This window comes from Monodelphis domestica, chromosome X (genome assembly GCF_027887165.1).
Source record: "Monodelphis domestica isolate mMonDom1 chromosome X, mMonDom1.pri, whole genome shotgun sequence".
Taxonomy (NCBI): domain Eukaryota; kingdom Metazoa; phylum Chordata; class Mammalia; order Didelphimorphia; family Didelphidae; genus Monodelphis; species Monodelphis domestica.
Window position 1 is genome coordinate 56839397 of NC_077235.1, and position 72089 is coordinate 56911485.

Below are 72089 nucleotides of genomic sequence, written 5' to 3' on the forward strand. Positions count from 1 at the left end.
GGAAATTGCCACCATTCTCCATACTTGTTGAGAAGGAAATCCTCAGTCTTCCATCCTTTATCATTCTTGCTTGTAAATCTCCTGGCAGCGCATAGTGACCAACTGTTCATTGTGATCATGCTCAACAGTACTTTAATAAGAGCAGTCGTCCCATTTTTTTTTCTCAAGAGATAAAATTAATTAAAAACATCTTGCCCAAATCTTAATGCAAATAGTCCTTGAGCTCAATTGATTTGCATGAGGGTTTGTCCAACTGAAGGCAGTCACTGTCTACTTTGGTATGCCCTTCTTCCTCCACCCCTGGTCTAATCCTCCAGAGAGAAAATCTTATCTTTCTCTTCTAGTCTTTCTGAAAGTTGCATTGTCTGCTTTCTCTACACCTGGTTTCCAGCTGGGAATGTATCCAGACACTCCCATTAAAAAGTTCCATGGTACGCTGTATATCTGTCACTTGACAGTGCTTTTGAGCTAAGCTCCAACTTCCCACATTATCTTCCCAACATCTGTTTATTTGAGTTGGGTGTCTCAAAAATGTATTACTGGTGCTTTAATTAATGTTTTTGATGGTTCATAGTAATTACATGGTGTGTTTTGCATCCTTTAATTATCCTCTGAATGGGTTTAATGATGTATTGTATAAGCTGGTGATTTCTAATTGCAGTGCTAGGGTGTGTTTGCACGTATGTGAAGATATGTATTTATAAATGGATAATATAGCAACTTGTTTTTTCTAATACCTCAAATACTTTTTATACTGAAATGTTTCCTTGTTATACCTTTGCCAGTGAACTGCTTTAGTATCTCTCTAAATTCCTTCTTGTGAAGGATCATGCTTGTGAGTTTCATTGGATTCTCATAGAAAGCTGAACTCTAACAGAATGTCTTGAGAAGATAGAGCTCATGGTTCTGGCTTCCATTCTGAATTGATTGGAGGAAATCAACTATGGAGAAGAGTAGCAAGCATAGTGTGGGTCTCTATAGACATTAAAAAACATCTACTAACAAATGTTTCTGTAGAATCAAAACAGAAGCAAGCACCCATGGTAAAATTCATTAAGCTTGCATTTTAAAGAGTAAATTTAGATACTAACTTTACCATGTTAAAAAAATATAAGTCTGATACTTCAGAGAAGCATTTTATAGTTTTAGCCCATTTAATTTATTCTCACAGGTGGTTGTGATAAGGAGAATGACTCTGCCTATTGTGTGTGATCTGTCCTTGCTGCCAGCTTGAAAAATTATGTTCTAATAACCTATACAGAGCCTCAATGTGCCTAACAGTGTGCTGTGTTTAGGGTTAGGGTTATCCTACACCAGGTATATCTTATTATGGGTTGGGAAATGAGTTTCATTCAACGTGTCATTTTTGCAAAAATCATAGGACAGAAATTAGCCTGTCAGATGAGAAGGCTTCTGTCTCCATCTGAGAGATCTGGTTGTTCCCATAGCCATTGCCTATTTCTAAAGGAAGTCTTTGCACATTTATTCTAAAGTATCATTTACCTCCTACTACTTAGTCCCTTTGTTTATTTGACTGGGAAACTTGTAAAACTTGAGCATTCTGTTTTAATTTAGGTGAAAATGACTCCTTTACATAACCTACTATGGCAGTGAATTTCACAGGTCGACTGTCTACTGCAAGGAGTCACTTCCTTTTATTCATTTTAAATTAGCTGCCTTTCAGCTTCATCAAGTGTCTTCTTGTTTTCAGGAAAACCACTCATGCTCCTAAGGAGCTGTGGATACTGACATTCATTGAGTCCTTAATTATTTGTTAGACCTCAGTTAAGCTCTTTTTTAAAGCATTGGAATTTGTAGACTCTGGTCATATTAAACTCTGTCCAGATCTTTAATTATTTTTCAATCCCCTTACCTGGGTTACTTCTTTCTCCAAATAAAAGGAAGAAATATTAACCCTAACACTAACTGCGTTCTCAAACAATGCCAAAATAAACACTTTTGGTGTCCCAAGGTGTAGAAATTTTCTGGGCATGGTGTTGTAAGAAGGATTTTCAGAATTTCACAATTATGTTCTGTTACTTTTTGTTATTTATGGAGTCTTCAAATGATCTAGTATATTCTTCTCAAACAAGCCAACTGTCTTATTAATCCCCTTTTCTTCTGAGATACATTAGACAGCCCCTTTTCCTTTTACTCAAGTGAATTCGTAATCAAATGAACCAATCTTGCAAAGGAAAGCAAATATTTAGGTAGTGGTGGTACAAATACACGAGTGCTATAAATGTCAGATAAATATGTCATTTGAGTTCCAGGCTGTTGATCTGGGAAAGGAGAACTATTTTACCCACCCCATAAGGTTAATATGAAGATAAAAACATGAAAAACTGAAAAATTGCATTATTGTTGACATTGTTTCTATTTTACTTCAACTACACAATTTTATCTTAATTAGCCATTAGATAAGCTTGTGTCCCAGTTCTCCTGTCCATTTGTGATTGCCCTTACTTTTCCTCTCTCTACCATGTGTACCTTGATCTTTTCTCTTGTTCTATTTTCTCTTCTCCTTTTGTTGCTCTTTTTTCCCCTCTCTGCCCTTTTCTTTTTCCTCCCTTCATCTTAAAACTTTGCTCCTCAGCAACCTACTTTCATCCAAGTTACTGTCACTGTGTTTCCTGCTTCATCTTTTTGTCTTTCTCAGGTCAATAGCACAATAGTTTATCACCTATGCCAATGTTTTAGACTTGATATAATAATTATTTCTGTTGATCACCATGACATAATGAATCTAAAGATATTTGAAAATACCATGAATTATATATCTATATTTATATATCTATATCTACATATATCCAGTCTTCTCTATTCAAGAATTGAATCTCACAAATCCATTTGAAATTGTGCTGTTTTTTCTTTTTCCAGATGCCAGATGCCAGGGCCTTTAGAGTTAATAAACTCTGATTTTTGATCTCAAAGATAATATTGGTTTAAATTTAGCACTGATTACCTGCCCCAGGGGTTTGGATTATGGGTTGGTGTTGAATAAATTAATTGTTCAGATAAATACCAACCCAAACTTAGAGCCAAGTCATTTCTAGGGATCTTATATTCAGAACTTTCATTTTGGAGATTCTGGATATATATATATATATATATATATATATATATATTTTAATTTTAGAGATTCTGGCTTAAAATAATAATAGTACTATGTATGTTATGTATTTATGTGTATATATAATTTTATTCTTATGGAACTGATCATATATCATCTATCTTATAGAATCATGATAAAGTATGTAAGTTGTATGGTTCAAGGGGAATGTGAGCTCATATTGTTAAGTAGGAAAAGTGATCCCTATTTTATAGATGAAGGGTCCAACACTGAAAGGCCAAATGAATTGTTTATGCCACACTACTAATAAGTCAGTTAATAAAAAGAAATTAAGCATCTGCTATGTGCCTGATAATGTCCTAAGTGGCAGTGATAACAAAAATACTCAAAAGACAGTCTCTGTACTCAAGGAGATTGTAATCTAATGAGGGAGACAACATGCAAATAAATGTAGACAAAGCAAGCAACATACAGGAAAAATAGGAAGTAATTAACAGGAAAGACAATAGATTTAAGAGAGGCTAGGTAGGAAAGGTTTCCTACACAACATGGACTTAAAGGAAGCCAGGGAGTAAAGTAGATGAAACAGAGGAGGAATAATATTCCAGTTATGAGGGATAGTCAAAGAAAATGACCATAGTAAGAGATGGAGTGTTTCTTGATGGAAAACTAGGAGACCATTGCCACCGAATCAACTAGTTCCTGTAAGGGAATAAGATATAAGAAGACTGGGAAGTTACAAAGGGTCTAGTTTATAAAGAATGACAAATGGAGAATTCTGTTTTTGTTGCTGGAGATGATGGGGAGCTGGTAGAGTTTATTGAGTAGGAAGGTGACATGGTCCAGACTTAAGCTTTAGGAAAATCATTTTAGTGGCTCAATGGAGGATGATTTGGATGGGAAAGAGATTTAAGGCAGGCCAAATAACTGCTGGTTATTGAAATAGTCTAGATATGAGGTGATGACACTAAAAGTAGTGACAGTATTAGAGGGGAGAAGCAGGCATATAGTGAAATCAACTCAGATTAGATGTGGGGAATGAGGAGTCCAGGATGACTCCTAGGTTGCAAGCCTGAAAAACTGTATGAATGGTGTTGCTATCTACAGTAATGGTGAAGGTCAGAATGTGGGGGGGTAGGATTTAGGGGAGAATATGAGTTTTGTTTTGGACATGTTAAGTTTAAAATGTCTACTGGATATCAAGTATGAGATATCTGAAAAGAAGTTGGAAAGGTGATTGTGGAGGTCAGCAGAAAGTTTAGGTCAGGCTAAGAAGATTTGAGGGCCATGGGCAAAAAGATGGTGATTAAATTCCTGGTTGCTGATGAGATCACCAAATGAAATAAGTGGTGTAGACTAGATTCTTAATCCATATGTGGTCCATTGCACCAACAAAGAAATTGATATCTCTTGGAAGGAGCTAAAATAGTTCTGAAAATGTCTTGAAAAAACTTGAAAAATCTTTTAGTTTCTGAACTTCTTTCACTTCATCCCTTCAGTAGGTCATCCTGTTTTTGTCATCCAAGAGAGAGAAACATAGTCTGCCTGCTGTGTCACAGAAGAAGTCAATTAGCTCTAACTGCCTATTTTAAAACATTTTCTACCTGCTACCTAATATGGTTGTCTTTTCAGAAACTACAAGCATTATTCAAAAGAACATTGTGTCATGATTCAGTTGATTGCTGTTCTTTGTTCATGAAAACAAAAATGACGGTCAGAGATTCAGCCCTTTCTCAGAAAATTGTTTTTTTCCAACATCTCATAAGTCATAGCTGATGAATCTCATTGTCATATATCAAGTCCATATACTATGTGTGTTTTAAGTATAATAATGCACATGGAGGGATATTTAAAGAAACTCTGTAAAATTGATACTGTTAGTCTAAAGTTAACTTCTAAAAGCACCAGTTTCAGGGTGGGGAAGAAAATGTTTTGTGGCATCAAAAAATCTTACTCAGAGATAAGTCAAGTATATTCTAAAATATTTCTAGAAAAATTCATCTCTGATAAATATATGAACTTATCCTATTATAAAGAATGAATTAAAACTTTGACCTTACTTCTGTGAAATGATCTACCTTCATCTATTCTATATTTTTAGAAATTAATTTAATAAAGTAATGCTTGTTTTTCAGTCTTAAAAGTAATGAAGCTTATGTTTTTTCTACCTTAAAATTATATAATTTCTCATATTTTAATTCATAATTTCATACCCTTTATTATATTTGGACTGAAATAGACACACACATTGTTTTTACTATTTGCCTTGAGGAATTTTTTTTTAATTTTGCCTAATCATTTCCCTATTTATATTCCAATTCCTTTTCTTTTTTAATTTTCTACTTTTTATCTCCCTGTACCAATGAGTACTAGATCTTCTTTTGATGAGATCTGGTCCATGTTCCCCTTGGATCTTGTGCCCTTTTCCATACTTTGTGCTGTCTGCCTGAGAAGTTTCATTGTGCCAAGCATTGGTCTTGTGAATTAGTTACATTTGAGGGTTCTCTACAGCATCAGACTAAATTTTCTTGAGCCAGTCTCATGATTCTTCCACAGATGTCCTAGCCAGTTTTTCTCCATGATACAAATTCAGATTTTCTTCTATTTTTCTGCAGTATTTGTCAGGCCATGATTTGGAAAGCATAGTTTCTTAATGTTTATGCCTTGGGGAGATAGAATTTGGCTTAACTCCAGAAGTTGTTGCTAATTAGATATAAAATTTACTTTGTATGTCTTTTGTCTGTAAATATAGATATATGTATTATCTCTCCTAATAAAATAGAGGCTCCTCTAAGGCAAGGACTATTTAGTTTTTGTCTTTCTGAATCTAGCACCTAGAATAGAACCTGGTTTATAATGGGACTTTAATAAATGCAGGTGTTAATTTTTGAATGATGGTTGAATGAACTTTAGAGGAAAGAGTAAGTCATGGGTAGGCAATTAATAAAACCAGTAAAAAAAATAAAGGAGGTGAAAAGGAGTGTGAAGGGAAATAAAGAACTCTAGAGATAGTTGCAATTTTAGAAAGGAAAGAGGGAACTTAGAAGAATCATATGAGGACTCTAAATTCTAGTCAAATCACACAGGATCCTTAATCAAATGCATTTGGAAATGCATAGTTAGAAGATATAGTTTCTTATTCTCTGTGTTAAAAAAGGTAGATGCCAGTTCTGGGCATATCAGTTCTTGTGCAAATTATATTACTTATAATCACCAACATAAGTAAATCTTTCAACCTTCCCCCTTGGGACTAACCACAGGCCCTAGGCCACTTCAGCAAAGCAGCATTCCTATAAATGGAATTAGAAATGATGACTTTGGTTTAGGAGGTGCCACTTTACTGCATGTACATTTCTAGGTCAGCGAACGGGTTAATTGCATGCATTCATCTTATAATGCAGAGATCCAGTGTTTAAACTGAGCCTTTCTTATCCTATTAAATCCATCAAGAAATCCCATGGTTACTTTTGTTGTTGTTGCTGTTTTCAACTGTATAAGAGTCATTAACATTTTATAAGTTAACAGAATCCAGGTGTCATTCCTGATGGAAGTCAGGGTAAGAGCTATCTTTTCAGGCTCTAAACTCTAACTACAGATGATGAAGATGTGAGAGATTCAAGTTTTTCAAAGCCCTATACATTGATCCTGTTCTTTTCTTGCTATTGCTAACATGGAAACTCTTGTATGCAGTCGTAAGATTGTGGCATTCAGGGTCAACTGGAAATTGTCTTATCCCTTCTCACCTCAGCTCCCCAGTTCTCCCTCTCCCACCTCACTCCATTAAGTTATCCTATCATCTCATGTACCCTAGTACATCTGACCCAGCCCTGATTAAAACACAGATTTAGCTTCGTGGTAAAAGCCTACATTATGTAGCAATAGTCTCATTTTGAACATGCGGATTCAAAGTAGAGTAGAAATTGAAATCACTATTGAAAATTAATATATAATACATCTTCCCAAAGCCCTGTGGTAGAGAAAAATATAATCAAATTTCACTGTATCTTTGGGGTAATGTTGTTTTTTCCTCTTTTCTTTTTTTAGACAGCCAATCAGAAAACATTTTAAAATAAATAAATTGGATGACAACCACATGCAGAACATAATTCTTCACTGACTCATCTGTCCCCCAGAAAAGGTACATCTGTAGTAGCATGCTTGAAATTTGGAATTAAAGATGTTATCTTTATCCGCCTAATGCACAGCATGTTAAATTTTCCCATTTTTAACTAGCATACTAAGAAAAGTGTGATGTTTTCCTGCAGGCTGGAAGCTTTGCAATCTGGCTCAATTCAGAGTATCAGATTTTAGCTCCCTGATGATAGTAATGAATTGAGTTGAATGTGAAAATTGAGGGACATCTAAGTAAAGCCATTTGTCACCTCAGCACTGGTTAGACTGTTTATGGGATTGGAGAATCCATCATGTTTTACAGTCAATTCTAAAGTTTCTCCCAGATATTTGCTTTATTACCTGAAGATTTCTGTCTCAACAGTATTTCACTGTAAGATCTTTGACTAGTAAGGCTTATGATGTGGTGAGTTATCAGCATCTTCTAAGGAACAATCATGATGATATAACATTAATGTACAGCACTGCATGGAGTGGGCAGACCTTGTGTCTTTCCTATTAAAACATCACAGAGTGTAACAACTGCATTCTCTTTATCTTTGTATCTCCTCTTCTTAACAAAGGATACTGGACTTAGTAGCCCTTATATAGAAGATTTTTTAAAATTGAATTGAAATTCAGATCAAACTAACTAATTTCCTTTTGTGAGCAAATTAGTAAATTGGAAAATCAGGAGAATACTGTCAATAAAATGTAGCTCAACGTTGCCAACATGCTGACAAATTAGAGTAGGGGAGAGCAGAAAGTACTGCCTGAATTCTTTTCATGACAACTTTATCGATAAGATGGGTGCTGGGAGAGATGGCTGGATAGTTAGATGATTTAGCACTGATAGAACAACTAAAATGAGCATTCATGTTCTTTTAGCAGAAGGGATCTGGTGACTTCCCATGGCCTCTATACTCTTGAGCATTTTTCATTTAAATTTTTTATTGTATTTTATTTTTAATTTGTTAAATTTTCACACAAAACACAATTCCATATTAGTCATTTTAGTAAGACCAAAGTCATACATAATTAAGCCAAAAATACACAGATGTGAAAAACAACTCCAACAGTTCTTTCTCTGGAGGTGGATAGCATTTCCCTGTCATACATTTTTCAGGATTGTCCCATACATACAGTATTGCTGTTACTGTGTACTATATTCTCCCAGTTCTGCTTATTTCTCTTCACATGAGTTCCTGCAGATCTTTTCAGCTTTTTCTGAAATCATCTTGCTTATGATTTTTTTATAGCACAATAGTATTCCATCATCATCATGTAACACAATTTGTTCAGCCATTCCTCAATTGATAGATGATCAATTTCTTTGCCACCACACAAAGAACCGTTATAAATATTTTTGTACAAGTAGGTCCTTTCCCCTTTTTTATTATCTCTTTGGGATACAGACTCAGTAATGGCATTACCAGATCATAGGGTTTTATCACACAGCCCTTTAGGTACAGTCCCAAGTTGCCCTCCAGAATGGTTGGATCAGTTCACAACTCCACTAACAAAGCATTAGTGTCCCAATTTGACCACATCCCCTCTAACATTTACCACTTTCCTTTGCTTCCATATTGGCCAATCTGATAGGTGTGAGTTGATACCTCAGCATTGTTTTAATTTCCATTTCTGTAATCAAAAGTTATTTAGACTATCTTTCATATGATTATTGATGGCTTGGAGTTCTTCATCTGAAAATTGCTTGTTCATATCCTTTGACCATTTGTCAGTTGGGGAATGGCTTGTATTCTTATAAATTAGACTTAGTTCTTAATAAATTTGAGAAATTAGACCTTTATTAGAGATTTTTGTTATAAAAATTTATTCCAAGTTTTTCCCCCTTCTAATCTGGGTTAGATTATTTCTGTTAGCACAAAAGCTTTTTAGTTAAATATAATAAAAATATAATTTTACATCTTATAATACTCTCTATCTCTTGTTTGGTCATAAATTCTTCCCTTATCCAAAGATCAATGGGTTTATCAAACACTTAGTTGCTAAGGTCATTTACCCCTGTATGTTGTATAACTAATTACTCCATTGATGTACCATTTTATTCCTTAGTCAGTACCAGATTGTTTTGACAATTGCTGCATTATAGTATAGTTTGAGATCTGGTACTGATCCTCCTTCCTTCACATTTATTTTTCATTAATTCCCTTGATATTCTTGACCTTTTGTTCTTTCAGATGAATTTTTTTTATTCTATGAAATAATTATTTTGTAGTTTGATTGGTGTGGCACTGAATAAATAAATTAATTTAGGTAGAAATGTCATTTTATTATATTAGCTTGGCTTATCCATGAGCAATTAATATTTTTCCAGTTGTTTAGATCTGCCTTGATTTGTATGAAAAGTGTTTTGTGATTCTGTTCATATAAATTCATCCTGTGTTTGCCTTGATAAGTAGATTCCCAGGCATTTTATATTGTTTTATATTGTTTATATATTCCATTTGGAATTTATCTTTCTAACTCTTGCTGCTGGATTTTCTTGGTAATATGTAGAAATGCTGATGATTTATGTGGATTTATTTTGTATCCCGCAACTTTACAAAAGTTATTATTTCGACTAGTCTTTTAGTTGATCCTCTAGGTTATACTAAGTATATCATCATATCCTCTGCAAAGAGTGATAGTTTAGTTTTCTCACTGCCTACTTTAATTACTTCAATTTCTTTTTCTTTCTTTATTGCAGATGATACCTGCTAAAGGTTTTAGGTATATTCTACTTATCATTTTAAAGAATGATCCATTTATTCCTATGCTTTCTAGTATTTTTAATAGGAATGGGTATTGTATTTGTCAAAGGCATTTTCTGTATATATTGAGTTATTAATGTGATTTCTGTTAGTTTGGTGATAGATAGGGTCAATTATGCTGATAGTTTTCCTAATATTAAACTAGCCCCGCATTCCTGGTGTAAATCCCACCTGATTAGAGAGAATGATCCTTGTAATATATTACTCTATTCTCCTTGCTAGTATGTTATTTTAAATGTTGGCATCTATATTCATTAATGAAATGGGACTATAATTTTCTTTCTCTGTTTTTGTCCTTCCTGGCTTAGGTAATAGTACCATATTCATTTCATGAAAAGAATTTGGTAGGACTCCTCTGCCTATTTTCTTAAATAGTTTCTATAGTATTGGGAGTAATTGTTCTTTATATGTTTCATAGAATTCACTTATGAATCCATCTGGCACTGGGGATTTTTTCTTATGGAGTTCACTGATGGATTGTTTAATTTCTTTATTTGATATGGGTTATTAAAGGATTCTATTTCATCTTACTAATCTGGATAATTTGTATTTTAAAAATATTCATCAATTTCCCTTAGATTATCAGATTTATTGGCACTTAATTGGACAAAATCACTCCTAATGATTACTTTAATTTCCTCTTCTTTGGTGGTGAGTTCACCCTTTTCATTTTCTTAGATTTTTTTAGATATATTTTTATTTATTTTTTAAATTTTATTTAGTCAATTTAGAACATTATTCTTTGGTTACAAGAATCATATTCTTTTCCTCCCTCCCCTGACACCACACCCTTTCCATAGCCAAAGCACAATTCCACTGGGTATTACATGTGTCCTTGATCAGAACCTAATTCCATGTTGTTGATTTTTGCAGTAGGATGTTCATTTAGAGTCTATATCCCCAATCATATCCCCATCCACCCATGTAATCCAGCAGTTGTTTTTCTTTGGTGTTTCTACTCCCACAATTTTTTGTCTGAATGTGGATAGTGTTCTTTCTCATAGATTCCTTTGGGTTGTTCAGGATCAATGCATTGCCACTAATGGAGAAGTCAATTACATTCGATTGTACCACAGTGTATCTATCAGTCTCCATATACAATGTTCTCCAGGTTCTGCTACTCTCACTCTGCATTAATTCCTGGAGGACTTTCCAGTTCACATGGAATTCCTCCACTTTATTTTGCCTTTGAGCACAATAGTATTCCATAACCAACATATACCACAATTTGTTTAGCCATTCCCCAATTGAAGGGCATTCCCTCATTTTCCAATTTTTTGCCACAACAAAGAGCACAGCTATGAATATTTTTGTACATGTCTTTTCCCTTATTATCTCTTTGAGGTACAAACCCAGCAGTGCTATGACTGGATCAAAGGGTAGGTAGTCTTTTAGCACCCTTTGGGCATAGTTCCAAATTGTCCTCCAGAATGGTTGGATCAATTCATAACTCCAACAGCAATGCATTTATGTCCCGACATTGTCACATCCCCTCCAGCATTCATTAATTTCCTTTGCTATCATGTTAGCCAATCTGCTAGGTGTGAGGTGATACCTCAGAGTTGTTTTGATTTGCATTTCTCTGGTTATAAGGGATTTAGAACACTTTTTCATGTGCTTATTAATAGTTTTGATTTCTTTAACTGAAAATTGCTTATTCATGCCACTTGCCCATTTTTCAATTGGAGAATGCCTTGATTTTTTGTACAATTAATTTAGCTCTTTATAAATCTGAGTAATTAGACCATTGTCAGAGGTTTTTGTTATGAAGATTATTTCCCAATTTGTTGCTTCCCTTCTAATTTTGGTTGCATTTGTTTTGTTTGTACAAAAACTTTTAATTTGATGTAATCTGAATTATTTATTTTAATTTTTGTGATTTTTTCTAACTATTGCTTAGTTTTAAAATCTTTCCTTTCCCAAAGATCTGACATGTATACGATTCTGTGTTCACCTAATTTACTTATAGTTTCCTTCTTTATATTCAAGTCATTCACCCATTCTGAATTTATCTTGGTGTAGGGTATGAGATGTTGATACAAACCTAATCTCTCCCATACTGTCTTCCAATTTTCCTAGCAGTTTTTTTTTTTATCAAATAGTGGATTTTGGTCCCAAAAGCTGGGATCTCTGGGCTTATCATAGACTGTGTTGCTGAGGTCATTTACCCTATGTCTATTCCACTTATCCTCCTTTTTGTCTCTTAGCCAGTACCAAATTGTTTGATGACCACTGCTTTATACTTTGAGGTCTGGGACTGCAAGTCCTCCTTCCTTTGCATTTTTTTTCATGATTTCCCTGGATATCCTTGATCTTTTGTTCTTCCAGATGAACTTTGTTATGATTTTTTCTAATTCAGTAAAAACATTTTTGGTAGTTCAATGGGTATGGCACTAAATAAGTAAATAAGTTTGGGTAGGATGGTCATTTTTTTTTCTTTTTTTTTTTTTAAATATATTTTATTTGATCATTTCCAAGCATTATTCGTTAAAGACATAGATCATTTTCTTTTCCTCCCCCCCACCCCCCATAGCCGACGCGTAAGTCCACTGGGCATTAGATGTTTTCTTGATTTGAACCCATTGCTTTGTTGATAGTATTTGCATTAGAGTGTTCATTTAAAGTCTATCCTCTGTCATGTCCCCTCAACCTCTGTATTCAGGCAGTTGCTTTTTCTCGGTGTTTCCACTCCCATAGTTTATCCTTTGCTTATGAATGGTGTTTTTTTTTCTCCTGGATCCCTGAAAGTTGTTCAGGGACATTACACCGCCCCTAATGGAGAAGTCCATTACGTTCGATTATACCACAGTGTATTAGTCTCTGTGTACAATGTTCTCCTGGTTCTGCTCCTCTCGCTCTGCATCACTTCCTGGAGGTTGTTCCAGTCTCCATGGAACTTCTCCACTTTATTATTCCTTTGAGCACAATAGTATTCCATCACCAACATATACCACAGTTTGTTCAGCCATTCCCCAATTGATGGGCATCCCCTCGTTTTCCAGTTTTGGGCCACCACAAAGAGCGCAGCTATGAATATTTTTGTACAAGTCTTTGTGTCCATTATCTCTTTGGGGTACAGACCCAGCAGTGCTATGGCTGGGTCAAAGGGTAGATATTCTTTTGTCGCCCTTTGGGCATAGTTCCAAATTGCCCTCCAGAATGGTTGGATCAGTTCACAACTCCACCAGCAATGAATTAATGTCCCTACTTTGCCACATCCCCTCCAGCATTCATTACTTTCCTTTGCTGTTATGTTAGCCAATCTGCTAGGTGTGAGGTGATACCTCAGAGTTGTTTTGATTTGCATCTCTCTGATTATAAGAGATGTAGAACACTTCTTCATGTGCTTGTTAATAGTTTTGATTTCTTTATCTGAGAACTGCCTATCCATTTCCCTTGCCCATTTATCAATTGGAGAATGGCTTGATTTTTTGTACAATTGATTTAGCTCATTATAAATATGAGTAATTAAACCTTTGTCAGAGGTTTCTATGAAGATTTTTTCCCAATTTGTTGTTTCCCTTCTGATTTTAGTTATATTGGTTTTGTTTGTACAAAAGCTTTTTAGTTTGATGTAGTCAAAATTATTTATTTTACATTTTGTGATTCTTTCTATATCTTGCTTGGTTTTAAAGCCTTTCCCCTCCCAAAGGTCTGACATGTATACTATTCTGTGTTTACCCAATTTACTTATGGTTTCCTTCTTTATGTTTAAGTCACTCACCCATTTTGAATTTATCTTGGTGTAGGGTGTGAGGTGTTGATCTATTCCTAGTCTCTCCCACACTGTCTTCCAATTTTCCCAGCAGTTTTTATCGAATAGTGGATTTTTGTCCCAAAAGCTGGGATCTTTGGGTTTATCGTATACTGTCTTGCTGAGGTTGTTTTCCCCCAGTCTATTCCACTGATCTTCCTTTCTGTTTCTTAGCCAGTACCAAATTGTTTTGATGACTGCTGCTTTGTAATATAGTTTGAGGTCTGGGACTGCAAGGCCCCCATCATATGTGTTTTTTTCATTATTTCCCTGGATATCCTTGATCTTTTGTTCTTCCAAATGAACTTTGTTATGGTTTTTTCTAAATCAGTGAAGAAGTATTTTGGTAGTTCAATGGGTATGGCACTAAATAGATAAATAAGTTTGGGTAGGATGGTCATTTTTATTATATTGGCTCGTCCTATCCATGAGCAGTTAATGTTTTTCCAATTGTTCAAGTCTAGTTTTAGTTGTGTGGCGAGTGTTTTGTAGTTGTGTTCATATAGTTCCTGTGTTTGTCTTGGGAGATAGATTCCTAGGTATTTTATTTTGTCTAAGGTGATTTTGAATGGGATTTCTCTTTCTAGTTCTTGCTGCTGAGCTGTGTTGGAGATATATAGAAAAGCTGATGATTTATGTGGGTTTATTTTGTATCCTGCAACTTTGCTAAAGTTGTTGATTATTTCAATTAGCTTTTTGGTTGAATCTCTAGGATTCTTTAAGTAGACCATCATGTCATCTGCAAAGAGTGATAACTTGGTCTCCTCCTTGCCTATTCTGATACCTTCAATTTCTTTATCTTCTCTAATTGCTACTGCTAGTGTTTCTAGTACAATGTCAAATAGTAGAGGTGATAATGGGCATCCTTGTTTCACTCCTGATCTTATTGGGAATGCATCTAGTTTATCCCCATTGCAGATGACATTAGCTGTTGGTTTTAGATATATACTGTTTATTATTTTTAGGAATGACCCTTCTATTCCTATGCTTTCTAGTGTTTTTAATAGGAATGGGTGTTGTATTTTATCAAAGGCTTTTTCTGCATCTATTGAGATAATCATGTGGTTCTTGCTAGTTTGCTTGTTGATGTGGTCAATTATGTGGATGGTTTTCCTAATGTTGAACCAGCCCTGCATCCCTGGTATGAATCCTACTTGATCATGGTGAATGATCTTTCTGATCACTTGCTGGAGTCTTTTTGCTAGTATCCTATTTAAAATTTTTGCATCTATATTCATTAGGGAGATTGGTCTATAGTTTTCTTTCTCTGTTTTTGACCTACCTGGTTTTGGAATCAGTACCATGTTTGTGTCGTAAAAGGAGTTTGGTAGAACTCCCTCTTTGCTTATTATGTCAAATAGTTTGTATAGTATTGGGGTTAACTGTTCTCTGAATGTTTGATAGAATTCACAGGTGAATCCATCAGGCCCTGGGGATTTTTTCTTAGGAAGTTCTTTGATGGCTTGATGGATTTCAATTTCTGATATGGGATTATTTAAGAATTCTATTTCCTCTTCTGTTAGTCTAGGCAGTTTGTATTTTTGTATATATTCATCCATTTCTCCTAAATTGGTGTATTTATTGCCATATAATTGGGCAAAGTAATTTCTAATGATTGCCTTAATTTCCTCCTCATTGGAGGTGCTGTCCCCCTTTTCATCTTTAATGCTGTGAATTTGCTTTTCTTCCTTCCTTTTTTTAATTAGATTGACCAGTACTTTGTCTATTTTGTTTGTTTTTTCAAAGTACCAGCTTCTTGTCTTATTTATTAAATCAATAGTTCTATCACTTTCGATTTTATTAATTTCTCCCTTAATTTTTAGGATTTCTAATTTGGTTTTCTGCTGGGGGTTTTTAATTTGATCGCTTTCGAGTTTTTTCAATTGCATTTCCAATTGATTGATCTCTGCTCTCCCTTGTTTGTTAATATGAGCTTTCAGGGATATGAATTTGCCTCTGATTACCGCTTTGGCTGCATCCCAAAAGGTTTGAAAGGATGTTTCGCCATTGTCATTTTCCTTGATGAAATTATTAATTGTTTCTATGATTTCTTCTTTAGCTAAACGGTTTTGGAGTATCATATTGTTTAATTTCCAATTGGTTTTAGATTTGGTTTTCCATGTACCATTACTAATCATTATTTTTATTGCCTTGTGATCTGAGAAGGCTGCATTCATTATTTCTGCTTTTTTGCATTTGTGTGCTATGTTTCTGTGACCTAATGTATGGTCAATTTTTGTGAATGTGCCATGTGGTGCTGAGAAGAAGGTGTATTCCTTTTTATCCCTATTTATTTTTCTCCATATGTCTATTAATTCTAATTTTTCTAAGATTTCATTCACTTCTTTTACCTCTTTCTTATTTATTTTTTGATTTGATTTATCTAAATTTGATAATGGTTGGTTTAAGTCTCCCACTAGTATGGTTTTATTGTCTATTTCTTCCTTCAATTCTCCTAGTTTCTCCATTAGAAATTTGGGTGCTATATTATTTGGTGCATACATGTTGATTAATGATATTTCCTCATTGTCTAGAGTCCCTTTTAACAAAATATAATTACCTTCCCTATCCCTTTTGATCAGGTCTATTTTTGCATTGGCTTTATCAGATATCATGATTACCACTCCTGCCTTCTTTCTATCAGTTGAGGCCCAGAAGGTCTTACTCCATCCTTTAATTCTGACCTTGTGGGTGTCAACCCGCCTCATGTGTGTTTCTTGAAGACAACATATGGTAGGGTTTTGGATTCTAATCCATTCTGCTATTCGTCTACGTTTTATGGGTGAGTTCATCCCATTCACGTTCAAAGTTATGATTGTCATTTGTGGACTCCCTGGCATTTTGATTGCCTTCCCTAATTCTAACCTTTTCTTCTTCGGCTCTACCTTTTAGTCCAGTGATTTACTTTGAATCAGTCCCCCTTGTCCCCTCCCTTGATGTTTCCCTTTTTAGTCCCTCCCTTTTGTTCCCTCCCCCTCCCCCCTCTCTTTCCCTCCCTTTTTGTTCTCCCTCTCCCCCTCCCCCCCTTGGTTTTCCCTTCTCCTTACCCTTGTTGGGTAAGATAGAATTCAAGATCCCAATGGATCTGGATGTTTTTCCCTCTCAGAGTTGATTTCCCTGAGATTGAGGTTTAAGTAAACCCCCCCCCCTCTTCCTCTCCTTCTTATAGGAGTTTTCTTCCCCTCCCCTTCCCCTGTGAATCTTTGTGTGAGAACCATTATTCTATTTGGTCTTTCTTTACCCCCTATTTATACATTACATTTTCCCCACATATTGGTATACATAGGTTGATATAAATGTAGTCCTTATAGAAGAGAGTTTGAGTAAAAGAAGATAACATTTTTCCCCTTTCCTTAATATTTACCTTTTCAGGTATTCCTTGCTCTTTGATTTTCGGTATCAAACTTTCCACAGAGCTCTGGTCTTTTCTTTGCAAAAAGTTGGAAGTCTTCTATTTTGTTGAATGCCCATACTTTCCCTTGGAAGTATATAGTCAGTTTTGCTGGGTAGCTGATTCTTGGTTGGAGACCCAGCTCTCTTGCCTTTCTGAAGATCATGTTCCATGCCTTACGATCATTCAGCGTAGAACTTGCAAGGTCTTGTGTGACCCTGATTGGCATTCCTTTATATCTAAATTGTCTTTTTCTGGCTTCCTGTAGGATTTTTTCTTTTGTTTGATAGCTTTGGAATTTGGCAATTACATTCCTGGGAGTTGTCTTTTGGGGGTTTAGTGTAGAAGGTGTTCTGTGAGCTCTGTCAGTGGATGTATTGCCCCCTTGTTCTAGAATCTCTGGGCAATTTTCTTTGATTATATCTTGTATCACCATGTCCAGTTTGGTGTTTATTTCTGGCTTTTCTGGGAGTCCAATTATTCTTAAATTTTCTCTTCTCCCCCTGTTTTCCAGATCTATCACCTTGTCGGTGAGATATTTTATGTTCTCTTCTAATTTCTTGGTGTTTTGGCTTTGCTTTATTAGTTCTTGCTTTAAAGCCTGGTTTTCTTTTACAGTTTGGTCAAACTGGTTTTGTAGATGCGTGAATTTCTTTTGCATCATTTCCCACTTTTCCTCCCAGAGGGCTTCCATCTTTTTGGTCCTTTCTGATTCAAATTCTTCATGGGTTTGTGGAGAGTTTCTATTTCCTTTGGAGGATTTTGGAGAATTTTCTTGTATATCTTCTTCTATCTGCTCTGTATTTTGTATTTTGGCTCCATAGAATGTGTCCAGAGTCGTCCCTTTCTTCTTATTTTTCTTGGTATTTTGGGGCTTCGGTGCTTCTGTGGAGTTTGTCATCTCTGAACGTGGAGGATTGGCTTTTCTTGTCTTTGTCTGGTGTTCAGAGGCAGTCCTGGGCAGATGGTTCTATGAGCTTTCCCTGGGTTAAACTGAATATGCCTCACTGGAACTGGAATGGAAGGGTCGGACCACGAGGCCACACTCTCCCCCTGGCTCGATTTCCGGAAGTTGCCTTCAGAATCCCTGGCCGTGAGGCTGTTTCCTCGGCCTGCGGGGGGATGGGCTGCCGCTTCCCCAAGCTCCGAGAGCACAGACTTTCACTGAGACTTGGATAGCAGGATCCAGCCCGTGAGGCTGTCTTGCCCGCCCTGAGGGTTGCTGTTGTTTTGACCAGCTCTCTGCAGCGGAGGCCCCAGGCAGTAACTTTCACCCGGACCGACAGGCTCTCTGCAGCGGAAGCCCCAGGCAGTAACTTTCACCGGGACTGGGACTTGGGTAGAAGACCCTGAGGGTTGTTGTTCCTCAGACCCTGCTCTCTGAGCCTAGCGTGGCTGCAGCTTCCGGGAGCCTTGGACTCTGCGCTCCTACCCCTGAGGTCCGAGGGATCTCGGGTTCTGGCTTTTAAGGGGAGCCGTACCTTTTGAACCGGGTCCAGGTCCAGGAGGAGGGTTCCCAGGGTCTGTGCTGTTGATCGTTTTGAATTTCGGCGCCTTAGGAGCTTATCGTTTGAGATCGGTCGGGAAGGGTTTTCCGGAGATCTGAACTTCAGCTTTCTCTAAGCCGCCATCTTAACCGGAAGTCTCAGGATGGTCATTTTTTATTATGTTAGCTTGTCCTACCCATCAGCAATCAATATTTTTCCAATTGTTTAGATCTAGTTTTAATTGTATGGAGAATGTTTTGTAGTTGTGTTCATATAGTTCCTGTGTTTGTCTCGGCAGATAAATTCCTAGGTAATTTATATTGTTTAGGGTGATTTTAAATAGAATTTCTCTTTATAATTCTTGCTGGTGATATGTGTTGGAAATATATAGAATTCCTGATGACTTATGTGTTTTTTTTTTTGTATCCTGCAAATTTGCTAAAGTTCTTGATTATTTCGACTAGCTTTTTGGTGGATTTTCTAGAATTCTTTAAGAAGACCATCATATCATCTGCAAAGAGCGATAGCTTGGTCTCCTCATTGCCTGTTTTAATACTTTCAATTTCTTTTCCTTCTCTAATCACTACTGCTAGTGTTTCTAGTACATTGTTAAATAATAGAGTTTATAATGGACATCCTTGTTTCCCTTCTGATCTTACTGGAAAGGTTTCTAGTTTATCCCCATTGCAGATGATGTTTGCTGATGGTTTTAGATAAATACTGTTTATTATTTTTTAGGAAAGGCCCTTCTATTCCTATACTTTCTAATGTTTTTAATAGAAATGAGTGTTGTATTTTATCAAAGGCTTTTTCTGCATCTATTGAGAAAATCACGAGATTTTTGTCACTTTGTTTGTTGATATGGTCAATTATGTGGATGGTTTCCTAATACTGAACCATCCTTGCATTTCTGGTATAAATACTACCTGGTCACAATGAATAACCTTCTGATCACTTACTGGAAGACTTTTTGCTAGTAACCTATTTAAGATTTTTTGCATCTATGTTCATTAAGGAGATAGTTCTATAGTTTTCTTTCTCTGTTTTTAATCTGCCTGGCTTTAGAATCAGTACCATGTTTGTGTCGTAAAAAGAATTTGGTAGAACCCCTTCTTGGCTTATTCTGTCAAATAGTTTATATAATATTAGGATTAGTTGTGCTTTGAATGTTTGATAGAATTCGTTTGTGAATCCATCTGTTCCTGGGGATTTTTTCTTAGGGAGTTCTTTGATGAGTTGCTCAATTTATTTTTCTGATATGAGGTTGTTTAGGTATTCAATTTTTTCCTCTATTAGTCTAGGCAATTTATATTTGTGTAAATATCCATCCATATCACCTAGTTTGCCATATTTATTACCATATAATTGGGAGTAATTATTTTTAATGATGGCCTTAATTTCCTCTTCATTAGAAATGAGGTCTCTCTTTTCATCTTGGATACTGTCAGGTTGGTTTTCTTCTTTCCTTTGTTAAATTAGATTGACCCGTACTTTGTCTATTTTATTTGTTTTTTCAAAGTACCAGCTTCTAGTCTTATTTATTAAATCAATAATTCTTTGCCATTCAATTTTATTAATTTCTCCTTTGATTTTTAGGATATCTAATTCAGTCTTCATCTGAGGATTTTTAGTTTGTTCACTTTCTAGTTTTTTTTAATTTGCATGCCCAATTCATTGACCTCTGCCTCCCTATTTTGTTAATATATGAACTCAAGGATATAAATTTCTCCCTGAGTACTGCTTTGGCTGCATCCCATAGATTTTGAAAGGATGTCTCATCATCATCATTTTCTTCAATGAAATTGTTTCTATGATTTGTTATTTAACTGATTTTGGAGAATTGTATTGTTTAATTTTCAATTAATTTTTTATTTGCCTCTCTGTAAAAATGAAGATTTGAACCCCAGACTTCAATCCCCATAAGTCCTTGGCACGTCCCAGAATGCCCAATAATCTCAACCCGAGATATCCACCTGGGCCGAGAACAAAATGGATATTTAAACTAATGGTACTGCCTACTTGGTTTCTCCCCTTTTGCTTCTAAGCACACATCTCTCAAGATATAGAATAAGTGGCTGTGAATGGGCTATTCAGCCCTCCTAGACATGTGCTTTCCTTATTTTATATTTTCTTATGTCCTTGATTTCTAATAATCTTTAATAAACCTCTAAAATATAATATTTTTAATAGAGAAACTAATTTAACTGTTACACTCTCCATGTATCATGACTAATTATTATTTTCATTGCATTGTGTTATGAGAAGGTTGCATTTATTATTTCTGCTCATTTGCATTTGTTTGCAATGTTTTTATGCCCTAGTACATGGTTAGTTTTTGTGAATATACAATGTGCTGCTGAAAATAAGGTGTATTCCTTTTTGTCCCTATTTATTTTTCTCCACATATGTACTAAATCTAGTTTTTCCCCAAGATTTCATTCACTTCTTTTACCTCTTTCTTATTTACTTTTTGGTTTGATTTATCTAATTCTGATAGAGGAAGGTTCAGGTTTCCCAATAGTATAGTTTTTCTGTCTATTTCATCCTTGAGCTCCACTAGTTTCTCCTTTAGAAATTTGGATGCTATGCCATTTTGTGCATATATGTTGACTACTGATATTTCCTTGTTGTCTATACTACCTTTTATCAGGATGTGTAACTGTGAAAATGAGTTTTTCCAAGACTATGAATTGCCAAAACTGTAAAGGTCTTGGCCAAACTGGAAAGATAATTTTTAGTGTCTTGATTTAAAATCTAAAATTTAAGTGGTCACTATGGGAAACTTCTCAAATATGAAAATACCCAAGTCAACTGGGTTTTATGGAGATTTTAATTAATACAAATTAAGGAATTAAGGGAAGGAGAGACAGACAGACAGACAGACAGAGAGAGAGAGAGAGGGAGAGGAGAGAGAGAGAGAGAGAGAGAGAGAGAGAGAGAGATGGAGAGGGAGAGAGAGAGAGAGAGAGAGAGAGAGAGAGAGAGAGAGAGAGAGAGAGAGAGAGAGAGAGAGAGAGAGAGAGAATAGTAGAAAGGGCCCAGGCTAAATAGCCTAGGGCTGAGCCTAAGGGAAAGCGAATCAGTCTATATCACTCACCATAAGATCGTCTTCAAGCAAGCTCCAAACCTCTGAAATCCAACTACAACTAACTTCCAATCCAAAAACTCACTCAGAGTAAATAAGTCCCTTACTTTTAAAGAAATTTTCTCTTATGTTACCTCCTCTAAATTTTCATGTCTACCAATCACAGTAGATGCTTTTTCCCAGGATTGCCCATTCTTAGTTCTCATCTTCTTTTGTTCTCACCTTCTCTGGTTATATTAAATCTACTGAGTACTTCACACCTCTTTTGTTAAGTTTGTCTTTTGTAAGTTGCTTGACCTTTTAGGTACTAATTTAACCTTTATAGGTACTGAGCACCTTTTTTTTTATTAGATCTAAAAATAGACCTAGCTTAAGATTTTAGCTTCACTATAAGTATGAGTTAGGGACTTTTCATTGTTCAAGCAGGAATTTTCAACTTTATCTTCCCCTAAGGCACTGTCTAAGTAGGGTGGAGTAATTTTAAAATTTCTCAATACATTCCTGACCAAGTACCTACATTGTTAAAAATGGAGAATAGCTTAATCAAATCTTCTGAAGTAGAATCTGAGCAGTTTTAAGATTCACAGATGTAATTACCTTCCCTGTCTCTTTTGAGTAGATCTATTTTTACTTTTACTTTGTCAGATATCATGATTATGACTCCTGCCTTCTTTTTTCAGTTGATGCCCAATAGATTTGGCTCCATCCTCTTACTTTTACCCCATGTGTGTCTACCTTCCTCAGGTGTGTTTCTTGTAGACAGCATATGGTAGGGTTTTGTTTTCTAATCCACTCTGCTATTTGCTTGTGTTTTATGGGTGAGTTCATTCCATTCACATTTAGAGTTATTACAAGTTATGTATTTCCCAAAATTTTGATTTCCACTCCTAGTCCTTCCCTTTCTTCTTTCATATTTACTTCTACACCAGTGTTTTGTTTTTATTCAGTCCCCCTAATTCCCACTCTAGGTTTACTTCCCTTTCTACCCCCCTCCCTTCTCATTCTCCTCTTATATTATTTAATGTCTTTTTAAACTACCCTCACACCCTATCTTTCCCTTGTATTGCTTCCCCCCCACCCCCCGAGCCTGTTTGTTACACTTCTACTTCCCCTATAGGGCGCAAATCAATTCTTTGCCCCCGTGTATTTGATAGTTCTTCCCTTTTTGAGTCAATTTCAATGCACATAAGAATTGAGTATTTCCTATCTCCATCCTCTTTACCTTTCCAGGGTATTGATATTCTCCCCCTCTCCAGTCATGCACTTTTTTGTGACATATAAATTTATCCCATTTTGTTTCTTTTCCCAATTCTCTTAATATTAACTTATTTTTTAACTTTAGTTGTGTATATATACATACATATATATATTTATGCATACATATATCTATATACATATTTATGTTTTGTCATTTCATCCTATACAGTTTGTCACTGTTCCCTCTAAGTGTACTTCTTCTAGCTGCCCAGGTAATGAAAACAATTCTTAAGAGTTACCAATGACCTCTTTTCTTATAAGGATACATTTAATTTAAATTATTGGGTACCTTAAGAAAAGTTTTTTTTGGTTTTGTTTTTCTTTTTATCCCTCTTTTTTTAATTACCTTTTGATGATTCTCTTGAGTTCTGTGCTTGGGCATCAAATTTTCTGTTCAGGTCTGGTCTTTTCTTTACAAATTCTTGAAATTCTTCTATTTTGTTGAATGACCATACTTTCCCCTGTAAGAATATAGTCAGTTTTGCTGGGTAGTTGATTCTTGGTTGTAGACCTAGTTCCCTTGCTTTCTGGAGTATCATATTCTGTGGCTTTTGATCCTTAACTGTATATTCAGCCAGATTCTGTGTTATCCTCAGCGTAGTTCCATAGTATCTGAATGACTTCTTAGCAGCTTGTAATATTTTTTTCTTGTCTGATAGTTCTTGAATTTGGCTGTAACGTTCCTGGGTGTTTTCAGTTAGGGATTAAGTACAGGAGGTAACCTGTGGATTCTTTCAATCTCTACTTTTCTGTCTTGTTCTAGAATATCAGGGCAGTTTTCTTGGATAATTTCCTGTAGGATGATGTCCAGGCTTTTTCTTTTGTCATGGTCTTCCGGTAGACTAATGATTCTTAAGTTGTCTCTCCTGGAATGATCCTCTAAAATCTTCTGTTTTGTGAATGAGTTGTTTCATATTTTCCTCAATTTTTCATTCTTTCAATTTTGTTTTATAGTTTCCTGCTGCCTTGTGAATTCACTTGGTTTCCATTGTTGTATTCTGGTTTTTAAAGACTAAATTTCATCCCTGGCTTTTTGTTCATTCTTCTCCTTCTGGTCTGATTTACTTTGGAGGTCATCTCTCAACTCATTTGCCTCATCTTTCATATTGTTTGCCTCATCTTTCATCTCCTTTGCCTTATTTTCAATCTGATTGATTTTGGCTTTCAAGACACTATTTTCTTGTTTTATTTTAAGTGCCTCTGTTTCCAGGTTACTTATCTTGCTTTTAGAGATCTTTTCCCAGTTGTCTTCAGCCTTTCTTAATTGTATTTTGAGTTCTTCCAAAGGATCCTTGATCCTCCTCTGTTACATTTGCTTTTTGTTTATTGCCTGGATAGAAGCTGTCAATTGTAATTTCTTTTTCCTTTTTCTGTTGTTTGCTCATATTTGCCCCTTCTTTTCCCCCTATAATTGCCCGAGATCTTGTTCCTCTCATTGTGTGCTGGATCTATGGGTTTGGGCTTTTCTGTCAGCCTTCACCCTTGGAGCTTAGCAAGATACTCAGAGCAGTCTGTGGAGGAAGGGTGTTGGAACTTGAGCTTACCTGCCCTCTGAATGCAAGCTGAGTTGAACATGTAGAGCTGAATGTGCCCTACAGCCAAAACCTTGAGAAAGGGGCAATATAGAGTGTCTCTGCTGTAATCAGCCTCCCTCCTCTGTGCTTCTTCTCAAGCTGCTTCCCACCTGCCTGCATGGGAGCCCTGAGCCTGGCACAGCTTTGCCTGCTTTTTGGGGGTGTACCGTTTGAGTCCAGCAGGAGGGTTCCTTGGCTCTGTTCTGTTGTTAGGTTTGGTTTTCAGTCCCCTAGGATTATTTGGTTTATAATCGGTGAGGAAGCATTTTCACAGGTCTGAACTTTCGTTGCCTCTATGCTGCCATCTTGACTCTGGCCCCTTAGATCACCCTTTTCATTTTTGATACTGAGTATTTGATTTTCTTCTTTCTATTTTTAATCAAATTAACCAATACCATCTATTTTACTTCTTTTTTCATAAAACCAACTCGTAGTCTTATTTATTACTTCAATAGTTCTCTTTCAGTCTTATTTTCTCCTTTAATTTTTATAATTTCAAATTTAATCTTTAAATGAGGATTTTTAATTTGTTTTTTTTCTAGTCCTTTTTAAATTTGCATGCCCGATTCATTCATCTGCATTTTCTCTATTTTATTTATGTAAATGTTTAGAGATATTAATTTTCCCCTAAGTACTGCTTTGGCTGTGTACCATAAATTTTGATTTGTTGTTTCCTCCTTTTCATTCTCATGAATAAAATTGTCAATTGTTTCTCTAATTTGTTCTTTGATCCACCTTTTTTTTTTAGTATTAGACTATTTAGTCTCCAATTTTTGATTTGTCTTTTGATGGTGCTTTGTTGATTATAATTTTTAAATGTTATCATCAGAAAAGGATACATTCATTATCTCTTCTTTTCTCTATTTGGTTTTTGAAGTTTTTAATGCCCTTATATGTGGTCAGTTTTCTGTAGGAGCCATGAACTGATGAAAAGAAGGTATATTCCTTTCTATTGCCATTCAGTTCTCTCCAGAGATATATTAATTTTAACTTTTTAAAAAATTTCATTTACATCCTCTACTTCTTTCTTATTTTTTATTTGATTCATCTAGATCTGAGAGGAGGAAGTTGAGGACCCCCCCCCCCACTAGTATAGTTTTACTTTCCTATTTCTTCCTAAAATTCATGTAATTTCTCCTTTGGTGTATATATGTTTAGTATTCCTATTACTTGATTGTTTATAGTACCTTTTAGCAAGATATTATTTCCTTCCTTATCTCTTTTAACCAGATCTATTTTTGCTTTAGTTTTATATAGATCATGATTGTCACTCATGCTTTTTTTACTTTAGATGATGCACAATAAATTCTGCTCAAATCCCTTACCTTTATTCTCTGTGTGTCATCCTGCCTTAAATGTGTTTCATGTTAACAACATATACTAGGATTCTGGTTTTTAATCTTCTCTGCTATCTGCTTCTGTTTTATGGGTGGGTTCAACCCATTTATATTCACAGATATGATTACCAACTGTATTTCTCTCCATCTTATTTTCCCCTTTTGATCCTGGGATATGTCCTTGTTTCTCTGTGTTCATAAATGTTATGGATAAAGTCACAGATGGTAGGAGTGCTTTTAGATGCCATGTAATTGGGGACTGAAGGGGGAGACAGGCCCAATTAGGAAAGCAGAGTCTAGAATCAAAAAGATCTTAATATGCTAAAATGATGGACTGAATAACAAAAATAATCCAATGACATTGATAAATGTAATATTCTACACTCTCATTAAAAAAGTCAACTTTACAAACAGAAGGTGGGGAAAGGTATGGTTATACAACTATTTGTATTCAAAATATTTAATTAAAAATTTTAGTAACAAGTTTCCACATGTTTTCCAAAGTCATATTATCCATTTTGTCTCCATCCATTTTTCCTTCCCCCCTCCCAGAGTTGATAAGAAATTTAGTCTTGGTTATACATGCATTATCATGCAAAATATTTCCATATAATTCACTTTTGTAAGCAGATAATCTTATAGAACTAAGACCCCCCCAAACATATACCCAAATAAACAAGTGATAAATCTGTATTTCTACTCCAATAGTTCTTTCTCTGAAGAAAGATAATATTCTTTTTCATAAGTTCCTCAGAATTGTCTTGGATCATTGTATTGATGTTAGTAGCAAAGTCCATCACATTTGGTTGTTCCACACTATTGTAGTTCCGGTGTATAATGATCTCCTGGTTCTTTTTATTTCAGTCTGCATCAGTTCATGTAGGTCATTCCAGATCTTTCGGAAATTATCCTGTTCATCATTCTTTAAAGCATAATAGTATTATACCATATGTACCACATTTTATTCAGCCATTCCCTAAATTGAGGAATTTCAGTTTCCAATTCTTTGCCACCACAGAAAGAACAACTATAAATATTTTTGTACAAATAGGTTCTTTCAAATTTTTTTATCTGTTTGGCATACAGTAACATACCCAGTAATGATATTGTTGAATCAAAAGATATGCATTCCTCATCAGCTTTGGGTTATAATTCCAAATTGCCCTTCAGAATGGTTGGATCAGTTCACAGTTTCACCAGCAATGCATTAGTGTCCCAATTTTGCCACATCCCCTCCAACATTTATCATTTTCCTGTAATGTCATATTGGCCAGTCTGATCGGTATGGGGTGATAATTCAGAGTTGTTTTAACTTGCATTTCTTTAATTAAGGGGTATTTAGAGCATTTTTATATGATTATTGATAGCTTTGATTTATTCATCTGAAATTTGACTATTCATAACCTTTAACCATTTATCAGTTGGGGAATGACTTGGATTCTAACAAAGTTGATTTATTTCTTTATCTATCTGAGAAATGAGACCTTCATCAGAAATTTGTTATAAATTTTTTTCCAAGTTTGTTGCTTCTCTTCTCATCTTAGCTGCATTGGTTTTGTTTGTACAAACCCTTTTTAATTTAATATAATTAAACTTCTTCATTTTGCATTTTGTAATGTTTTCTATCACTTGTTTGGTCATAAATTCTTTCCTTTTCCATAGATCCAACAGATAAACTATTTTATTTTCCCCTAATTTACTTATAATATCACTCTTTATGTTTAAATAATATATCCATTTTGACCTTATTTTAGTATAGGATGTAAGATATCGATCTAAGCCTAATTTTACCACACTCTTATAATTTTCTCAGCAGTTTTTGCCAAATAGTGAGTTCTTGTTCCAAGATCTTGGATCTTTGGGTTTATGAAACATTCAATTGCTGAGGTCATTTACTACCATTGATCCTACCTCATATTTCTTAGCGAGTACCAAATTGTTTTGATGATTACTGCTTTAAAGTACAGTTTAAATTCTGGTACTCCTAGGCCTCCTTCCTTCACATTTTCTCATTAGTTCCCTTGAAATTCTTGACCTTTTGTTCTTCCAGATGAATTTTGTTTTTATTTTTCCTAGTTCTATAAAATAGTTTTTAGTAGTTTGATTGGTATGACACTGAAAAGTAAATTAATTTAGGTAGGATTGTCATTTTTTTATACTAGCTCAACCTACCCATAAGCAATTAACATTTTTTTCTAATTGTTCAGTTCTAATTTTATTTGTGTGAAAAGTGTTTTGTAATTGTGTTTGTATATTTCCTGTGTTTGTCTTTGGCAAATGGATTTCCAAATATTTTTATATTGTCTAGAGTGATTTTAAATGGATTAAAATGTTTTTAAAGGATTTTTATAGTTTTTAAAGATTTTAAGGTTTGCATAGGTCAACACTATGAAAATGCCTAGTGTTTCTGTGTTGTATTTAAAAAAGAATAAGGTAAAGAATGGAGGAATCTCTTATCCTATTTTACTTTGTTCCAGACAGGCCATATCTGGAGTAATGTGTTCAATTTTGATCAACTTCTTTTAGGAAAGACAAAAACCAGTGTATACCTTCAGAAAAGAGTTACTAGAATCAGGGAAAGTGATATGAAAATCACGTTCACTCATTCAGTCAATAATCAAGACACATTTAAGCTCCTACTATTTACCAGGCACTGTGCTAAGCACTAGAATTAGATAAATGAAACTAGGAATGTTTATCCTGCAGAAAAAGAGTTTTAGAAGAGACATGGTAACTGACTTTGAGTGTTTAAAGAGATACAAGTCCACATTCAGAGGAAAACTGAGAGTAGAAACACAGAAGAAAAACAACTACTTGATTACATGGGTCAATGGGGATATGGTTGGGGATGTAGACTCAAAGTGATCATCCTAGTGCAAACATCAATAACATGTAAATAGATTTTGATCAAGAACATATGTGGAATTGTGCCTTAGCTGCAGGATGGAGTGGAGAGATGGGAGGGAAAGAATATGATTCTTGTAACCAAGGAAAAAATGTTCTAAACTAACTAATTAAATAAAACTTTCAAAAAATGAAGAGATACAAGGCGGAATATTGATTCAGATAGATTAACCTTCTTTTGCTTGGCCCAGCAAGTGAAAACTAGGACCAGTATCTAGAAGTTACAGAGAGGTATACTTCTGTATAATGTAAAGAACAAAGTTTCTAGCAGTTAGAGATACCTGAAAATAAAATGGTTTATGCTTTTTTTGAGGTCTTCTGTCAGTATCTCAATGACTGCTAGTTGAAGAGGTTGTTGGACAGTTATAGATTAGGTTACATGGTCTTTAATGCCTCCCTTTAGCTCTTCTATTCTGTGATTCTGTAATACTTATGCCCTTAACCTCATCCCTCTCCTCCACCCTCAGGAGCTTGTCTTATCAATAATTACATCTTCTGTTTCTTAAATCTTGCCATATTTACTGGTTCCTTCCATAAGCATTCCCCATATTCAGTTGACCCTGCTTTGCCTCTCATTATCTTTTATTTTTCTTCACTTTCATTGCCAGACTTCTAGGAAGAATAGTCTGCATATTCCTCTTCCATTTTCTTACCCACCCACCTTTTCTCAACACCTTATCTTTCTAATTTCTAATTCCTCTGTCCTGTCTCTTATTTTCTGAAACTGAAACTGTTCTCCCATAGATTACAAATAATCTTTTCAATAATGTAATTCATGGACTTTTCTCTCTTTTCATCTTCTACAGGATAGAGCTGGAAAACAAGTAGCCAGATGGTATCCTCCCCTGGATACTCTTCTCATTTGACTTCTTTGAATCAACTCTTTCCTATTTCTTCCTCTTTCAGTTTGACACTTTCTTTTCACTGTTCTTTGCTGAAATTCATTTACCTGCCCATGAGCAGGAGTGTCACTATTAGTGTCTACTTTTTCTACAGTACCTCAGTATCTCATCTTTTCCATGGGTTCAATTCCTGTTTCTGCTCATAAGGTTCCAAATTCTACATATTCTCTATAAATTTCTCCTGAACTTTGAAGCAACACCTTCAGTTTCCTGCTGGGTATCTCCATGTTCTTATTCCATAGGCATTTTAAACTGAAGATGTCTAAAATTAAATTGATCTGCTTCCCCTTCAAATCCCTCCTCTCCCTCCATCTTTACAGTTAATGTTGAGGACACTGCCATGCTCCCAGTTTCCCAGGTGTATAACCATCAATTAATCCTTGATTCTTCCTTCTCTCAAATCCCTCATATTCAATCAACTCTTGCATCTATCCCCTTCCCTCCAGTTATTTAGCTAATATCCTAGCTCAGACATGTTTCACTTCTCACCTGGATGATTGCTAATAGCCTCCTAACGTAACCACCATCTTCTCTTATTTCTCCCTACCCCATATCCTCCACATAGCTGCTGAAATCTGCTTCCTAAACCATAGGTCTATCTATGTCATGTCTCTATTGAAAACCATCATTAGCTCCCTATTGTGGCTAGGGTTAAAGATACATTTCTTAGACTGATATTTAATATCCAGCAGAATTCAACTCCAGTTTACCTTTTGAGTCTTATCTTGTATTTCTCCCCATCATACAATATATATTATAGTCAAACTGGACTACTAGATATTTTGTGAATTCAACAGTCCATCCTGCTGCCTATGAATATTTGCACTTGCTTTCTTCCATGCCTGGAATGCCTTCCTTCATTTTTGCTTTGGGGAATCTCTTTTTTAGTGTTCATTTCTTGTACTATCTCTAAATTTAACCCTTTCCTGATTTCCCCTAGTTTTTTTCATTCTTGCTCCTTCCTTCATGTGTACTTCTACACCCCAGTGCCTTATATGTAACAGATGCTTAATAAATTCTTATTGAATTGAATTAACTCCTTTCCATTTCTAATATTCTGTGATTCTCTGAAAAGGACATTGAATATGACAATAAGGATATCACTGATGACCTCTGGGAAAGCAGTTACAAGAATGAAGTATTAGATATCTTTTTTTGTAAGTCCAGAGAGCAAAACCATGGCCAGTCACAGAAAGTTATAAGTAGTCAAGTCTCAGTTCATAGAATAAATATAAGAAAAGCAGTTCTATTAATTAGAGATGTATCAAAATGGAAAGCCCTCAGTGGTGGTGAAAATGCCCATTAATGAAAGCTAGCAGTTTGATGACCACTTGTAAGGAGTATTTCAGTGATTTTCCTTTATAGCTTGGACTAATTGCCCTCTAAGGTCCCTTGCGGGTTTCTAATGTATGATTTTCTGATCTTATTTTTCAGAGGAAATAGGAACAGAATGGAATCAGAGTCAATGAGAGTTTTCTGCCCTAATCACCTAGTTTTGTTGCCTGACAGTTGTTGACTTCAGTTTGGTTGCAGACTGGGTGGCACTCTTACCAGTGAGACTGGGTGAATCTTTCATTAACACTAACCCTATAAAGACAAAGCTTTGTTATTCCAAGGTTTAAACTACTTAAAGGTCTATATGGGGCTTTAATTGACAGTGCTGATCATTAGCACCTGGGCATGTTTTCATATCCTGAAGGCCTTTGATTTATTTTAAAACTCTAATAAATCCTAGAGACACTTTAAAAAACCCTCTGCAATAATCAACTTTCTTTGAATTATTATGGAACAAATAACTACTGGCAGGTAAATTATTCAGAAGAAATTAAGTAGTACCAGAGAATTTAAAAAGATCTTTTGGTTTTCCTTGCTGTAAATTTGTAAAAAGAATGCAACTGAGGGATTTGAAAGAAAGTGTGAATGCTAATACATTATTTACTCTCATGCTACCAGGGAAAACTCACTCTTTGTATTTCTATGCACCACCATTAGAGCTCTAATCAGAGGGAAAATCATTTTTCACCATGTGCGGAGGAAACACTTTAATTGGCATTGGGGAAAATATTCCACAATTAAGTTGTTTTTGCTTTTCACTTTAAGTGATGATTCAGTTACTTAGTATTAGGCTGTGTGGTTTTTCCCCATGCCACTCTCCTCTCTCTTCCTCCCCATGTGCTTCTCTGTACTCTTTAGGGACATGGTATACATATTCCAATCCTTCAAGAGAGCCGTGATTTCCTTCATGTAGGCACGCCCTGTGGCCAAGCAGTTTGCCATAGAAATGCCTGGGAAATTTCTGGGACCCAAAATATCATTATTGTCAAGCTCTCAATAATCCAAAATTGTTTCTACAGCCCAGTGAGGAGGCAACAGATGGGAATCTGAAGTGATTCCTCCCACTGACTTCTAACCAAGTTTCTTGTTGCTATTCCACTCGTTAGACCCCTGCTCTTTTTTTGACCTCAACCCTATCCCCTGAGTTCCCTGCTTTGTTAATTGATGACTCACCAATTTAATTAAGTAAACTTAATGTGGCCAAGGAAGGAAGTTGTACTTCCAAAGGAAATCAGCAGCCTGATAGGATAGATATATTATGTCTGAGCAAGCAGAGGCTTTCCTCATCCCTTGAATCAGATCACATAGCAATGCCTACTCTGCCTAGTGGAGGGTCACATCAGTCTCCATTGCTCAGGTGACATAAGGATCAGTGAGAGATTTTAGGTTTGACTCTTTTAAGGGTCCCTTCCTTGTTCTACTACTTAGCTAATTTGTATTTGAGGTTTGTAAATCAGAATCAGAGTCAACTTGTCCAACCCCTTCATTTACAGAGGAGCAAACTCGGGCCCAGGTTGTGCCTAAGGTTGTGCAGAGGATCATAGTTCTAGACATTAAAGGGACATCAGGGGTCACCGAGTTCAACTTCCCTCATTTTACATGTGAGTGAGCTGAAAACTAGTGATGTGTCCAAAAGCTTATACTTGGTAGAGCTGTCATTCAAGTCCAAGTTCTCTGATTATCAGTCCAGAACTCTTTCCACCAACCCCAATGATGTATCTTAGGTGTCTGCTGCACTATTCATTTTTGACTCAGTGATTCCTCAAGAAGTAACCATGAGGGAATGTCAGCTTCTAAGTCCACAGCTCTAGGATCTCCCAGCCAATGGCTTAATCTAGTAACTGAAGCCAGAGAAGTCCTTCAGCCCTATCACCAGCTCCTAAAGGAATTTGACTCTATTGAAAGCTGAGTGACCAAACGCTTGCTGAAGAAAATTCCTGACCAAGACTCTATAGGATGTGTCATTTTTCTGGATGATCTTTTACGGGCTGATCAAGAGACTTTCATTTAGTGAATACATTTGCTCACTCAGTTTTGGAGAGTCGCCCTTCATTTATTCTTTCCCTTTGGAAGTACTTTCGAGTGCAAATTACTGCTATCAGAAGCCTTGAACTGAGAGGCTATTATTCTCCTTGCTCAGATTAAATTAATTTTGAACAGTTTAATGCAGCATGTCCAAGCTGCAAGTCCAAGTGGTGTCAAATCTCTTTCTCTGCTTTTTTAAGCTGCACCTTCAAGGGCAGTGTGATTCATGGGGAATGTGTTCTTCTAATGTCTTTTGCTAAGCGTTATTATTTTCTTTCATTTGCAAGTCATGAGGCTACAAATGTTAACCATTCTCCTCCTAAAATTGTATAAAGAATGCATGATTTAAAGCAGGCTGATTTTCCAAAAGGGAGCTTATTACATTTACTTGCTTTACAAATGAAATAAAGAAAAAATACGCTAGATCAAAGCGAGAAGTTTAATGAAACATTAGAAAGAGAACAGCTTCGAGAAGTGCTGCAACATCCTCAGTGTTGTGTTAAAAAGGAATTATCTCATGTAATAAAATAAAGGGGTTTTAATGATTGGCTATATAATTCTGTTTGTGTTTTTGCAGAGTTGCAGGAAAAAAAATCCCAAAAAGACATAAATCTACTTATCTTTTCTCCTCCAGCTGAGGCAATCTACTGTCTCTCCAGTACTCATTCTATCTAAAATGTCACTGAAATGTAGTAATGAAGTTTTCTCTGTTATTGTGGAGGAAACGGTCAAAAGAATGCCAATCAATTAATGACAGTGGCAGCTGTGTGTCAAGCAGTTAGAGGCTTCAAAAACCTATCAACCTTGTGTCTTTGTAAAATGCTGAAACTGTACAGAGTAGTACAATCTTGTCTTCAGACATAATCACCAGCCTTAGTGACTATGTTTTTAAAGGTCTAGAATGAAGAATGGTTAACATCAGATTCTGATTTTCAAGGTGAGAATGGCATATGAGCTGTCCTCTCAAAAGTTAAATAAACAAATTGCCTTTGACATACTACAAGATTTCTTTGGGAGGAAAAATATTTTTAATAGAAGAAAGAGTACATGAATTTACCTAGTTCATGAATATGTAATTCTCATTGGACATCAGATCTACTAGCTTAGCCACTCTGTTAGACTCCTCTTCCATTCTTAACTACATCTGACACCTTTGTTTTACTCTCCATTATGCACAAGGTTATACAGCCCCTGAAGACATACTTGGACATCAGTGTGCAGTCCCATTCTCCATGCCTCAAGAAAACAGTATTGGTGAGAGCCTTGGGCATAGCAACTGACTAAAATTTATCAGAAATACACTCTACACTAAAAAGATTCAGATTTTTTTTTTGTTTGGAAATACAAGGCTAAAATCAGTCTAGAAAATTACGAAGGCAATAGAAAAAACACAGGCCTGATCACTCAGTTCTTGAATATTAATGTAATTGGAGACTCACCAATGGGGCCCCAGTCCTGGGAACATAGATTCTTGGTAAGTCTACTTCTGGAAGTATGGAATGGAGACTTTATATTTCACAACATGTGCAGGTATTGTGCAATTGTTTCTCTTCTGTATACTATGTGGTTAAGAAAAGGCTTTTCTTGGCTGCTGACCCAGAATTTTGAGTGCATACAAAAAGTCACAATAGAGAAAATTGCTGAATATGACTTATAAGAATGACTCTGATCTCCAGAAGCTTGGACAAGGGTAAGATTAACTTCCTTCCCACAAGACCAATCTATGAGCACATGTTTTCCTAGGCAAGCCTATGTCTGGGATAGGGCCACCTTCTGCTTTCATCTTCTTTTTTTTAGTACTGGAGATCATAAAAGGTTGAAAGAGATAGCAGACTTTGCCAACAAACAAGACCATCATAGCCCTGAAGAGTAAGATGTTTGACCCACCATAACAGCGGATTAATTTAGCAGCTAGGGTGCTGCACCCAACAAGCAAGAAAGAGACTCATCCATTGGATATGCTGCATCCAGAAATGAACTTGATGAGGAGAGGAATGTTTGTAGTTACCACTTTAAAGTTAAGTCTACTCTCTCTGGGGACCAAAGAAGAGAATATATACCAATTTAGGGGCCATTTTGAACTGTGGTTCTTTTGCATCTTTTCAATAACTTTCCCTTTTAATGTCCATTGATGTTAATGGAAATTAATTAACATTGAGGAAATATCAACTAGAAAAATTGATAGTGGATGCTGCTCACATTTTTCAATGTTATTGAGGAGATATTAGTTGGGCATTGATAAATGATAATGGAGAAAATACACTAGAATGAAGCACAAGCCAATAGCATTATAAATAATTCCGTAGCTCCTTAGCATTTACCTTAGAATCCTGGTAGTGGGAATTAGGGGTAGAGAGTAACAGGTGAGCAGAGAGTTAACCACACTCACCCTGGGGACCAAATTGTTTGATCACATTTGGGTTCTAAAGGATGTATTAGAACTAGGCAACACTAACAAAGTTTAAAGGCATTGGATTAAGGAGAAATTGTATTCTCATGTCACCTTCTAGTCTCACAAAGACATTTGGGTGCCCCAACAAGATTCCATATCCCACTCAGGGTTCTCAGGGTACTTACTCATGAGGATTTAGGGTGGTTCTTTTCTAATGCCATCAACTCAAGCTCCCATTCCATTGTGTTCTTCTCAATATCAATTATAAGTTACAATTAGCTTTTGTTTAATATCTTTGATACCTTTAAATGCTTAGGGCTCCAGTATTATTTAACCAATAAGCTTCAATTCTCTTTTACCAATGGATTCTTACTGAGAAGATATAGCAAGAACATTTATAAACACTTCCCCCCAACAAGTATAAACTTACTCTTCTTTATATTATTTTGGCCCTCAGGGAGAGTGTGGAGAGTGGGCTCAAACTTAAAACATTTTCTATGATATTCACCTCATCAAGTTCACTTCCAAATAGTGCACAGCTGATGTATGTGTTTGAGTTCTTAGCTGTGTTTGAGTCATCCATTTGCTCAATCATGCTGAATACTTCTCACTGGCCTCAGCTTTCAGCCAAATCTGGGATAGACTCCAGCTCCCAGAGTTCCAGATTTCCTGGCCTTTCAAGGCTCACAAGGTCATAGCCTAGTCCAACATTCCACTTATGAACAGGAAAGGATACACTTAATAGGGATAGATGCTACAGCAGAGTCATATGCTTATATATTTATGTGTGTGTATGTAAAACACTTAAATATTCTCACTTCTGTCTTAGCTAGTCAAAAAGCTCCCATTCGTTATGTGGTAAGCAGCCCAGAAACAATGACTTCTTATAGCCAAATGCAATGTTAATTTTTTCTGTTTCCATTACCCTTAATGTCTGTCTCGAATTCGATATTGTGGACCACCTCCCCTTTCTTTCCTTGACTTTTGTGGTATTGTACTCTTATGATTCTCCTCAGACTTCTTTTCTGCTTCCACATTTTCCTCTAGCCTCTTAAACATACTATTTCCCACATTTCTGTCGTGGGCTCTCTTCATTTCTCTCTTTATTTGCTCTCCTTTGATAATATTATCAACTCCCATCGTTTTGGTAACAACCTCTGTACTGATCTGTACTTCCAAAATCTCTATCTCTTCCTTTATCCAGAGTTCTACTTTTATATTTCTACCTGCCTGTTATAGATCGCCATCTGAATGTCCTCTTGGCACCCCAAAAGTAAAAGTTGTAAAACTAATTTCAGAAAACTTAACAAGAGTAAGATAGTAGAGGAGTGGTTGGACAAAAGTTCATTTGAAGAAGGTCTAAACATTTTACCAGACTGTAAACCCTGTGTATTATTACTCTTTCTCAACCATACAGAGGGATGACTGTACTCTTGATCTTTTCATCAAGAAGTATACCAAATCTGTGAACTGTAACTGAACTGCTTATATCTGACCATACCCTTCTCTCTACCCATGTCATGCCCCTTATGCTTGGATACCTCAAGACTCTCTCCTAGGATCTCTCTTTTCTATATACTCTTTTTGTGGTCATCTTATCAGATCCCTTATATTAAATTGCTCTCTCTATTAAAATGATTCATATATTTGCATATCCACCCTCTTGTTTTTCTCCTAGATCATAATTTAGTGCTGGAAGGGATTTCAGAGGACATTAGTCTTTCTTCTCATTTTACTTATGTGGAAATTGAGGCACAGAACAGTTTGCACAATCTCACAATTTGTATCTGAGGTGGGATTTAATCTTTGGTCTTCCTTTCTTCAAGCCCAGCTCCTTATGCTCTATACTAGTAGTGTCAAATAGGAACTATAGGCCACATATTAATTAGCAGACCACAAATTAATATTATCAGTGCTTTAATGTATTTTTGTTTACTTTGTTAAACATTTCCCAATTACATTTTAATCTGGTTCAGTGGCTTCCCTGCATTTCACACCTCTTTGGCTCACCTTGTTTTTCTTATCTCCTGAGCTCCAATGTTCCTTTTCTAGCTGCCTGCTTGGCATCATTCCCTACGTGTCTGTGGGCATCTCAAATTCAAATATGCCCGAATGAATTTATCTTTTTTCTTAAAACCAGTCCCTCTTCTGACTCCCTTCTTTCTTTCAAGGTTACCACTATTGCTATAGTAAACACAAGAGTCATTCTTACCTCTTCACTCCCCCGTCAACCTTGAATCCAATCATTTCTCAAGTCTCACTTATTCCACCTCCTCAACATCTCTTCCATCTGTTCCCTTCTCTTTCTTCAAACCTGACTGTTCTAGTTCTGGCTCTCATTCAGTCTTCCCTAGATAATTGCAGTGACTTCCTAATTGGTCTCCCTGAATATACTTTCTCTCTTTTCCACTCCTTCTTCCGCATAGCTGCCAAAATGATATACTTAAAACACAGATACCTGTGCCACTCTTTTCCTTAAGAAACTTCAGCACTTCCCCTTTCTTTGCAGAATAAAATGCAAACTCCTCACCATCTTTAACCTAGCTTCCTTACTTATATCACTTCCCCTCAGACACTCAATGCTTCAAGCAAATTGGACTCCTAGCTGTTCCCTGTGTACAATATTCAGTCTTCTGTCTCTGTTCTTTTATAAAAATAGTACCCCCCTTTCCTATAATGCTCTTTCCTCAACTCTGCTTCTTGAAACCCCTAGCTCCCTTCAAGGCTGAGCTCAATCACCTTTTCCTTCAGGAAGCTTTCTTCATTCTTCTAGATGTCAATGCCCTTTTCCCTAAAATCACTGTGGATTCCTTTAGTAAATATGCTGAATTTTCTGGTCTTTAAACATGTAATATACACCTTGTTGAATGTAAGCTTCTTGAGGACAGGGCCTTTTTCACTGGTACTTCTGCATCCCCACCACCTCTCATGGTGCCTGGTGAACAGGAAGATTGAACCATATTAGGCAGTAGTGTGATTTGGCAGTTAAAAAGATTAATGCAATGTGAAATTACATTAAGATACATGTGGTGACCACCACTAAGCAGTTCTAGTTGTGCCACACTCTGCTTCATCAAGACCATATCTGCGTTGATTCAGAGTGCCATGCTGTACTGAGGATTTTCAAAAGCTTAAGAGTATAAAGTGGACAGTGAAGGACAAAAGGTTCTTGCTAAATGAGGATTTCTCTATTGGAGAAGAAAAGGCTTATGATAGCTGTATTCAAATATATGAGGGCCTGGTAAGTGGGCAATGGATTAACCTGGTCTCAGAGGGCACAACAAAGAGTCATGGGTAAAAACATCAAAAAGATACATTGAGAATTAAGTTAAACTTTTCTAATGTTTGGACCTTCCCCTGAGTGCCATGTGCTACCTGGGGTGATAATGGATTTTTCCTCACTTGAGGTCTCCAAGCATAGGAAGTAGGGACCACTTTTCAGGTATATTTTAGAGGGGATTTTTGTTCAGGTAGAAGTTGACTTAAATGGTCTCTTAGATCCTTTCCAGTCCCTAGATGTTGTGACTCAGATTTCAGACAATGCTCTGTCTTTTATCACACTGACGGGCATTTGTTCCTAATCCCCCTTCAACCAATCATCATCTTGTAAAGTCCTTAAGATCAGGAACTGTGTATTGACTATTTTTGTATCCCTCACATCAAACACAGTGCCTGAAACATCATAGGCATATTATAATAAGTAATGTTTGTTGAACTGAATGGATTTAAGGAGAGAGAAGCTGAGAATATAAATACCTTCATGAAGGCTCATGTAATTTCATGAATGCCAAGAACATAATGGATTTTTTTATTAATGGAATTTATCAATAAGTGTCCCAGACCCTACTACCTTCCCCTCAGCACAGAATGCTTCATCCAGGAGACAGACGTGTACATACAAATTATGTCTTTCATGTTTCCTCTTTTCAGTTCACTCTCAGGAGTGCATACATTCACAGTTTATTTTTCACATATTAAATCTGTAGCTATATGTAATGTTCTCTTGTTTTTACTCATTTCACTGTTCATTATATCTTGTTATTCTTTCCAGGTTTTTAAAAAATTAATCTGCTCATTGTTTCTTATGGTAGTATTCCATTCCATTCCATTCCAGAAGTATTCCATTCCAATAATATACCACAATTTGTTTAGCCATTCCCCAACGGATGAGCATCTTGATTTCCAGTTTTTTGCTACCACAAAGAGAGTTGCTATAAATATTTTGGAACATATAGGTTCTTTTACTTTTTCCCTCATCTCCTTGAGAAACAGACCCAGAAATGGCATTGCTGGGTCTAAGTGTATGAACAGTTTTGTAAGCATTTGAGTGTAATTCCATATTGCTATCCAAAATGGTTAGAGCAGTTTACAGCTTCACCAACAGTGTATTATTGTCCCCATTTTTGCATATCCCCTACAACATTTGTCATTTTGCCTTTTTCTCATTTTTGCAAATCTAATTGGTGTGAAATGATATCTTTGGGTTGCATTTCTTGAATCAGCAGAGAATTAGAGCATTTTTCATATAACTATAAATGATTTTGATTTCTTTATCTGAAAAATTGTTCATAACTTTTGCCAATTTGTCAATTGGAGGTGGTTCTTATTCTTCAAAATTTTAAAAAGTTATATATCTTAGGTATGATACCTTTATCCTAGAGGCTATCTATACAAATTTCTCCCCAATTTTTCTGTTTTACTTCTAATCTTGGCAAATTTTGTTTTATTTGTACAAAATTTTTTTGATTTAATGTTTTCAAAATTATCCATTTTATATTTCACAATGCTTTTCTTCTCTTGTTAACTCAAAAATTCCTCTCCTCTCCATAAATCAAATAGGTAATATGTTCTCTGTTCTACCTCCTTCTATGTCTAGTTCATGTATCTGTTTTGATCTTATCTTAGATTATCATGTAAGATGTTGGTCTATACCTAGTTCCTGCCAAACTACTTTGCAGTTATCCCAACCATTTTTACCAAGTAATCATTTTTTATCCCTAAAACCTGAATCTATGTTTTTGTCAAATATAAGGTTACTATAATCTTTTATAACTGTTTATTATCTCTCTGACCTGTTCTGATCTTCCTTTCTGTTTCTTAGCCAGTCCCAGAAAATTCTGATAATTACTGTTTTATAATACAATTTAAAACCTGACATTGTTAAACTTCCTTCTTTAACATTTTTTCATTAATTCCTTTGATATTCTTGATCTTTCATTATTTCAAATGAATTTTATTATTATTTATTCTAACTTAATAAAATATTACTTTGGTAACTTGATTGAGATGGTATTGAATAAGTAGATTAGTTTAGGTAGGATTAGTCTTTTAATTATATTGGCTCTGCCCATTTGTTAACAATTAATATTTCTCCATTTATTTAGATCTGACATTATTTGTGTAAAAAGTGTTTTATAATCACATTTATGTAGTTGCTGTGGTTGTTTTAGGAGGTATACTCCCTCCTATTTGTTTTATAATATTTTGTTCTGTCTATGGTTATTTTAAATGGAGTATTTCTGTTTTTCCTTGCAGAACTTTGTTAGTAATATATAAAATTGCTGAAGACTTATGTGGATTTATTTTATAACCTGCTACTTTGCCAAAATTTTTGATAGTTTCAACTAACTTTTTAGTTGAGTTGCTAGGATTTTCCACATGTGCCATCATGCCATTTGTAAAGAGATAATTTTATTATCTTTTTGCCAATTTTGATTCCTTCAATTTATTTTTCTTCTCTTATTGTCATTGTTAGCATTTCTAATACTATGTTAAATAATATTGGCTATTATGGGAATTCTTGTTTCACTTCTGATCTTATTGGGAAGGCTTCTAGCTTCTCCCCTTTATTTTATTTTTTATTTAGAATATTTTTCCATGGTTACATAATTCATGATCTCCCCCCCCCCCACTTTCTCCTCACCCCTCCCAAAGTCAAGAAGCAGTTCCACTAGGTTATACATGTATCATTGTTCAAAACCTATTTCCATGTTATTCATAGTTGCAGTAGAGTGATTCTTTAACATCAAAACCCTAATCACATCCCTATTGCACTACGTGTCTGATCATATATTTTTCTAATGCATTTCTGCTTCCACAGTTCTTTCTGTGGATGTGGATAGCATTCTTTCTCATAAGTTCCTCTGGATTGTCCTGGATCATTGCATTACTACTAGTAGAAAAATCCATTACATTCTATTGTGCCACCATATATCAGTCTCTGTGTACAATGTTCTCCTGGTTCTGCTCCTTTTGCTCTGCATCAATTCCTTGAGGTCTTTCCAGTTCACATGGAATTCCTCCATTTCTTTTTTTCTTTGAGCACAATAGTATTCCATCACCAGCATATACCACAATTTGTTCAATCATTCCCCAATTGAAGGGCGTCCCTTCATTTTCCAATTTTTTGCCACCACAAAGAGCATGGCTATGAATATTTTTGTACAAGTCTTTTTACTTATTATCTCTTTCAGGTACAAACCCATCAATGCTATGGCTGGATCAAAGGGCAGGCAGTATTTTAATACCCTTTGGGCATAGTTCCAAATTGCCCTCCAGAATGGTTGGACCAATTCACAACTTCAGTAGCAGTGTTTTAGTGTCCCAATTTTGCCACATCCCCTCCAACATTTATTGCTTTCCTTTACTGTGTCATATCAACCAATCTGCTAGGTGTGAGGTGATACCTCAGAGTTGTTCTTAACTTGCATTTCTCTCATCAGGAGGGATTTAGAACTCTTTTTCATGTGCTTATTGATAGTTTTGATTTCATCCTGTGAAAACTGCCTATTCATATCCCTCGACCATTTGTCGATTGGGGAGTGACTTGATTTTTTGTAGATTTGACTTAGTTCCTTATATATTTGGGAAATTAAACCATTGTCGAAGAGTTTTCTTATAAAATTATTCTCTTAGTTTTTTTTTTTTTGCTTTCCTTCAAATTTTGGCTGCATTGATTTTGTTTGTATAAAACCTTTTAAATTTAATATAATCAAAATCATCCATTTTACATTTTGCAATGTTCACTCTCTCTTGCTTGGTCTTAAATTCCTTTCTTTCCCACAGATCTGACAGGTATCCTAATCTATGTTCTCCTAATTTATTTATGATTTCACTCTTTACATTCAAGTCATTTACCCATTTTGAATTTATCTTGATGTTGATCTAAGCCTAATTTTCCCCGCACTTCCCCGCTTTAAAAATAACATTTACTGATGATTATAAAAAGATGCTTCAAATCACTTTTTAAAACTTCATTTAAACTTATGCTTTCCAGTGTTTTTAATACATCTGAGTGCTCTATTTGTCAAAGGCTTTTTCTGTATCTGTTCATATAATCATATGGCTTTTATTACTTCTGTTATTAATATAATCAATTATGTTGATAGTTTTACTTTATATTAAGCCATCCCTGCATTCCTGGTATAAATCATGTTTGGTCACTATGTATTAAAAGCTTGGTAGAATTCTATTGTAAATCCATATGGTTCTAATGCTTTTTTTCTTAGGAAGTTCATACCAGGAATTTCCTTTAACACTATTCAATTTCTTTTTCTAAAGCACATTTATTTAGATATTATATTTCATCTCCTCATAACCTATGCAATTTATTTTTTGCCCATATTTTTCTATTTCTCTTACATTGTTTGCATATACTTGAGCAAAACAACTCCTAATAATTGCTTTAATATCATCTTCATTGGTGATATATTTACCCTTTTCACTTTTAATGCAAGTGATTTGATTTTCTTTTATCAATTTTGTTGATTTTTTTCCTAAAAACCAACTCCTAGATTTATTTATGAATTCAATGATTTCCTTATATTTAATTTTATTGATCTCACCTTTAATTTTTAGAATTCCTAATTTAGTGTTTAGTTGGGGATATTTAATTTGTTCTATTTCTACTTTTTAAAATTATACCCCTAGTTCATTGATATTTTCATTATTTTATTAATATAAACATTCAAAGATATAAAATTTCCTCTAAATACTACAATATTGGATTATTAAAGAAAATTTCTAAAGATTTTAACCCTTACCATAGTCAATCATTAAATATTTATTAAGCACATTCTATGTGTTGGGGACTATGCTAAGCACTAGGTATACAAAAGGAGGCAAAATAGAGTTCCTGTCCTCAAAGAATTCAAAATCTATTGGGGGAGACCACAGTCTAACAAATTGTCCAAACAAGCTATGTTCAGGAAGAATAGGAAATAATTCAATGAGAGACAGCACTAGAATTAAGAGAAGCTGGGAAAGGTTTACCTTCCGTCTTGGAGTCAATTCTGTGTATTGGCTCCAAGGCAGAAGAGTGGTAAGGGCTAGGCAATGGGGGTGAAGGGACTTGCCCAAGTTCACACAGCTGGGAAGTGTCTGAGGCCAGATTTTAACCTAGCACTTCCCATCTCTAGACCTGTCTCTCAATCCACTGAGCAACCCAGCTGCCCTCTTTTTATTTTTTTTCATTTTTAAAATTTCTTTTTAAAACCTTACCTTCTATCTTGGAGTCAATACTATGCATTGGCTACAAAGGCAGAAGAGTGGTAAGGGCTAGGCAATGGGGGTGAAGTGAATTGCCCAGGGTCACACAGCTGGGAAGAGACTGAGGCCAGATTTGAACCTAGGATCTCCCTTCTCTAGGCCTGACTCTCAATCCACCGAGCCACCCAGCTACTCCCTATACAGCTAGGAAGTTTTTAAGACTTTAAAGGAAGCCACCTAAGCCAGAGATAAAGATGAGGAGTGACAGAATTCCAGGCATGGGGAACAAAGAAAATGACTGGAGCAAAAGATAGAGTGCCTTCTTCATGGCACAGCCCAGAGGCCAATAAATTGAAGGGTATGTGGTTGAGAGTAAAATGTAAGAAGGTAAGAGGAGACTACGTTATAAGGGACTCTGAATGCCTAACAGAGGAGTTTGTATTTGATCCTCAAGGCAATAGGGAGCCCCTAGAGTTTATCGAGTAAGGGACTTGTACTTTAGGAAAATAATTTTTTTGAATGAATAGAAGATGGAATGGATTAGGGATAGACTTGAGACAGGCAGATTCACCAGCAGGCTATTGAAATAGTCCAAATACGAGGTCATAAGGACCTTCACCAGGTTGGTGGCAGTATCAGAAGAGAAAAGGAGGCACATTGGAGAGATATGAAGGTGAAATCAACAAGCCTTGGTAACAGCTTTGATAAGTAGAAGGGAAGGCTAGGAAATGAGAATTAGTGAAGATTTGATGATGATACCTAGTTGGTAAACCTGCCAGACTGGTAAAATCGTGGTGTTCTTTTTTTTTTAAAACATTATTTTATTTGGTCATTTTCATACATTATTCATTGGAAACAGAGATCATTTTCTTTTCTTCCCCCCCTCCCCCCACCACCCATCCACTAGCCAAGGGGCGATTCCACTGGGTATCACATGTGTCCTTGCTCTGAACCCATTTCCTTGTTGTTGGTATTTGCATTAGGGTGCTCATTTAGCATCTTTCCTCAATCATATCCCCTCCACCCCTGTAGTCAAACAGTTGCTTTTCCACTGTGTTTTTATTCCCACAGTTTGTCCTCTGCTTGAGGATAGCGGTTTTTTTTTTCCTCATAGATCCCTGCGAATTGTTCAGGACATTGTATTGCCATTAATGGAGAAGTCCATTAAGTTCAATTGAACCACAGTGTCTCAGTCTCTGTGTACAATGTTCTCCTGGTTCTGCTCCTTTCGCTCTGCATCACTTCCTGGAGGTTGTTCCAGACTCCATGGAATTCCTCCACTTTATTATTCCTTTTAGCACAATAGTATTCCATCACCAACAGATGCCACAATTTGTTCAGCCATTCCCCAATTGAAGGGCATCCCCTCATTTTCCAATTTTTTGCCACCGCAAAGAGCACAGCTATGAATATTCTTGTACAAAACTTTTTCCTTATTATCTCTTTGGGGTACAAACCCAGCAGTACTTTGGCTGGATCAAACGACAGACAGTCTTTTAGCGCCCTTTGGTCATAGTTCCAAATTGCCCTCCAGAATGGATCAGAATTGGATCAATTCACAACTCCACCAGCAATAAATTAGTGTTCCCACTTTGCCACATCCCCTCCAGCATTCATTACTTTTCTTTTCTGTCATGTTGGCCAATCTGCTAGGTGTGAGGTGACACCTCAGAATTGTTTTGATTTGCATCTCTCTGATTATAAGAGATTTAGAACATTTTTTCATGTGCTTATTAATAGTTTTGATTTCTTTAACTGAAAACTGCCTATTCATGTCCCTTGCCCATTTTTCAATTGGAGAATGGCTTAATTTTTTTTACAGCTGGTTTAACTCTTTATACATTTGAGTAATTAGACCTTTGTCAGAGGTTATTGTTATGAAGATTGTTTCCCAATTTGTTGCCTCCCTTCTAAGTTTAGTTATATTGGTTTTGTTTGTACAGAAACATTTTAATTTGATGTAGTCAAAATTATTTATTTTACATTTTGTGACTCTTTCTAAGTCTTGCTTGGTTTTAAAATCTCTCCCTTCCCAAAGGTCTGACATGTATACTATTCTGTGTTCACCTAATTTACTTATAGTTTCCTTCTTTATATTTAAGTCATTCACCCATTCTGAGTTCATCTTGGTGTGGGGTGTGAGGTGTTGATCCAAACCTAATCTCTCCCACACTGTCTTCCAATTTTCCAAGCAGTTTTTATCAAATAGCGGATTTTTGTCCCCAAAACTAGGGTCTTTGGGTTTGTCATAGACTGTCGTGCTGAGGTCATTTACCCCAAGTCTCTTCCACTGATCCTCCTTTCTGTCTCTTAGCCAGTACCAAATTGTTTAGATGACCACTGCTTTGTAATATAGTTTGAGATCTGGGACTGCAAGGCCACCTTCCTTTGTATTTTTTTTTCATGATTTCCCTGGATATCCTCGATCCTTTGTTCTTCCAAATGAACTTTATTATGGTTTTCTCTAATTCAGTAAAAAAGTTTTTTGGAAGTTCAATGGGTATGGCACTAAATAAGTAAATAAGTTTGGGTAGGATGGTCATTTTTATTATGTTAGCTCGTCGCAACCATGAACAATCAATGTTTTTCCAATTATTTAGATCTAGTTTTAATTGTGTGGAGATATTTTGTAGTAGTTCCTATGTTTATCTCAGCAGATAGATTCTTAAGTATTTTATATGGTCTAGGGTGATTTTAAATAGAATTTCTTTTTCTAATTCTTGCTGGTGAGATGTGTTGGAGATATATATAGAATTCCTGATGACTTATGGGTTGTTTTTTTTTTTTTGTATCCTGCAACTTTGCTAAAGTTCTTGATTATTTCGACTAGCTTTTTGGTGGATTCTGTAGAACTCTTTAAGAAGACCATCATATCATCTGAAAACAGTGATAGCTTAGTCTCCTCATTGCCAATTTTTAATACCTTCAATTTCTTTTCCTTCTCTAATCACTACTGCTGTGTTTCTAGTACAATATTAAATAGTAAAGGTGATAATGGGCACCCTTGTTTTACTCCTGATCTTATTGGGAAGGCTTCCAGTTTATCCCCATTGTAGATGATGTTTGCTGATGGTTTTAGATATATACTATTTATTGTTTTTAGGAAAGGTCCTTCTATTCCTATACTTTCTAGTGTTTTCAATAGGAATTGGTGTTGTATTTTATCAAAGGCTTTTTCTGCATCTATTGAGATAATCATGTGATTTTTGTCAGTTTGCTTGTTAATATGGTCAATTATGTGGATCGTTTTCCTAATATTGAACCATCCTTGCATTCCTAGTATGAATCCTACCTGATCATAGTGGATAACCCTTGTGATGACTTGCTGGAGTCTTTTTGCTAGTATCCTATTTAAGATTTTTGCATCTATATTCATTAGGGAAATTGACCTATAGTTTTCTTTCTCTGTTTTTAATCTGCCTGGCTTTGGGATCAGTACCATGTTTGTGTCGTAAAAAGAATTGGTAGAACTCCTTCTTGCCTTATTCTGTCAAATAGTTTGTATAATATTGGTATTAGTTGTTCTTTGAATGTTTGATAGAATTCATTTGTGAATTCATCTGGATCTGGGGATTTTTTCTTAGGGAGTTCTTTGATGACTTGTTCAATTTCTTTTTCTGATATGGGGTTGTTTAGGTAATTTATTTCTTCTTCTTTTAGTCTAGGCAATTTATATTTTTGTAAGTATTCATCCATAACACCTAGATTGCCATATTTGTTGCCATGTAATTGGGCATAGCAGTTTTTAATTGTTGCCTTAATTTCCTCTTCATTAGAGGTGAGGTCTCCCTTTTCGTCTTGGATACTGTCAATTTGTTTTTTTCCCCTTTTTTAATTTAGACTGACTAATACTTTGTCTATTGTATTTGTTTTTTCAAAGTACCAGCTTCTAGTCTTATTTATTATAATCAATAGTTCTTTGACTTTCAATTTTATTGATTTCTCCTTTGATTTTTAGGATCTCTAATTTAGTCTTCATCTAAGGATTTTTAATTCATTCACTTTCTAGTTTTTTAATTTACATGCCCAATTCATTGACCTCTGCCCTTCTTAATTTGTCTATATATGAACTCAAGGATATAAATTTCCCCTGAGTACTGCTTTGGCTGCATCCTATAGGGTTTGAAAGGATGTCTCACCATTGTCATTTTCTTCAATGAAGTTATTGATTGTTTCTACAATTTGTTTTATAACTAGCCAGTTTTGGAGATTCATATTGTTTAATTTCCAATTAATTTTTGATTTATCTCTCCATGTACCCTTACTAATTATTATTTTCATTGCATTGTGGTCTGAGATGGTTGCATTTATTATTTCTGCCCTTTTCCACTTTTTTGCAATGTTTTTGTGCCCTAATACATGGTCATTTTTTTTGGTGAATGTACCATGTGCTGCAGAAAAGAAGGTATATTCCTTTTTGTCCCTATTTATTTTTCTCCTCATGTCTACAAACTCTAATTTTTCTAAGATTTCATTTGCTTCTCTCACCTCTTTCTTATTTATTTTTTGGTTTGATTTATCTAGTTCGGGTAGAGGAAGGTTCAGATCTCCCACTAGAATAGTTTTTCTATCTATTTCATCCTTGAGCTCCTCTAGTTTCTCCTTTAGAAATTTGGATGCTATGCCATTCCGTGCATACATATTGAGAACAGCTATTTCCTCATTGCCTATACTGCCTTTTATCAGGATGTAGTTACCTTCCCTATCTCTTTTAACTAGATTTATTTTTACTTTGGCTTTGTCAGATATCATGATTGAGATCAGTTGATGCCCGATAGATTAATTTCACCCTATACATATCTACCTTCCTCATGTGTGTTTCTTGCAGACAGCATATGGTAGGGTTTTGGATTCTAATCCACTCTGCTATTCGCTTGCATTTTATGGGTGAGTTCATTCCATTCACATTCAGAGTTATGATTACAAACTGTGTGTTTTCCATCATTTTGATTTCTACTCCTGGTCCTGCATTTTCTTCATTCACTATTTCCTTCTATACCAATGTTTGTTTATAGTCATCCCCCCCCAGTTTCCTCCCTTATTTTACTTCCCTTTCTACCCCCCTCCCTTCTTATTCCCCCCCTTATTTTCCCCTGTAGTTTTTTTAAACCCCCCCACCCTCTCCCTCCTTTGTACTGCTTCCCTCCCCTCCAGTCTGTTTTTTACCATTCTACTCCCTTATATGGCGCAAATATATTCTCTGCCCCAATGGACTGGGTTGTTCTTCCCTCTTTGGGTCAGTTTCAAATCACATAAGAGTTGAGTATTTCCTATCTCCAACCTCTTTACCCTTCCAGTGTATCGATGTTCTCCCCCCAACCCCCGCCATGAGCTACTTTTTGACCTATCAATTTACCCCCATTTGTTTCTTTTCCCATTTCTTTTAGTATTAGCCTCTTTTTTTCTTAGTTCTAGTTGTATATATATATGTATATATATATATATATATATATATACACACACGTATATGTATTTATGCATGCATGTATCTATATACCTATTTATGTCTTGTCCTTTCATCCTAAACAATTTGTCACTATTTCCTCTAAGTGTAATTCTTCAAGCTGCCCAGGTGATAGCAACAGTTTTTAAGAGTTACCAATGACCTATTTTCTTATAGGGATACATATTGTAACTTATTGAGTCTCTTAAAATTTTTTTTTGTTTTTGTTTTGTTTTGTTTTTCTTTTCCCCCTCTTTTTAAATTACCTTTTGATGATTCTCCTGATTTCTGTGCTTGGACATCAAATTTTCTGTTCAGGTCTGCTCTTTTCTTTACAAATGCTTGGAATTCTTCTATTGTGTTGAATGACCATACTTTCCCCTGTAAGAATATAGTCAGTTTTAATGGGTATTTGATTCTTGGTTGTAGAACTAGTTCCCTTGCTTTCCAGAATATCATATTCCATGCATTTTGGTGCTTCAGTGTGGATGCAGCCAGATCCGCGTTATCCTCACTGTGTTTCTGTGCTATCTGAATGGCTTCTTCTTGGCAGCTTGTAATATCTTTTCTTTGGTCTGATAGTTTTTGAGTTTGGTTATAACAATCCTGGGTGTTGTCAGTTGGGGATTAAATACAGGAGGTGATCTGTGGATTCTTTCAATCTCCACTTTCCCCTCTTGTTCTAGGATATCAGGACAGTTTTCCTGAATAATTTCCTGTAGTATTATGTCCAGGCTTTTTCTTTTGGTCTTCTGGTAGACCAATTATTCTTAAATTGTCTCTTCTCGAACGATTTTCTAAATCATCTGTTTTGTGAATGAGATACTTCATATTTTCCTCAATTTTTTCAATCTTTTCATTTGTTTTATAGTGTCCTGCTGCTTTGTGGGGTCTCTTAATTCCAGTTGTTGTATCATGGTTCTTAAAGACTGGATTTCATCCCTGGCTTTTTGGTCATCTCTTTCCTTCTGGTCTGATTTTCTTTCAAGGTCATCTTTCATCCTCTTTACCTCATCTTTCATCTCCTTTTTCTTATCTTTCATCTTCTTCACCTCGCCTTTCATCTCCTTTGCCTCCTTTTCCAGCTGGTTGATTTTGGCTTTCAGGACACTATTTTCTCAATTTACTTCAAGTGCCTCTGTTTCCAGATGACTTATCTTAATATTTAAGTTCTTTTCCCAATTGTCTTCAGCCTCTCTTAATTGTGTTTTGAGTTCTTCCACAGCCTGTTTCCAGTTTTCTGATATTTCTGATTCATCGTTTACTGATCTCTCCCCTTCTCTTCCATTTGCTGAGTAGAAGCTGTCTATTGTAGTTTCTTTCTTCTTTTTCTGTTGTTTGCTCAAATTCACCCCTTCTTTACTCCCTGTATTTGTCTGTGTTCTCGCTCCTCTCATTTTTTTGTTTTTTTTGGGCTTCTGTCAATCTCATCTCTTGGAGCTTTAATAGGAGATCTCTTGGTATAGTCTCTGGAGGAGTTTTGATGGGGTTTGAACTTCCCTATCCTCTGGATGCTTTTGATTAGATTAAAGTCCAACAGTCAATGAGGATGGGTGGGGAGCTGGGCTTCAGTGAGTTCTGGAGACTTTTGATGGGATTAAGTTCAGCTTAGTTGGGTTGGGTGTGCTCTGAGTCCAAAACTTCCTGGATGGCTTGAGCAAATATGGAGGATCTCCACAGCTCTGACCAGGCTGCCAGGTCTATGGTCCCTCTCTAGCTCCTTCCCCACCTTCTGTGTTGGACGCTCTGAGCTTATAACAGCCTGGTTGCAATGTACGCCCTCTAGACCAGTACCTTTGCCCACCCAGTAATTCCTGCTGCTGCTGGAGTCTGGGAGTCTCATTGCTCTGGGTGGGAGGGGGGATGGGTCCTGGGACCTTCCTTCTGTCTTCCCCTTAAACCCGAGTGTTCTCAGATTCTGGCTTTTATGGGGGTGTACCTTTTGAATTAAGTCCAGCAGGAGGGTTCCTTGCCTTTGTCTTGTTGTTAAATTTGTTTTTCAGTCCCCTGGGAGCATTCAGTTTATGTTCGGTTTGGTTAGGAAGGGTATTCAGAGGTATGAACTTCTGTTCCTTCTAGGCTGCCATCTTGAGTCCTCATCAGAATCGTGGTGTTCTTGACAGTAATAGGGATGTTAAGAACATGGAGGGTTGAGAGGGAAAGATGATGAGTTCTGTTTTGAACTTGTGTTTTGCATGTCTACTAGACAAACATTTTGAGATGTGTAAAATAGAAGAGCTAGCATTTCCATAGAACTTTATGCATTATAAAGTCTTCCAGGTATAAATGATCCTTGCAACAACCCTGTGAGATAGATCTTGCAACTACTATGATGTCCATTTTATAAAGAAGAAAATTTAGGCACAGATGGCCTGAGACATCAAATTCTTATAACTCTTTAAGGACACAATTAGGATCGAAATCCATGTTTTTTAATTCCAAGTCTAATTTCCTTAAACAAGTGTCTCTCAACCATTGGGGCAAATGTCAAGTCAGTTGTCCTATCCTAGCCACACAATATATTCTTGGTTTTTCTGTGTGAGAGCAGACACTGGGCTGGACATATCATAGGTCTGAACCCTTGGGAGTGGGAGGAACCTCCTCATTCTTCTTAATATCAAATTTAGACATGCCATAAAAGATAGGATTACTCTTTGCTTCAACAAGTATACAAATGCACATTGATGGCTAAATACTCTTTAGTTTGAGGCTGTTGGGAGGGATATATGTCTATAATGATTCATTTATTGAATTCTGTTATTTGACAGACATTTATCTAAAATCCCCTGGGAACCCTGTGCTCAATGCATAGGATGCTACAAAGGTTACATAAGTTGCAGTGCTTTTTACACAGCCTAACTGAGCACAATAAAATGCAAGTTCAGAAGAGATTTTTTTCTCTCAAAGAAAAATCTTCATGTTTCTGTGAAAGACTTCATACTTTATGTCTTAGGTGTACCTTCTGGATAAAATTGGGTATAAAGTAGAACCTGGTTTAATATGGTAAGACAGTATGCCATTTAAAGTTGAAGCATTTCGCAAAAGGAAGAATGACTTTATAAAATGAATAATAGTCCCCTTTACCACTCCCATACCCATTTATCTTATTTCTAAACTTGGGTTTTCATTTATTGAATTTCCTTAAAATGGAAGTATCCCTACATATGCTCATGCATAATATGTTGAAGTTCAGTTCTCTAAATGGCTTATTATTATTAGTCATGATTATTTCAAATACTTCATCAGTTTTCTGATAGTCTTTGTAAGTGAGTATTATAGATACATGGAAAATGAACAAACTCAGACAAAACATTATCCTCAACACCATCTGGTCCCTGGAAAGACAAATCGATGATTTCATTAAATAAGCAAAAAATTCTGGACCTGTTAAAATAAAGTCAACACAATGACTCTTTAGCTAAAATACATTTTAATAATATCTTCTGTTTTCATATTACCTACATTTCTAAATTAGAAGACAATATGGGAGAGATTAGGTTTGGATCAACATCTCATACCCTACACCAAAATAAACTCAGAATGGGTAAATGACTTGAATATAAAGAAGGAAACTATAAGTAAATTAGGTGACCACAGAATAGTATACATGTCAGACCTTTGGGAAGGGAAACACTTTAAAACCAAGCAAGACATAGAAAGAGTCACAAAATGCAAAATAAATAATTTTAATTACATCAAATTAAAAAGTTTTTGTAAAAACAAAACCAATGCAACCAAAATTAGAAGGGAAGAAACAAATTGGGAAACATTCTTCATAACAAAAACTTCTGAAAAAGGTCTAATAACTCAAATATATAAAGAGCTAAATCAATTGTACAAAAAAATCAAGCCATTCTCCAATTGATAAATGGGAAAGGGACATAAATAGGCAATTTTCAGTTAAAGAAATCAAAACTATTAATAAGCACATGAAGAAGTGTTCTAAATCTCTTAGAATCAAAGAGATGCAAATCAAAACAACTCTGAGGTATCACCTAGCAGATTGGCTAACATGACAGCAAAGGAAAGTAATGAGTGTTGGAGGGGATGTGGCAAAGCTGGGAAATTAATGCACTGCTGGTGGAGTTGTGAACTGATCCAACCATTCTGGAGGGCAATTTGGAACTATGCCCAAAGGGCGACAAAAGAATATCTACCCTTTGACCCAGCCATAGCACTGCTGGGTTTGTACCCCAATGAGATAATAAGGAAAAAAACTTGTACAAGAATATTCATAGCTGCACTCTTTGTTGTGGCAAAAAAATTGGAAAATGAGGGGATGCCCTTCAATTGGGGAAGGGCTGAACAAATTATGGTGTATGTTGGAGATGGAATACTGTTGTGCTCAAAGGAATAATAAAGTGGAGGAATTCCATGGAGACTGGATCAACCTCCAGGAAGTGATGCAGAGTGAGAGGAGCAGAACCAGGAGAACATTGTACATAGAGACTGATACACTGTGGTACAATAGATTGTAAGGGACTTCTCCATTAGTGCAATGCAATGATCCTAAACAACCCAGAGGTTTGTGGGATTAGAAACACCGAAGAAAAACAACTGTTTTATCGCATGGGTCAAGGGGGATATGATTTGGGATATAAACTCTAAATGAACATCCTAGTGCAAACATCAACAACATGGAAATAGGTTCTGATCAAGGACACATGCAGTACCCAATGGAATTGTGTGTCAGCTACAGGAAGGGGGAGGGCAGGGGAGGGAGGGAAAGAATATAATTTTTGTAACCAAGGAATAATGTTCTAAATTGACTAAATAAAATTTTAAGAAATAATAAAAACATATTACCTACATTTCTAAGTGTGAAAAATTAAAATAAATTGTAAGAGGAAGAATCTTCAGCAAAACCATCCAAAATATGGTAAAATTTTAAGCCTCCTTATAGTGTTCTTTGTCCCTATTCTTCCACCTGGTTAAAGAAGTAGACAAGTGTGACTTTTATATTTCTTATTTGGTTATCACGTTTTTAGAGAATTTTAGTTTTGATTATTTTATTATTCTTTCCAATTGGTAAATCAATCACTATGCATTATTAAGCTCCTATTTGCTAGGCACTATCCTAAGAAACATGGTTATAAATACAAAGAGTGAAACAATCCTTATTCTCAAAGAGCTTGCATTTTTACATGGAAGACAAGAAATACATATTTAAATATATGCGGACTAAGTAAAAGTAGAATTATATAGATTATATTTAAATACAAAAGAGTGAGTGAGGAAGCAGAATAGGTGAACAGGAAGAGCTTCATGTAGAGGGTGATGATTGAATTGAGTTTTAAGGAAGAGAGTTTTGTTTTTTTTTTAAGGCAAGGGAAGAAAAGGGTGAGCATTGCAGGAAAGAATTTACAAAACTTGTAGTTACTGGACCAAAGGGACTCTTAACTCAAGTTTCTCTCTCCATCCACCCTGAAAGAAATCCCCTTCTGAAATATGTTCAGAATTAAAGCACTTACGTGAAAAAGAAAAATGCAGTGTTTTTGGTTTTGAGTCAGTCTATAACTCTTCAAGTTGTCATATTGCTTTATTAAAAGAATGCATGAGAAATGTTTTCATCAATTTTATGTTGCAGGTTACTGGCTGATGAGGTTTTGATTGAATTGATGCTCTCTATAAATGACTCATCTTCCTTATAATCTGCTCCTTCAAATTTACACATGTGCACATATAATTGCATATTTGTATATACATAAATATGTATGTAGGTGTATGTATTTATGTATGTATGTGCACATACATAATGTATTCCCAGAGTCTTGATGCAGTTTTAAGTTTTTTATACATTTAATAGCTTAAAAGCTCACTAGGACTTTCAGGACACCCAATATATATACATGCATGTATATATTTTTTTTAATTGACAGAATGGTAAATAACTACTTTTGTATGTAGGTCAAATTCTTAGGATGGGTATGAGTTTGGAAGTCTTTGGGCAGCTCTGATTGACTAATTTCAGGTGACAAAGCAATGGTTGCTTCCAGAACAGATGGTATTGGATTAATGATTGCTTTAAGGTCCTGTCAGGGAAACCTATGGTATACATTCTGAATGGGGCTGCTCCCTTCCCCCTCTCCACTGCACCTGAGAACATTTCTCAGATTGACCACACCGCTGCCAGCAGCTCAATGGGAGCACCTCTCTCTCCCCTGTCTGGGGTAAGGCAGGGAGCTCACACATAGTGAGGGTTGCAGTTTGGTCATTTGGTCTCTAAAGGGTTCACCATCACCGTTGTCTAAGGCGTACCTCCCACTTTGTCCCTGTACCTCCCTTTCTGGGAGTTCTCGCCAGAATTCTTGATCTACTTGCTTCACACTAGGTATTCTGTTTATTGACCATAGATGTTTTATCTAGGACAGTATTCACTAGCAAAGCAGACAGTGAGTTGAACATGAATGGGCCATGCATAAGATTTAAATTCTTGGAGAGACTCTAAATAAAACACTCTAGTGCAAATACCAACAACATGGAAATGGGTTTGAACCAAGAATACATGTGAAACCCAGTGGAATTGTGCGCCGGCTATGGGAGAAGTGGTGGGAGGGGGGCGGGGGGAGGAAAAGATAATGATCATTGTTTACAATGAATACTGTTTGTAAATAACCAAATAAAATAATGTTTAAAAAGTAAAAAAAAAAAGATTTAAATTCTCAGAACCTTTTTTTTTCCTTGAGCAAAAAAAAAAAACTCAAAATCTTTGAGGGTTAAGGAATTTGCAGTTTTAAGGAACTTCTCTTGGTGAAGTAAATATAACTGATAAATTTATAGGAGAGTAAACAGAGAGCCAAATATCTGGCCAAATCTATTACATATTTGGGAATGCAAAGTATTTATATCAGCCTTTCAATCCTTTAATTTCTAAATAACATAACATATTCCTTTGCTTCAAAAGGTGGAGCATTTAAATTTTTGTTTTGTTTCTCATTTCCTACATCTTATATCACAGTATTTTTACAAAATGTCATCATTGTCCATGGTAGGTTTTGCTAAAGCTATTACTGTTAAATTAACTTATTAGTGAAATGATTTTTGCTGTGACATCAAGAGAAACTGTATGGTGTAGAACTTGACATTAACAATTTGAAGACTAAGATCCAAAAAAAAAAAATTAATTGGATTCCTGATTAAATTATTCCTCTTCCATGAGCCTCAATTTCTTTATCATAAAGGGAAACTATTAAAACTTATACTTTATATCTCAAAGAACTATTGTGAGAAAAAACTATAAACCTTCAAGTTCTATGGAAATAGATTTTCTTTAGGAAAGATGGATTGATGTCTATCTCCTTTGTCCCTGGATCTCCAACTGTGGTCTCATCAATTTAACTAATTTTTTAAAAGTATAACAAGTAATTTCACAAATGATACAGTATTTGATTAGCCAAGTGCTTTTTAAAATATTATATGTTTTAAATATTTTCCTGGAATGCCAATCTTTATAAATGCTATATGTAGCAATAATATAAAATCTGCTTCTCCGTTCTTTTGGAGTACAGTGCCATGCATACAAAGATGCTTAATAAATATTTGTTGAATGAATGAATGACTGCTAGTCAATTTAAAGTGACCACAAAGTGTTCTTTCCTCTGGTAAAGCTATGTGAAGTCATCTGTTTATTGGAAACCAACATAGGATTATAGAATCAGAGAATCATAGATTTAGAGCTAAACAAGACCTCCTAGATCAGCTGCATCAAAACTTAAGCTAAAGGAAAAAATAGAGAATACACCAGTAATTGCCCTGCAACTATCATTTGCAGAGTAAACCTTCAGCACATATAGTACTCATTTATTTTAAGCTAAGAATGAAAGGGCTTTCCATAATATGATAAGGCATATTTGAAACCATTAGCTTATATTTTATATGATGGGGAAACACTGAGAGTAATGGATAGAAGTTGCTAAGAGACAAATTGATCCTGTGTGTAAAGAAAAACTTGATAATAAATGATGCAAAAGTAGGATGGGCTTTCGTGGGAGGTAGTAGATTCTCCCTCACTGGATGTCTTTAAATATAGGGCAAATATGGGGTTCATGACTCCTTATGTAATGTGATGATTAAAATTATAGATTAGTTTGGAGTAAGAATATCAATTTACTGATTAGGCTAGCATTATAACTAGTAGATTTATAGGTCATTGGTACCCTTGAAGACCAAAGACCCTTATGGCTCTCCAGTAAGATCTATAAATAGTTTTAAGTGCTTATTGTTTAGTTCTTTCATTGACTATCCTAAGGCATCTCTAATTATTAAATAGAAAATTGGGAGGCAATCCATAAGACTCTCAACTCCTCCCCACATCATAGGTGATGGAGGTCACTTACACAGGAAAATATTAATTGTGTCCTTTATCTATCTACCATATTTTGTTGGAAGGAAAGCTTTCATTGGAATCCCTAAGGACAAAGAAAATGTAAAAAGCAGTAAATTGGAGGGAGCCTCAGTAAGTCCAGGACTGGGATACAGAAATTGCTTGGGACCTCTCTACATAGAAATTAGTACTGTTTAAAAAGAAATTCTCATAGTAGTGTTATAAAAGAGAGTCTTTTGCAGATATGGGTTCAATTAGATGGTATCAGAGTATTCCACCAACTTAGAAATTCTTTGATTAAGAATATTCTCATTAAAAACAGGTGCTAAACAAAGATGCCCACTCTTGCCACTCCTATTCAACATGACTTTAGAAATCTTAAAATTACAGCAGCAATGAGGCATGAAAAGAAGCATTTGCAACAAAATTAAAAAATTGATTTGCAGATAACATGATTTCGTACCTAGAAAACCTAAAACTTTTTTTAAAGATCACTATACGCTAAAGCTTTTTTTCCCCTAAATCTTGCCACCAAGATTCTAGAACTGACAAAAGGTGAAATACCATTTGAAATAATGACAAATTGTAGCAAAAGTTTGACTGTCAACTTATCATAACATATGAAGTCCCTGTATATAAAGATAACTTAAAAATGGAGCAACAGAGGTCACAGCTGCATATGATATTCAGACCTTGGAATTGCTGATGATCACATGAAAAAAACCAGTAAAGCCTTGGTCACAGCTGGGTTGAACATAATGAAAGAGAAAGCTGAAAATGAGATGGAAAGGCTGAATTCTCAGCTGTTAATTTAGTTACACTCTAGCACAGGGTTTGGAAAACAGTGTTTCTGTACAATGACCTCCCCCCACCCCATATAGTATCATTTAAATTCAGCCAGGGTAGAAAAGATCTTAAAAACCATTATAGAAAGGAAAGAGAAACAGCCACAATAGGAGACTACCATTCTTTGACATTCTGAGACAGAAAAGTTGATATGAATGTAAAAGAAAATGAATAATGCTAATGGGGACACCTTTGGATATTTACTATCTTTAATATACTTTGGACAAGATGTGGGTGGCATCTAAGTTTTTGACACATATATGAGTTTTCCAAGCAGTTAGGTATTCCCATGAAATTCATTTACATTATTCTGATAACTGATTATCAAGAAAAATAACATATGATGCAGTAAGTAAAGTGAAGAAATATAAAGTTTTATGAGTTCACTTCATGCTATACTTTATTGTGATAATAAATTCTCTATATACATATTACATGATATTATTGGAACCTTTTAAAAATTTCTGTCTTGTTCGGTTCACATACTCATTGAGATTTTTAGGTAGCTCAACATTAAACACTCTTATTTTGGTCCATCTAATTTTAAAAGAATTTCTATAACTTTTTTGCCTATCCATTTCTCAGTCACTATGAACTCCTCATTTGGATAACTGTAGAGAGTATTAATTGTTCAGATAGCTTCACATTCTATAGTCCAGAGATTTGACTCATGCACAAGAAAAGAGATGATACATCCCAGTAGATCTTTCTTAATATTGTGAAACCTAGGAAATGTGTAATATTCCGGTACACAAATCCCTTGTTCCCTTGGTGCAGGCATTAGATGGTGTTCAATTTTTTTGTCTCTTCTTTAATAGCTACTATTTAAATAGGGTTTTAAAATTTACTGAGTGCTTCACACCTTATCTCATTTTATACTCACAATAACCACGGGAAATGGGTGCCCTAATTATCCCCATTTTTAAATGAGGAAACTGATCCTGAAGGGGGTTAAGTGGCTTGCCAAGAGTCATGCACGTAGTGAATATCTGAGACCATGTTTGGCCTTGGGTTTTGATGAATCCAATTCTGGTATTCGGGTCATTATAACACCTACCTTCCTGTTTCTCATCATTTGGAAGGAGAAATGAGTAGCTATATAAGTAGGAGACATTTCTTCCTGATCTAATTGGTGATCTTAGGATATACTTCAAAATTCCAGAATTGTTAGCCATAATCACTTTTAAATAGTTTAGAACATTCACCATTCTATTCAATAAATAACCAGCATCTTCTTGTTGGCTTCTTCATTAGAAATCATTATTTAAGTTTTCTCCTCTTAGATCTCTTTTTCAACTTTTAACACTTAAACTTTTAAAAATATTTTTGCAACTCCCTTTTTAATCTAATGAAATATTTTTCTGATCTCTTCTTCTATTTTTGCCCATTAGTTTTTTTTATTAATAACATACCAACTTTAACCATTGGCCATAAAGTATCAAAAAATCATAAAAGGCAAACAGCTGTGAATGGTAGTGTCATGTTGTAATAATTAAAAATAATAATATTTCTACCCATAAATATATTTATAAAGTTTATTGGAAGAGTAGGCAATGTTCCTATAATTAACCTGACCTCGTGGTGCCTAGCCTGCCAGTCTCTTCCTCATCCCCCCTCACCTGCCTGCTCTGTCTCTTCTCCTCATGGTTCTCTCATTCTTCCCTGGTGGTTCTTCTTCCTTGGTCTCCCCCATTCTGCCCCAAACCTTAACTTATATTGATGTACAGAACATACACTGACGCAACCCTGGCTCAACTGTGGTGTGTCAGGAATGTTTGATAGGCAGGTAAAGTTACTCAGGAGGGGGAGGGAATGAGCTTCATTGACACAAGGTGGTAGAAAGAGGAATCAATTAAATATCAGTAGTTAGGACTTCAACTCATCTTATTAGCTATATGACCTTAAAGATGTCAATTTCCCTTTCTTTAAAAGCAAGGGCTTGGACCCCATGAATTCTAAGTTTCTTTCTACTTTTAAACCTTGCATGATTGGATAAATCTAGATTTTAGGAAATAAATACAACACTTTTAGATTCACATTACCAAGCCCAGTAAAGTACTGCATTCTCTAGCAGATATGATTATTTTCTATTGAAGGAATATTTGAACAACTGTATGTAAATACTAACACAATTTATTTCTATACATGCTAGAAATCACTAAGATGAGGTATATCATTTTTATGTTATTTCAACAGAATTCTGTGTTTGAAAACTATTAAGATAGAATGATGACAATCAGGAACGCTTAAAATATTATTTTGGCTACATTGTCCCATCAAACCAGAATCTAATATTCCAAAGGAAAGTCTTTTCATGATTTGCATAAATAGCATTGTACCATTTCCTGAGTTATTGTCTGGCTCTGTAAATTCAGTCTAGCATTATCTTGTTCTATGTTATAATTGAAGTTGTAGACTGAACAGATGTGTTCATTGAGCTCTCCATGAAGACAATTGACTCTTCTCCCCTCTAATGATGCAACATTGTAGTACATGTTCCAGCTTCAAATTAATTTTAGCTTCTTCCTTTCCCTCTTCATTGCCTGGCCCCTTTCAGTGTTGAGTCTCTACAGACACTCTTTTGACATATCACCTACTTTTATTAGGATTTCCTGCTTGGCCCCATAATCTTCCTGATTATCACCAAATTAGAGGAGTTGCTGACTTTGCAACTTCCAGATGGTGATGTAGATATGCCCCATTGTAGATATTGGGTGGTTCTAATAAGTTGGTTATAAAATGAATTTCTACAATTTAAATTCTATTTTCTCACTGACTTTTATTACAAAATAGGTTTGTTGCCTGAAAAAGTATTCACAAAGCTTTTTCAAGCAACTATTTTAAGAATATTCTTATCTAATCATATTACTACTTTTATAATCTTAATAATATATATACATATATAATCTTAATTAAACTATGATCTTAACCTGAGTTCAGATTCTGCCCAAGATATATACTAATTATGTGATCTTGGGAAGTCACTTAACTTCTCTCAGCCTCAGTTTTCTCATCTGTAAAATGGAGAAAATAATAACACCTTCAATCCAGGATTGTTGAGAAAAACAAAGGAGATAACATAGTAAAAGTGATTTTATGAACCTTAAAACTCCATGTAAATGTTAATTATTATTACTAATGATATATTAAATGAATAAGTATTATACTAAAATTATTATGCCTCAAACTGTGATTTTTGGAAAACTTAGATAATATTTTTTAAATGCTACTTTAGCAACTCTTAGTATAACTGGGGAGGTTCAGTACTTTGTCCAAAAGGAAGTAGGTTTTTTTTTTCAGTAGATTCCTTCTGTTATAGAAGGATATATGTTATATGTTCTAGATATATCCATATAGATAGTATTATTTTTAATGAATAGTGTATTTATTTTGGTACCTTTTGTAAGTTTCCAATGATTATATGAGCATAACAATAATCTGTCCAATAAATTGAGTGGTATTCACATTTTTATTTGTTGATATTGCCTACACATGAACAATGAATATCTCTCCAATAATTTAGGTCATGTTTTATTCTACTAAAACTCTTATGTAGTGATTTAAGAACTTTATCAGTGCCTTGAATAAATATGATCAATGGCTTGCCTAGCAAATAATATAAGAAAACTTCCAAGAATTTTTGCATACTGACAATAAAATAGCAGTTAGTTAAATTTGAGAATTTCCTTTAGAGAAAAATCTCATGCTTTAAACTCTAAATCATATAGTGGTTTAATTTTATAACTAATCTCTAACTATATATTTTGCAAGTACTCAGGTAAAAGGCCTTCTATAATGAAAGAAAACAAAATTGGATAACTCAGAATTTCTCTGCAGCTATGAGAAACTATAGAAAAGTGTGGATAGGATATTTCAAATAGTAAAGGAACTAAGGAATCAATTTGACATAACATTTACTTTAAGCTAGGCCTACTTATCAAGTAATTAAGATGTACACTCATTAAAAGAGAGGAACTGAAGTCATTTAAAAAAACAAAAAAATGGAATTGCAAACATTTAAAATATGAGTAACACAAGTGTGGTTGATGAATACAGTTATCAAGAAAAGACTTTGAATTTGAAAAAAATATACCTTATTTATTAGTCTATTATTTAAAAAATAATTTGAACTGTAGTAAATGAAAAATATAAAAAGATCATCAAGGAACAAAAGGAACCCAAGAGACTAATAATAGCATTTTTGTTGTGCTTAATGTGTGCAATGTATTATACATGTATTAGTTCATTTGAGCCTTACAACAACTTTGTGAAAGTAGGTATTGTTTTTCTCACTTTTTATATGAGGAAACTAAGATCAAATATGGAAAATGACTTGCTCTTGGTCACATAGATAGGAAGGGTCTAAGGCAGGTTTTGAATCTAGATCTTTCTGAATAAAGTACTGAACTCCAGTCTGCTTTCCATTGAGCCATCAAGAGATGAGAACAGTCGAATTAATATTCTGTGGTCTAAATATGGCATCCTTCTATAAATGAGTTACTTTCTTTTGTTATAGATAATAAAATGGGAAGTTACTTTACTTGGGACAAAGGAACTTGAAGACAAAAAGCGTTGGTTCTGTGTCCCCACTTATCTGAGTAGTAAGCAAAGAAGGATTAGTAATTTCTCCAGTGTCTCAGTAACAATGGGAAATTGTGAGAGAGTGGAATAAAATTGGAGATTGAAGGACTGGGATGGGGGAATAAGAAAGCTGGTATTGCCTCAGGCAAAACAAATGTGATATTCCCATGGAAACATATTGGATGTGGTATATATCTGTGGAAAGAGAGTGAAATATTATAATGGATTCAGTTTGGAGGAAATAGGCAGAGTAGGAGACTACCTTCATTGAGAAAGGTTTGTACCTCTCAAGATTGTACAGTAACACAGTAATGCAATTGAAATATGTACATGTACATGTAAGAGAGGTTGAGTGAGATTTATAATGCAATCATATAGAAATGAAATATAATAGGGGACTCAAATTTGACACTCTAGACGCTCTACCTTCCTAAGAGGAATAGAGAAAATAAAGAAGAAATGAGACAGAATATAAACTGAGAATGGGATAATAGAAATAAGAATGGACTAGCTATAGATAGTTGTAATAAACAGGATAAATTCAATGAAAACATGATGGAAAGGACTGCAGTAAATCAATATTACTTAAGCTAAGAATTGGCAAGGTCAGGATAGGGAAGAATTCTTAACCACCAGCTTATTTTGATAGGGAAAATGAAGGGTCAAAACAAAGGGATAGATAAATAAAATGGAAAGAAGATAAAGTAGCAATTAAAATATATTCAAAGAACTCAGAATTGGGCATGTAAATGGAAGCAAGAGGGTGTGCCTGTAGTAATGCACTAGTTTTAAAGTTCCTTAAGCAAATCTAATCACTGGGGCAAAGGATTGAGTAAGAGGCAAAACCAATGCAAAAGAAATAAATGAAGGAAAACAGGATCAATCATAACCTTAAATGTAAACAGAAAAGACAAGACAGTAAAACAAATATAATGACATGATAGATAAGATACCAAAGTGCCATGTATGATGTATTTAAAAATGCATCTTAAAAATAAACACACGGTGAAAATGAGAGACTAAAATAAAATTTACTATTCAGCAAGTAGCTTCAGAATTTAAGAGGTGAAAGCAGACTATCAGTCAAAGCAAAAATAAAATTCATAATGTCAAGATAGATAAATAGGGAGGCTACAATCATGTTTAAAGTTGTCATAGATAGCTAAAGAATATCAATATTAATAGTATATGCACTAAGTGGCATAGCAAAGGATTGTTATTTTTAAAAGAGGTATATATGCTAACAATAATCATAGGAAACTCATAATGTCCTTCTTTCAGATCTGGGTAAATTTAACAGGAAAAACAAAATAGAAAATATGAACCTAAAGAATACGGCAAAAGTTAGATTTGAAAGAAAAAGTTTCTAGTGTTTTTCAGCATCATATGCCTTTACTAAAAAGGCCCAGAAAAACTATGAATACATGTAAAATGAAGAAATATTGAACACATTCGTATTTCGTAAAATGATGATAAATGCTAGGAATATGAGGAAAAGGTACCAATTTGGATAGAGATCAATAACTTCTTGAATTCATGTAAAGAAGAAATTCCAGAAACAATGAACAACTCCTTGAAAGAGAAAACTTACTGTGCATTTACTATGTGACAGGAGAATGATAACTTTGAAAAATATGCCAAAATTTTGTGATAGTTAAAACAGTCCTCAGAGAAAAAAATAGCATATTAAAATTTTTTGAAGATTAATAAAGCTGTATGAGAAGTTAAAGTAGATTAAAAATTAACAAATTTTAGATAAGCACAAAAGAGAAAATCTTAAACCAATGAAATAAATGAAAAAGAAAGTAAAATCACTACAGAAATGTTTGATAAGCATCTAAAATGGGATTCTTTGAAGTGATTCATGAGAACTGATAAAACTTTAGCTAACCTGATCAAGAGAAAAAGCTATATAATTGCCAAAAAATTAAGAAATTGAATAAAGTGAATTCACTTCAGACAAAAGGGAAGCAGACTTATCAGAACTTGTTTTATACAAGTATGTGGTAGAATTCAAAGGAAACTGTTCATTGCTAGCAAAAATGTGCTAAAATGAATAGAATATGGAAAACAAATCTTTACCCAGTCTTACAGAAGTGAAATTGAGCAAGCCATAAAGGAATGACCAACCAACAACAAAAATAAGCCCTGTTCTAGATGGATTTAAAGGTGAATTCTATTAGATATATAAAGAGCAATTGATATTTATGCTACAAATTGATTCCCAATGACTTAGAAAGCATCTTATCAAATTACTTTTATGAGACAATAATGATTCTAATGCCTAAATCAGGGAGAGATAAAGCAGATAAAGACAAACATAGATAAGTAAAATTAATAAATGTTGATTTAAAATTTTAATTAAATCCTAATGAAAAATACTACAATATTTTAAAAATATTATTCACTATGACCAAGTTAGACTTATAACAGGTATTCAAGGGTGATTGAAGAAAAAGAAAACAATTCAAATAATTAGATTTTTAAGCTACCAAATCTATATGACTATATTAGTTGTTATAAGGGAAAAAAATCCTCATTTTGAATAATATTAAAATTTATTTATACAAAAATTCTAATAAAATGTTAGCCAAAGAAGAGATTTTTTTCATATGATATGGTATGATATGTATGTGAATGCATATAATTCAAAGTCAACATTATTGTTGATGGAGAAATATTAGATTTCCAAAAAAATGTAGCAGTAGAGTATGGATGCACTCTCTTCCCACAGTTATTTGAGATATATCTAGAAAATCTGGCAATGGCAATAATAAAAAAGATATTAAAGACATGAACAAAAATGAAATTTGAAAGGGAAGTAAGATATGACATTATCCCTTTGTAAAGGACAAAATTATTTACATAGAAAATCCCAGAGAATCAGCACATAAATTCAGAAAATTAATTATAGCAATAAGAGAATAACAAATATATCTAGATAAGTTATTAGCATTTTTAATTTAAATTTTTCAAAGAAAAATACACTTCTCCGTCCTACTTTCCTCCAAACGCATTGAGAAATGATGAAAAAAATTGGCCTTTAAAAACATGTATGGACAAACAAAACAAAGATAATCCTTTGCCATGACCCCCAAAAAATCATATCTTAGTCTGTAATCTGAATTTAAAACATCTCTTTCTGGAGGTGAGTAACAAGTTTTATCATGAGTACTCAGAAATAATAATTGGTCATTACATTGATCAGCATTACTAAATCTTTTAGAGTTATTCTATATTGTTTTCATATACACTGTTCTGGTTCTACTTAGCTCTGCATCCATTCACACAAGTCTTCCTGGATTTCTTGAAATTATCCTCTTCATATTTTCTGGAGCAATATTATTCCAACACATTTTTATATCATTGCTTTTTTTGCCATTCCTCAATTAATGGGCATCTCATCAGTTTCCTTCCTATTCTTTACTACTGTAAAAAGTTTTTTTAGTGGGGGGAGTAGGGTGAGGTAAACATCTAGTAGCAATATTATTGGATTAAAAGTTATGCATACTTTAATAGCTTTGAGGTATAGTTCCAAATTGCTTTCTTGGAAGACTGGGCCAGTTTCTATCTCTACAAGCAATGCATTAGTGTGCTTTTTCCTCCCATATCCCTTTCATATTTTGCCATTTTCTTTTTCAGTCAATGTTGCCAGTGTGTATGGGTATGAGGTAGAACTTTAAAGTAGCTTGAATTTGAATTTGTCTAATTATTAGTGATTTTAGAGCATTTTTTTTTCATATGACTATCAATAGCTTGGATTTCTTTCTCTGAAAACTGTTCTCTCTTGATCATTCTTAAATAGGAGAATGACTCTTGTTCCTATAAATATTACTCACTTCCTTTATACCCTCAAAATGAAACCTTTGTCCAAGAAGTCTATTGCAAAGATTTTCCCCACATTTACCTGCTTCTCTTCAAATTTTAGTTATAATGCTTTTTGTCTTTGTAATTATTTTTAATTTTATGTATTCAAAACTGACCATTTCACTTCCTGTAATTATCTCTCTCTTTTGTTTGGTCATGATCACTTCTACTATCCATAAATCTGAGAAATAGTTTCTTCCTTGTTCTTATAATTTGTTTATGATTTGCCCTTTATCTTTAAATCTTATACCCACTTAAAGATTATTTTGATATACTGTATGAAAAAGTTAGTCTATACTTAGTTTCTTCTAGACTACTTTCTACTTTATTAACAATTTTTGTCAGTGTCCCAATAGCTGAACCTTTTTCAGTTTATCAAATATCATAATACTTTGTTTATTTGCTTCTGCATATTGCTTACCCAATAGGTGCCACGGAACAACATTTCTGTTTCTTAGCCAATGCCAAGGAAGTTAATGCTTACTGGAAGGCCATTTGTCAGACTATTATTCTGGAGAAGATTTTTGTTCACCTATGTGTGACCATCTAAAGGACCTTTGACGTTCTCTTCACCTTAGAAATTCTATGATTCTCTGAGACTGTGACTTTCTAAACTTTTTCTCATAATTTAACAATGTCTGTTTACAAGAGTTTTGATTCGTAGAATAGAATTCTCCCCTCCCTAGTGTTCAAGGTTTTAAACCTTTTCTTTATCTGTCCTTCGGGTAAAATGAATTGATTCTTGGTGACCAAATTGATTGAATATCAGAGTTAGGACATCTAACAAGAACTTCTGACTTCTCTCTCATCTATGTGGCAAAGATGACATTAAGTCACTTAAGTCATCATCTTTTCTTCTAATGTATATCCCAAATATCTTTTAATTTACATTCTTCATAGATTTTCACAGTTTTGTAGTACTTTTAATTTTTCACAGCAATTTCCTTATGTCTGAAAGATGGGGATAGCAAATAGTATTATCCCTATTTTATAGGTTAGGAATACTAAGGTTCAAAAAAGGCAAGAAGAGATTTGCCCAAGTTCCAGTGTCTTCATAAGTAACATAACTGGAATTTGAACCCATATTCTCTGAATCCAAGGCCAGTGCTCTTACCATGTCACACCCTCAGGCCCCCACCAAACCAGACAGAGAGAGGTTCCAGGAATTCTTTCAGTTTGACAGAAATTGAGGAACTACTAGGTATGAAGTGATCCTGTAGTAAAGAGAGTAAAATAGAGGTAAGTTTCGGACTGAAGATTCTGGCCTTGCTTTTGTCTGTACATTTGGAGTTACAAGATTTGACTCTACCCGTTTCTCAAAATGGAAATCATCTATCCAAATGCACTTGCCATTTGATATGGGAGATTTAACTCTACAGCTTCCTGTAGGTATTGTAGGAGAAACATTATTGTTAAGGCATAATAAGAGGTATGTCTTACTTTTCATTTAACTATATCTTTCCATTATTTTCATAGAAAGCAGAATTTCATAGGAATTTAGTAGAATCACACTAGTTCCTGCTTTAAATAGATATCTCCACTATTGCAAAGTTCTGGTTAACATGGGGTGGTGTAGGTGAACTTGATTCCACTAGAAAAGATAGCTCTAAAGGGCAATACTTTACTTCCAGTTGCTCGCAAGCTGAAAGATTGTTTTTTGTTTTGTCTTCCTTAGAACACAGAAGTCTAGTTTTCACTTAAATATGACAGGACCTTTCTTTAATGACACATATGATTGACGACCAATAACATCCACACTTCAAACCTCTGGGAAATCAAAATGAAAGCAGAAATTTTCCCAATCCAATTTGATTAATAGTAGGTTGTGCATTTTTTTAAAGGCTGTCTCATTCCATTGGAACTTTTTTCCCCCACATGAACATTTTGCTGGGGAAGCTGCTGAGATTTTAGAACACTAAAGATCAAAGAACTTTAATTTTGTCATTTCTCTGTGTTTAACTTAACAAGTACATCCTTATTCAGTGTTATTCAGCATATTTTCCAGCAATTGTGTTTGTAAGGTAATATGATTATGTAGTTGAGCTAACTATAGCTGTAAAAACTCTCCTTTTTATCTTTTAAACCATACACGCGTCCATTTCAGTACAATTTACTCATAACCAAAATGGATGATTTAAGGAGTATGAACTATATCATTTATGTATGCATTTTATTGATATATACTATGTTTTATAGCTTCTTTTAAAATGTTTTCAGAATACCTATGTTGTTTGTTCCCAAATTTAAGCACATTACCATATTAGCTGGAACACAATACAATGGTTTTTTCCCCAATATGTACCTTTGAAAGTTGAATTCTCACTATTTCCAGCTTTGAAACAATAAATTGTGTATTGTGCCCCTCAGCATACATAAAAAGCATGGCTATCTCCTGGGGCAGATGGGAAATGCCTACCAAATGCCTGTTTGTTTTGATATTCCATCAAATTAATACTAAAGGCACCAAATCAGCGTTGATTAAAACCACTGGAAAGGAGAAAACTAGAATGACCATGAGGCTTGCAGTCACTTACTCCTTCTGTAATTTTAAGGTGTAAAACATTACCTAAGGAAAAGTTACCATCAGTAGTAATCTATCGTGTGCAGGAAAAGGGATGGATAAATGAAGAACTTGTGTTAGATTGGTTAAATGTGGTCTGCGGTAGGTGTCTGGGTGCATTACTGCATCAGCGAGAAATGCTCATATTGGAGGCATTCAAGGATCACCTGACTGAAAAATGTGAAGAAGAGAATTGCTGAAATGCACATGGCCCTAGCTGTTATTCCAGGAGGAATGATGTCACAATTACAAGTGATAGATGTAGCTATTAGTAAGCCATTCAAAGATCATTTAAGGAAAGACTATGATGAGTCGATGTTGGTGGGAAAGCATGAATTTACTCCATTGGAAAAAACAAAGAAACCGTCGGTCACCATACTAGGGAACTGGATCAAAACTGCTTGGGACAAAATCGCCACCAAGGTTGGAAGGTAGTTTCTCACAAATATCTGTAAAAGTAATACATATTTAATGTGTTGGCATCAAAGCTTCTTTAACTTGTTTTCAAGACTATGAAAAAACTTCAAATATAAAGTGACTACATTATTCACGAGTTAAGAGAAAGTTGTAATTTAAAAGGAGAAAATAAAATGGGTAGTTCCTCTTTCTGAGTTACCCTTCAAATTATTTGGTATTGCACTATATTCGGGGCCATATTATTCTTGGACTAATACAGTATTTTAAACAAGTGCTGTCTCATTTGAAGCTCAGAACAGCCGTTAGGTGTCTTAAAGTACCTTAGCATGATTGTTCTGAGAAGTAGCATGATATATTGGGATGACCTGCTTGGAGTCAGAAGATATTGAATATTGGCTATACCACTTCTTCTTTATGTTTCTGGGATCATTTAACCCATTTAACCTCCTCCTCAGTTTCCCCACCTATGAAATGATGAAAATTCTTACATTTCCCTCACAGAGTGGTTATGAGGAAAGCACTATAGAAATGTGAGTTATCATTATTTGTTCTAGGATTAAAATTTAACTATTTTCTGAAGTCAGACAAGCAGGAGCCCTTATACCATAAATATAGCAGACATATTATATTTTTAATAAGTCTCAGGTATAGGTCAATATTTTTCCCAGCATTTATTTTGTCTATTACTGAAAACTATATTTATCTTTGAAATTCCCACCAAATGTTTGATTATCATGGAGAGAGATTATACTGTAGTTCATTATTCAGTGCTCTTATTTCATTAGTGGATTGAAACCTCTGGAAAGCCCGAGCCTAATGTAATGTCTGTGTTGACATTATCCAAGTAATATAAATTTGAGATGTGGAATCATTCAAACTAAATATGTTTGGTAAAAATACTCTGAAATGTAGGCAGTTACTGTATGGAGAAAACTACAATGCATTAATGCTAAAAAAGAGAACTAGTATTCTTAGAGGGAGGGGGTCAGGAAATTGCACATTAGTTAATAATGTAACAACAAGAGTGGAAAGGTAAGCACTTAATTTTTTTCAAAATTTAGTAGTAGAAATCTCTGTTCAAGACACTCTTATGGCTTATACAAACACTGAAGAAATATATGGGTAGAGCAATAGAATTAGAGTAAAAAATAGTGTCACTATTTCTGTACAAAGTTAGCTTCTGGACAATTAAATTAATTTTTGTTTTCTGGTTTATGGGGCCATGTTGGCATTCAGAAATGGAGTCTAATGGTGGAATTTGGGAATTTCCATCCCCTACCCCCAATTCTCAAGAATAGTAATACATAGGAATATTGAGTTCATAATATCAACTTTGGTTTATTCTAAAACATCTCCCATAAAGCCCTGAGGTCTGTATTAAATGTCTTTTGTATCCTAAATGCCACATTAACAGAAAGATCTCTTGTAGCCCCAATTAAGTATTAAAAGGATTTAGAGTAAGCAAAAAATGATGAGGGAATCATTCTCTTTTGCCTCTTTCCCCTTCCCTTGCTTAAGACCACCCTTTGCCCTTCTTTTCTGCCAGATTGTCCCTTTTTTGCTTTCCAGAGAGGTTGAAATGCAATATAGGGAGTTTCAGAAAAGTTTTCACTAATATCTATGCAGTAAAATGGAAATAAGGAACAGTGCTGTAATGTCTTCCCTACCTTATCCCAAGGCTGTGATATGTCTCCTCTCAATTTACAAATGTATGTAAATTTCTAAGACAAATGGAACAAAATGGAAACAGTTTAGTTTAATCAGTAAATATGTATGTACTGGCTTAGGAATTTTCCTGTAATACTATAGATTTGTCTCATTCAGATTTATTTAAGTCACCATCATGCCATTTGAGCATCCTAATTTGGACTAATCACTGAGCAGTAGTAAAGTTAGAAGATATATGTCTTTGTGTAATTGTATTACCTGACATTTTAAAATTGACTTAGGATGAATCATAGACTTACTGAAATACATATTTGTGATACATTTATGATTATTTATCACCCCTCAAGTACCCCGTCATTATGAACCATTAATCTTTCTACATTAGCTACGTTACCTTAGCCTACAAATTTGGTAATTTGGTTGGGTCCCCTTTTTCTTCACCAAAAAATCCCTCATCCACACTTCTCCCTAAAGTTAATATGCCACCTCTTTCCTTG